The 64,227-nt window shown below is 38.5% G+C and overlaps 5 protein-coding genes across 6 annotated transcripts; 2 read left to right on the top strand and 3 right to left on the bottom strand.

The window, feature by feature from the left end:
• Window positions 1-3,554: 3,554 nt before the first annotated feature.
• Window positions 3,555-13,769, bottom strand: LOC140933518 (uncharacterized). Its single transcript, XM_073383101.1, has 7 exons — window positions 13,589-13,769; window positions 11,272-11,390; window positions 7,922-7,991; window positions 7,046-7,159; window positions 6,199-6,387; window positions 5,329-5,439; window positions 3,555-3,900 (listed from the first exon to the last, which is right to left on the bottom strand). The coding sequence occupies exons 1-7, from the start codon at window positions 13,763-13,765 to the stop codon at window positions 3,718-3,720; spliced, it is 963 nt and encodes a 320-aa protein (XP_073239202.1). The 5' UTR covers window positions 13,766-13,769; the 3' UTR covers window positions 3,555-3,717.
• A 623-nt stretch (window positions 13,770-14,392) lies between these two features.
• LOC140935635 (uncharacterized) lies at window positions 14,393-21,967 on the bottom strand. 2 transcript variants are annotated; one of them, XM_073385207.1, is made up of 8 exons: window positions 21,688-21,967; window positions 21,397-21,580; window positions 20,180-20,298; window positions 19,430-19,499; window positions 18,763-18,879; window positions 18,015-18,203; window positions 17,557-17,670; window positions 14,393-14,927 (listed from the first exon to the last, which is right to left on the bottom strand). In XM_073385207.1, exons 2-8 carry the CDS (start codon window positions 21,559-21,561, stop codon window positions 14,745-14,747), a joined length of 957 nt encoding a protein of 318 aa, XP_073241308.1. In that variant the 5' UTR covers window positions 21,562-21,580; window positions 21,688-21,967; the 3' UTR covers window positions 14,393-14,744. The 2 variants fall into 2 exon arrangements, with proteins under 2 accessions (XP_073241308.1, XP_073241307.1); XM_073385206.1 differs by lacking the exon at window positions 21,688-21,967 and having other exon boundaries at window positions 21,397-21,625.
• A 1,709-nt stretch (window positions 21,968-23,676) lies between these two features.
• On the bottom strand, window positions 23,677-32,080 carry LOC140933516 (cyclin-dependent kinase 1-like). The gene is made up of 7 exons (XM_073383100.1): window positions 32,035-32,080; window positions 30,707-30,816; window positions 30,203-30,480; window positions 29,453-29,623; window positions 28,373-28,536; window positions 25,569-25,710; window positions 23,677-24,722 (listed from the first exon to the last, which is right to left on the bottom strand). The coding sequence occupies exons 2-7, from the start codon at window positions 30,771-30,773 to the stop codon at window positions 24,582-24,584; spliced, it is 963 nt and encodes a 320-aa protein (XP_073239201.1). The 5' UTR covers window positions 30,774-30,816; window positions 32,035-32,080; the 3' UTR covers window positions 23,677-24,581.
• Window positions 32,081-32,243: 163 nt separating this feature from the next.
• Window positions 32,244-37,569, top strand: LOC140935633 (oligosaccharyltransferase complex subunit OSTC-like). The gene is made up of 4 exons (XM_073385205.1): window positions 32,244-32,409; window positions 34,676-34,749; window positions 35,971-36,188; window positions 37,364-37,569. The coding sequence occupies exons 1-4, from the start codon at window positions 32,271-32,273 to the stop codon at window positions 37,383-37,385; spliced, it is 453 nt and encodes a 150-aa protein (XP_073241306.1). The 5' UTR covers window positions 32,244-32,270; the 3' UTR covers window positions 37,386-37,569.
• A 1,983-nt stretch (window positions 37,570-39,552) lies between these two features.
• LOC140935632 (uncharacterized) lies at window positions 39,553-44,342 on the top strand. The gene is made up of 3 exons (XM_073385204.1): window positions 39,553-40,192; window positions 41,753-41,809; window positions 43,906-44,342. The coding sequence occupies exons 1-3, from the start codon at window positions 39,607-39,609 to the stop codon at window positions 44,295-44,297; spliced, it is 1,035 nt and encodes a 344-aa protein (XP_073241305.1). The 5' UTR covers window positions 39,553-39,606; the 3' UTR covers window positions 44,298-44,342.
• Window positions 44,343-64,227: the final 19,885 nt, after the last annotated feature.

Genomic DNA, 64,227 nt, shown 5'->3' with positions numbered 1-64,227 from the left:
TCTGTAATTGTTAACTAACGTGTAAAGCTCCACAGAGTGATAAATACAGTGCTCATATTTCCCTGTTCCTAGGCATTAAAATGAAAGACAGGTTTCCTTCCTCCAGTCCTAAATTTTCACACCAACGAAACATCAAATGTATGATAGAAAGGAGAAAAAAAAAATACCAAAAGAAAAAGTTCGGGTATTTAAAGTATTATTCATTTCATTGTTCTACGCGTTGTTCAAGTTCTCAGCATATTCACCATCCATGCCTAAAAGCCATTTCATTCCTCTACTTTTCACCGGATCACTTGCGATCGACAATTGGGATCATTTGCGGTCTGGGGATCATTTGTGGTATGTACTGAGTAGTTTAATAGTAGTTAATAGTAGTTAATTTGCGTTAATTTCCAGCACCTTCGATTCATTTCATGGAACGTTAATTTCCGAAAATAGGGTAGCATGCATGCATATCATCAGGAACACGTAAATTTTGGTCCTCCGTTGTTTTGTTTATTTTGCTTTATATGCAGTAATAGTTCTTTACATGTTGTAATAGTTTGCCTTTTCTCTGTTAATCTTGTAATTATTAATTTTAATTCTCATTGTAACTTAGCAGCACATTGTAACTCTCTGACCTACGCCATGTAAGCCTCTGGCTTTGGCATCTTATTATCGTTAACTTGTGCTTTGTGTACTTATTTATCAATAAAGATTAAAGATTAATTTGTAACGTCTTTTTGTGCATCAAGAGCGACAGAAAGGTAGGTCGAGAATAAAAAAAATACAACACAAACACACGCTGTCACTTTTTATTGTGAATCTTTATAAAAGTTGGGGCGTGTTTTCTTTACTCCATACATTCTCCTTTAAAATTCAACTGTAAACGCACTCTCTATATATAGATTCAGGACCGCTTTCGTTTTGTTAACGTTTTTAAGCTTGAAAACAAGCCCTGTAGCAGTCTATGTAGAAGTCTCTTTCACTTAAAATTCAGTTGTATTTCGCCAAAAAGAAGTCTTTTTATCCTGTAGTTTGTTGTTATTCCTCCATTATTTTCATTAAAAAAATGTCTTGTTACGGCTTATGAGGGCCAGAAACAGCTTTCTAAGGATCCCGTGGTTCTTCCCCTTTACCCCTTTACCAGAACTTGACAGCCAGTTCGTGTCTGTTTCGCCCGCATACAGAGCTTTTCGTGGTGCTCGTCTGGTTTGAACGTACTGCATACGTATGTTCAAGAGAGATTATTCTCTCTTGGGACACTATTTGTAAGCAGAAGTTTCAAAAAATCAAGAAAAACGTATGCTCGTCTGCATTTAACAACTACCACGCAACCATAATACACCTAAAACAATTCATTACATATTTTCTGTTTTATTTTTTATTAATTTTTAACGGATTAGCGATAAATCCTAATTTTGGCTCGACTTTGCCCGATCAAAATTCAAAATTTGTTCCTATTAAGCGAACGAGACAACTAAGGTACAAGGTCACTTGGGCAAAAAGATTATTTTGTTTTAATAACAAATGACATTGTGTTTAGTGGTGACCGTTTTTAACTCTTCCGAGTCCATATTTATCTCCAAGCATTGTAAGAATACAGTATTGCGATCCACCATTTTGCATCTCGTGAGATTTCGTTCCGGTCTCGTCTATGGAAAATATCAACCATGCCAATTTTTTCAGCCAATGTAAGCCTCCCGCCAGTGTTTTTAAGTCGGACGATATGACGTCATGCGTGATCCAAAATGGCGGATCACCGGCTGAGTTTCCATTGGATGGACTTTCAATGCTCAGAAAAGGTATAGACTACGAGCAGTCCCTTGTTTTTCTTCAGGGTTAGTACAACTGTTTCGAGAAAGGTCGTCGGAAAAAAATGTGCACGCGACAATGCCGAAAAGTTGGATTGGGTTTTAATCAATTCTCTGTTCCTTGACACTGTAGCTGTCGGACTTACTTTTGTTGCTTCTCTTTAGCACTCGCAAACACTGTCCATGGTCTCTCGTGCATGACTCAAAATTCTTTGAAAAACAGTGAACTCAAACCCACCCACAAAACCTTTCGGGATTGTCGTCTGCACTTGTTCCGACAACCTTTCTCGAAATAGCTGTATACAGCTATTTCGAGGAAGGTTGTTGTAAAAAATATGCACGAGACAATCCCGAAAGGTAATATGGGATACGATCAATTCACTGTTCCTGACACTGTAGCTGTCGAACCTACTTTTGTACTTTCCTTAGCACTCGCAAACATACCTCCATGGCCTCTCGTGCCATTCCCTCAAATTTCTTTGAAGAAGAGTGAACTCAAAACCACCCACAATACCTTTCGAGATTGTCGCGTGCACTTTTTCCGACAACCTTTCTCGAAATAGCTGTATAAGATGACAACATCCAAATCCTGCTGTTTAATCTAAGACAAATTTACATTAATACTAAGAGAGCAAGGACAAAACAGAATTCACTTTTACCGACATTTCAGACGGACAAGCCGTCCTGTTTCCTTAAGGAGGGCTTGTCTGTCAAAAAAAAAAAAACGGAAAACTCAAGTCGTTTTTGTCTTTGCTAGTTTATAACTAATTTTAAATTCCTTCAGACTGTTTGGATTCTTCTCCTCTTCTCTTCTTTGACGGGCGGACGAAAAAATTTTGAAACGCGCAGAAAGCAAGGGACTACGAGTAGTCTACATAGAATAGTCAGTAACTAACGCATTTTCATGTCAATGTTTCTCTTTGAAAAAACAATGTTCCCTTGTCCCTTGTCTCAAACTCGTTAAAAGGGCCTCTCTTCTTCCCGCCTCTCTCTCACACCAGTGGACAGGAAGTAGAGATGCCACGGTAACGAGGTTTCCCTTGTCCTTAGTCTGCTAGCTTTTGACAATAGTAGAAATGCTTCTAGTCCAAATCTGCAGCATAATTTTGATATATCAGTTCAACGATTTACCACAAGAAGTGTACACTAACTATTGTTATAGAAGATAACAACTTTCTTTAATTTTCCAGACATGTTTCGACGGTACATCCGTCATCTTCAGTGTTACATATTTTGAAATCGCCGTTGAATTTAAAGCGCGCGCGATCTTACAAAGTTAGTTACATTGCGTTGTCAATATTGCGTACTAAAACAAAGTCTTAAATGAAAGACGCTTAGTTCTTTACAGGGAAAGAGTCAGGTTAATGTGTTTCACCTGCTGGTTGAGATCGGGCTTCTCCCATTTTATAAACATGGATTCCTTAAGCTTCACTTGGTACTTAGTGGCTGCAGAGTCCAGGATCTCGAAGCAATCCGGTGTGCAGGATGCTCTACAAAACTCTGAACCCTGCAGATGTTTAAAAACGTTCGAAGACCTGTCTGATAGTAAGTGCTCGCGCACTCGTGTGGAGAAGTGTCGGCTGGTTTCACCAACATAACAAGCATTACAACTTGCACACGAAAATTTATAGACCACACGCGTGCGTAACCCCTCAGGGACAGCATCTTTCACATTAAAAAGATTCCTGACTTGAAAGTAGTAAAGACTAACCTTACATCAATAGGTTTACATAACCGGTTAGCAAGTTCGCGCGCGCTTTAAATTCAACGGCGATTTCAAAATATGTAACACTGAAGATGACGGATGTACCGTCGAAACATGTCTGGAAAATTAAAGAAAGTTGTTATGTTTATACGACTATCTATATTGTTGCTGCTATCTAGACCTGTTATAGAAGACTTGTTAGATGCCATAATTCACATATCAATATTTATATGTTTCTTCAAGTTTCTTGCTAATCCAATCCTTTGATGTGATTGGTGGATATTTATTAGAGCCGTCCAGACAGGTAATAACTGCCTCGTGATCAGGATCAACAAAAAACACTAAGGAGCGTCGTGGAACACGTCTCCTGATTTCATTTTCCGGTATAAGCACACGATGAACCTGTATAAATAATGAAGAGTAACTATAGTAAGGCCAATGTTGCTTCAAAAAAAACTGTTGCCAAAACATTAATGTTATTTATTATATAGACACGAGTGTTTTACTGGAAAATATACCACTCGTAAAATTAATAAAAACTACATCCGGGACCCGAGTGGTTTATTTTCCATAATCTCACACGTGAGTTTATCGATGACGTAATTTCGGTCATTTCCCTCTATTATTTTATCGATGTCTTTTTATCTATATAATAAAAAGAACATTAAACGGCGGCTTGAAGATATGAATTTCATTTTTTCGTGGCAAAAATAATATTTTACTCACTCGCTGCGTTCGTTCGTAAAATATTGTTTTGCCACTCGAAAATAAAATTCATATCTTCGCGCCACCGTGTAATATCCTCTATATAACTGGGATTGCTGGCATTTTTCCCAATAATGCGCTGCCTCATTTTTTACTTCAAGGTCATCTGACGTCTGACAATAAAACTGTTTCCCGCCAAAAGTCTCAGAGTGGGCAACCATAAATCTATGACGTCAGAGCACTAAAAATCGGCGAATGTTGACCGCTTGCAAAGATCTTTTGGTTCCAGCTTGGCTATACTTGTTTCCCGCGCGACTCACCGCTTGCAGTCTTTTACGCGAGGAATATCACAGTGCCAATTTATTGATTAGTTATTTTATTGTGGGATGCAGAAACTTCAGACATTTTCGGTAGCTTTCGTGATTGTTGTTTGTCAGGGTAAGGCCATTAGCTTATCTCGAGAAAAAGTGGTTACTGACGCAGTTTTATTTTTTCTAGATTAAAGGCCTTATTCCACGGGAAAAGTCTCGATGTAATCGTAACTGTCAATGCAAACATGCTTTTAAAATTCTTCTCAGTAGAAACCAGGCATTTCCTCGGTCAGTATTGTTCTTACGTATTTGTGCTACAAGAAGCAAGCTTTTACTATGTGAAGTTGTAGAATGCTACAATTAGTCACAGTACATTGTCCGAAGCTCAAACAAAGTGAGTGAATAAAATAAGGGAAGATAATGTACATTACGTCCTAAGAGCCCTTAGAGCTTGTTCAGGCCTTGACCAGGGTAAAACGAGATAAATTTGCACAATAAGCAAAGTACTTCAAAGCTAAGGTCATCATATTCAATGTTTAAAGTTAAATGCTAAATCCAGTATTCATTGACAGTTAACTTCAAAAGTCTTTTAAGAGTCTGGAAACAGAAAATGCGGACTTGTGGGTGCCATTTGTCAAAACAACTTGTTTCGAGCGCCATGACTTTTTGAACGAAAAGAAACTCGTAATTCTGGGGATAAAAGAAAACGTATTTAATATTAAAGAACTGTTCCATACTCTTCTGCCCGTTTTCACTCTCGAAAGCAACCGAATAAACAAAATGATGAGCTTGAGGAGCAGTTCAAATGACCTACCGTTGATTTGAGTTTATCTGCAGTCCATCTCTCCATCAAATCTGCAACATTCACCAGTACCGTTCCTTTCATGGGTCTGGCAGGCACAAACTGTCCTTCAATATTAGTTACCTGAATTAAACCAAAACGCCTTCTTAAGAAAACTGGCCTCTCGGCTTTCTAGTAAGTTAGAGAAAGATGCACAACCTTCCTTGGTACATGTTATTTTTCAGTTAGAAAACAATGTCAATACAAGCCACTGAAACAATATGTTAACAGCTTCTTGATGCAAACTGTTCAAGCAACAAGATTGTCATGTAGAAAAGATTAAACTGACTTAATTTTAATTATTTTAATCCTCTATTATTTTTTTTTGGAAAAGCCGCACAATTGAGCATCACTATATAGTTACTGTAGTGTCAATGACTTGGGTGGTATAAATTTTCCCCACAACTGAATTTTCATATAAAAGTTATTGTTTCTTCATGGAAAAGGTCTTGCATCAAGGAGGCCAAAGTGCGACCTCCTTGAATTAACTAACGGTCTTTCATGCAGACTTTAACCAATCAGAAGTCGAGGACAGTTTCAGCTGGCTTCTGATTGGATGAAATCTGCAGGAAAGAATTTGAATAAATCAAAAGTGGTGACACTTCTGGGCTCTTTGCTGTAAAACATTTTTACGCTTAAACAAAGGTTAAAACAGCCTGTTCCAGGTGTTCAGATTGTGGGCACGGCACCAAGAGATGTGAGGAGAGAAAAATAGCGAGGGGTTGGGGTGGGGAAGGAGATGTCCTCCTTATTTTTTTCCCCGCTCTCTCTGACTTTGCGCCTCACCCCACTATCTGAACACCTGGAACAGGCCAAGGGTTAGAAGCATTGTAACATTCTAACCTCCAGTCCTCCAACTTCATCTTGAATCAGTAGTGTAATCCCACCATAATCCGTGTGTTCTCCACAACGAATCTGACCTGGTTTGACTTTGGTAATATCTGTTATCATGGGGTAGAAATTATACCTTAACTGAGTCCCTCCTAACAATGTTCCCCTCTTTTCATAGGCATAGGCAAATGCATCTGGGTTCTGTTTTTTAAAAAAAGGAAAATCAATTACTTTTTCATCATTCCACGTTCATTTACTGTTCGTGAAAACCACACTTCTTTTAAGGGGTGGCTTTTACATCTATAGCCTGAAAAAAACAGCTGACATTTTGCTTCAACCAGTCAGAAGCACTACCCAGATCTGAGTAGCTGAGACACGTCACCATTATGGAATTTCTGTGACCGTTCCTCGGCAGTCATTTCACAAGGAAAACGGTTGGGGTGTTGGAAAATGTCAGCTGTTTTCTCAGACTTATAAGTTCAAGAAAATACAGTAGTCACATATGTATACTTGCGTTAATCAATTAATGACAAGGGCATAGCTAAGATTTTATATAGGGGGTCACTCTGTAATGTAGAAATCCATGCTGTGATGTTCTTTGGTTTCGAGGTGAGTTCAGAGGGAGGGACAAGCCTGCAAAATAGCTGCATAGATGACTCATACAGCAAGAGGCAACAAATATGTTGTCTCTTTCAATCACATTGTGGCCTATACAAGAATAATTGCTGATGAAAATACTTTGATACACATACAAAGCCATTTTCAACAAAGTGAGCTTTCAAGCGATGATTAGTTGCAAGAGAAAAACACAGGGGTAAGAAAAACTGTGAAAGCTTTTGCTATTCGTTGTTTTTCTTACCAATCCAAGGCCAACAGCCATCACAGACAGCACCCTTAGAGCAAGGTCTGATAAACATTTATAAATAGACATCACATTGGCTTGAAAGTTTGGCACATCAGTATTAGGCCAGTTCTGTAACAAAGAGGTGTTGATCAATTAATAAATAATATTAACAATATTAATAATCATGTCCAGTAATAATCACAGTCGACTCCCGAAAATTCAAACCTTCAAGGGAAATAGAAAAAAGTTCGAGTTATTGAGGGTAAAATTATATGGAACATCATCTGAAGGGAAGGCTAATTATCATTATCAGCGTGCAAAGAAAGTAGTGCCCGACAGCCCAGAGCTAGTGGATTTTGTTATTGGGCTAGTAAAAATCTGTTTTTAACTTGCCCAACGGGCAAGTGATGTTTTTTTGAGGAATTCGAATAACAGAAGAACTGTGAAATCAATTCTGCTCATCAAAAAGCTTTTAGGGCTAGCGGAAATGACGTTTGGGCTAGTAACTGCTAGCTTCAGCTTGCCCAAATGGCAAGCTGTAAAAATGATTTTCTTTGCACGCTGATTATGTAAAGGGATTAATAGGCCACCATTATGAAAGAGGTCTTTGGTCCCATACACACACTTGAATCTGTTAGATGTTTCAGGTAGATTTCAGGTGTTGTCACCTTCAGCAAAAAACTTAGTCAGATTAGTCAGTTATCTGCTAGCAGATAACTAACTAATCTGTAGGCATCACTGATTTCCAAAATTAGCTGTAGGCTCTTAGCCAATGAGAAGACAGATAGTGAGTACAATGTATAATAATATAAATAAGTGAGCTGAACAAAACCTGATTAACTTGTTTTTCAATTTTATTCTGTTCTAGCATAACAACTGCCATTAACTTACAAAATTTTCATCATAGACAGCTCCCACATCAAATGATTCTTTAAGATCACCAGGCCTGTCAGGGTTAGTGCTACGAAAAAAAAAACAGGACAATTTGCACTTTCAAAGAAAATACATATAACAGGTAAAATAGAAAACTAATAAAACAGAAAAGCATATGTATTAAACAAATACCATATTTATTCTGTTAAACACCATGGAGTTTACTCATGGGCAGAGTTTAATTTTAAAATCATTGACAACAGTTACAGTGTAAATCATTTGAGAATATTATGTAATTGAAAGGTTCCAATTCATTTTGCTGAGATAGAATCATAAATGTCTGCCCGGGTGGATGTTGTAAATTACCAAGTTGACCGCCTCGAATAAACTCCGCATTCTTTCAATACATGCAGCGTTCATTCGAGGGCAGCTTTTTTTTGGTAATTTTGCTTCCACACGCAGTGGTTAATTGAAGGGGACGTTTAATCAAATAAATACAATACTTTATCGTGGCGAACCTTGGATTTCAACGAAAGCTGGCAAACAGGTCTATTGCCACCTACAATGTCTCTCACAGCCATCTACCGATGCCTTATTTTATTACATATTTTAGATTTATAAAAATAATGAAGACTATGATGTTATGAACACAGACTTTCTAAAAGTCTGTTTGGTTTCGCCATTGGTCAAGAGGGAAAGCAGACTTATTTCACCTGCAGCATGGCGCCAGTTGTTACTGACCAGATTTTAAGCAGGCGGGGTATTGGGAGGATGGTTTACCTTCAATAATTATGAAAGCATTGGGTAAATTAAAAAATGTGTGATCCTTTGTTGACAATACAGTATTACTCATAAACTATGAATAGTAGTGCCAGTAAACAAAAGGAGGGAAGCTAGGCCCTCTTAGGGGGGGGGGGGGGGGGGTACCTATATCCCTAGTCTGGATTTCAAAGCCTGTCGTTTTGCTTATTGAGGAGGAAACCATGTTGCTGTCGGTATTTCACTATTGTATTACAATGTATGCGCTTTTCTCTGTGGTTGTTGCAGTTTCAACCCATCTTTGTGTCACTAAATGCCATTTCTGCTTTCCTATGTCAACGCCATTTTGCTTGTCAAAAGTTTACCCTAACAGGGCCTAATGCAGGGAAGCTACGTTGCATAGAAACAATCAGAATCTTCTGGTCACAATAACATTTGTCTGGACTTACAATGTAACAATCATTGTGACTATGAAAACCATTTCCCTCATAAAAACAGAGCTTTTAAAGGACAGCAATATCTTTCTTCAGCGTTTAACCAACTCGATGTCACCACTATGTATTTTTACTTGTTCTTGTGTTGACAAAATTGATGCCTAATTTCTACCACATTATTGTTATCTGCTTCACCAACATAATCATTTAATTATTATGTTGGTGAAGCAGCTTTCCCTGTGGGGTCTGTACCAAATAAATTTGACCCATGAGCATTTCTATCATAATGCAAGGGGATGAGAACCTCTGGAGATCTAAAATCTTGAAATTCTCTCCTCTGCATTCTACCACTTTCTTACTCTCCTTTGCTAGCTCTCAACCATTAACCAACCCCCAACACAACTCCATTGTGTCCCCAAATTATACCATGGGTGTGACTTAGGACACTATTAGAAGTCTTACAAACAGTACAGACCATCAAAATTTGGAACTTATAGAAGAAATTTTGACGTGCATAAATGCCCCAGAAAACGAATCAAATGATGTTTTGAATTTTGGGAGAAAACGAGATAAATTCCAAACTAAATGTTCCACAGAAACGTTTAAAAGTCTATTTCATCTGTGAGATTAGGTGACCTGTATGGGAGACTGGGAGACTCCTGGATAAATATATGAATGCCCACTAGAGACTTCTTCAATCCACCAAAAAGCCCTCCCTAATAATCATAGCAGACACCCCTAAATGAGAGAGACACCTGGTCATTCCACCCTTTAGAACTGTTTAATGAAAACCCCTGCTGAGATAGTCCACAAAAGGCTTGCTAAGTTAACAGTCTCATATTACTAAGTTAACAGTCTCACTGTCAAATAAAACACGAGATGGGGGATCTCACTAGCTTTAAACTCGTGATATCCTAGGATATAACTTTTTATTATGTTTTTATCTTATTTCTTTAATGACTCATTTCTTGCTGTTATATTGTATTTCAAATTATTACTATTTTTTTACTAATATTATTAGTCTTGATTACCATATAAACTAGATAGTTACGTTTATGACAGTCGATAGGAACAGATGAAATTGTCAATTCTTGTGCTAATTATTGTTAGTTAATCACCAGTCTTAATTTTTATTAATTGTAATATATTATCACACACCACGTCTGAAAACCAGGTTGCTGAGCCATTTACTGTGTTTAAATAAAGTTTGTTGATTAGCCTGCGTAGCAAGCGTTTCTGAGTGGTTTAGGAGCAAAGAACGAGGAACAAGAGTCAAAGACCATGCGAAAAATGGCGCAAGTAAAAGAGTGGGGAGGGGGTGGGGAAGAAAGGAAGGAAACGCTTGCAGACAAACCCCTCGATTTTGAAAATCAGCCACTTGGCCTGTCATGCCTGAGTTCATGCACCGACATTTGCTGCTGGCATCAGTTGTCAATAAAATGTTTGTCTTTTCATGGAGCGGAAATGAACTTTGTGTGTGTGTGAAACCAAAATAATTTTTTTTGTATTTTGGAATGCGTGGATGGCATCAGTGGTGAAATCTCAATGAATTCAAATGATCAATGCAGGTCAAAGCTCAGCTAGACAGAACAGCTTACCGTTCACGCTATGGCACAGACAACTAGAGTGCTCTTGTAAAATCATCTCAGAACAAAGCTGACCCGGCAACTAATGAAGTTAGCGTGGAGAGCCAATCAGCAATTTTGACTGAGTCACAATGCAGTTGTCTATAGTTGATGTAGCTTCAGTTGTTTTTTTTTTTAATCTGTAAATTACTACCCTTAAGTTAAAGAAAATGTTTTTGCCTTGGAGGATAAATCTTACCGAACAGAGTAAACAAAAACCGCAGGAAATTATTGATGCATGTCACGTACCATACATGACCTATCAGTATGAAACAAACCCTTGATCGACACATCTCAATATTGTTCGACTAGCCGAGTCAATCAGGCACAGCGAACACAGGTTTTTTAAATAAATGGGTTTGTCTGCAAGCATTTTCTTCCTTCCTCTCCCCCTCCTCCCTCTTTCATTTTTTGGTTCCTGTTTAATTTCTCGCGCGATCAAAACCGAAACTCCCCTTCCACGGTCTCTTTTTGCTCCGAAACCAAACGGAAACACTTGCTAAGCAGGCTATTGATTGATTGATTGATTGACAGTCTTATGTTCACCCACCTCTCTCTTTCAATTGCATCCCAGCCATTTGGAGAAGTACCTTCTTTCTTTGCATACTTTTCTTTCACTTGAACATGTAAGTTAAAAAAGGTATCATATGTCTCAAAAACAGAATCAATCTGTAAAGTAAAATATACATAACTTTGAAACAAATCGAGTTTGTGCAAAATAGTTATCTAACATCACTGTTATCATATAATATTAATGCTGCAAAAATGAAAGATACTACACAAATTCTAGTTAGTAAATGGAATAATAAAACCCATTTATTGAACCAGTAGGCTCATAGAAAGACTTTGTTTCACTTTTAAAAGTAATTTTTGTAAACTAAAGGACTAAATCATAACTGATCAGATTACAGGAAAAAAAAACAATACATTCCAAGAAAGTTGGTTGTGGGCCAATCTGCAGCATAAAAAAACAACAAATTACTTGAAGCACAAAATTCAAATGTTGACCGCAAATCTTTTTGAAGAAAACAGAATGTTTCACCAGACTATTTTTTTTTCTATTTGAAACTTTACATACAACACCCTGGAGACACATTTGTTTGACACAAGCTGTTATTTTTTCATCTACCAGCAATTTCCTTGCCACAACTGCTGGGCTTTGCATTAACATGCGAATTCAAGTCAAAATATAACTAGCGTTTACATTTTTCAGCTCATCATTTGCTCTAACGGACCTCTCAGGAAACACAGGCTTTCTTCAGCGGGTAAGGTCACGTCTAACTCTGTAGGTTGTAATTGGTTTATTTCAATTCATGTTGTTGTGGTAAAGATGACTAGCTCGGAATGTATTGTTATTTTCCTGTAATCCTATTGGTTAAATTTGTCAAGGTGGCCCCGGTTATAGTAGTCACACTGTAAAAAAGCCTTTGCCAATTTGCCCATCAGGTTGAAGGGAAATTCAAAATACATTTCCAGTAATTCGTTCTGTTGGTTGGGGACCCAGAACAAGGCCTGCCCAATAGCGCGTTACGCATCTGTTTGCATGGACTCAAGTCAGTCTTGCTTAAGTATTGTGAGTTGTCAAATGACTTGTGAAATGAACGCTCCAGACTTTATTAAGAAAGTTTTCAACACACTTTCAAGTTTGTTGTACTTTTGACACATTTAGAGGAAAAGCAGCAATTGAATGACACGTCTCTTTTTAGGAAGAGAAAAAAATTACAGTAGGTAAGACTCTTAGTAATCAATACGTAGCTCAGATGTGTCTGAAATCATTATTAATCGATTACCATTGACGGTTACTGGTTGTTTTGATACAAGTTTATAATTCAGTTGAGGTGTAATAGTGGTACCACATACTTGGCTTAAAGAACAAATAATATTCACCCAAAATGTTTTTCTTGTTCACGCCAAACTATACTTGAAGTTAACAACTTGCATCAAAACGACCGGTTTCCCCATTGGCAATAGCCTGCAAATGGCAGACGTTTCTCCTTGCTCATCGCTGCTGAGGGACGTTTCACGAGGAGGAACGTCTGCGACTCAGCGGCAGGAATTCCATACTGATGACGTAAATCAATGTTTGCATAATAAATCCGGTAGTCATAGGGTTCCAAATGCAAATTTGTTCCCTTTTACGTTTCTCCTGGTCGATTTTGGTAAAACGTTGTGTTCATCTGCGAATGAGTTCTAGCAAAACTCAAATGTTACTTCTAGAGAATACTACATTCCACAAATATTGACTGTTTTGTTAGAGATTCATCGCGGTTATATTTGACCTTTGCGGGCCTTTTGTCTTTTGTCTGTCATTTGTTAACAACAGCAAAACAATGAAACTACTCTGTCGACCAATTAGCGCTTCTGACTGGATTTCAGACAGATTTTGCATCATCAGTATGGAATTTCTGTTGCTGAGTCGCAGACGTTCCTCCTCGCGAAACACCTGTCAACGGTGATGAACGAGGAGAAACGTCTGCCGTTCGCAGCCTACAATTGACAATCGATATAATCGATAAAAATTGATCAAGTCAATGAAAATTGATACTCACCACTCTTTTGATCTTTGATTTTCATTGACTTGCGATATTAATACTACCTAATACTACCGACTAAACTCAATTTGCCATCGATTTTATCGATTATCGAATTTCATCGATTGCCAGGGCCAGCGGCCGGGTCGAAAACCATATACGGATACCCGATAGGTAATATAAGCGTTTTCAGACCGAAAAGGTGCAAAAACCCTACCCTGACCTACCGAGTTCATATAAGGGAGTCCCTCAGGGTTTTTATCTATTTGGTTTAGTTAAACATAAATAAGACAGCACATGTACAGTGATCTGTAATTATACGTGTTTGCAGGCTACCTTTTCTTGTGGAATTCCATGGTTTTTGAGGTACACAAATCCAATCGTGCTAAAAGCTTGATGAACATGATCAGCCAACTGTTTCACAGCATCACTATTTTCCCTCACGGAACTCTCGTTTTGCAAACTCATCGCGCTGAAGTCAACAACCGGAATCCCCGAAATGTTGGTCGCCATCTTGAGCAACTCTGACTCGTCCCCAGTCGTCTCTCATTATTAGTATTTGGCGTGGATCGTGGATCGGCGTGGAAGGATGTGGAAGAGCAGCGACGACACACGCAAGTGCGCGAGCGCGTGGTATAAGTAGTTTACAGCCAATTTCACAACAAGTTTTATTATTATTATTTTTATCTAAACACGGTGAACTCTGAGCCGTGAGGTGTTCTAAAAACTAAGGTAGCGGAAAAATCCCATTACGGCATTTTATCCTTTTAAAAGGTAAAATAAAAGAAAAATTTCAACAGACTGGCGCACGATGATGCAACTTTAAGAACGGCAGCGAGCATATTAGAAATCAAGCACCGATGTAATTTTAAGAACTTTTCTCTCAGTTTCAGGCTTTTTTTTTCTTTCAGTTGTGTTATTAGGTCGGTAGCTAAAACTAAGCTAGAAAGGGCAAAGGGTCTATTTTAGTGACGGCCCTTTGATAATCTTTGCTGTTCAAAAACCTTGCATGAACTCTCTCATTAGATTAAAATGCCCAAATTACAGCTGCTTTTTATCCACGAACTGACAACTTCAAAGTCCTGAAAGTCTTGCGGGATTTTCGTGCATAGTTCGCTTTAATGAGAGATATAAACATCATAAGAAAATAAATTTTAATACTGCAAATTGCAACCAATCAAGGCGTCTTTTATTCATTATTTCACGCTATTTATCTAATAAGGCTAAATGGTATTTCTGACAGTGTAGTATCACAGAACAGGGAGAAACAGCTATTTTGCCGGTACGGACCGGATGGCTGGGTCGGCTAACTGCGAGTTGCTTTCTGAGATATACGTATGTATGGCCGTTCGTTGCAAATAAGTCTAGGTGTGTGTGTGTTTCCTTCCGGGTAGAGTGGGAAAAATTGACTTTATCTATTTTCTACAAAAACTTTGGCTTTTAAAATTATCGATGAAATCAAACTAGTTGGTATACATCTATCTTATTCTTATTAGTATTCATAAGTTGCATTTAGTCTCTGCCACAGGTAATCATAGGCCGTTATTGATGGGTACTTCTCAGACCCATCTAGGCACTTTATTATGGTGTCATCGTCAGGATGTACAAAAAAGGCCAGGGAGCGTCGAGGAACTCGTCTCTGACACTCCTCTTCTGGGATAGAAACACGGTGACGCTGAAAAAGAGACGGAAAATATAGCGAATGTTATTAGTGATGTCATTATCGGCGGGTCTAAAAGGTAAAACTTTTTCGCATGCGATGTACGTAGCGTGTAAACAGCGTATACAAGGCTACGACAGTCATCAGTTAGGCCCTCTCCAAACGTATCCAGATATTTTCGAAAAGGGGGATTATTTTCTTTTTTCTCAAAAAAATACGAGTCCGCATGTAGCGTACTTAAATCGTTTTCACCCGTCCACATGAAAACGCTAAAACGATAGAAATACGATGGAGCTCCTGTAGTAATATAGTGTATGACATTAGTGTATTCGAAAACCTCCGTTTTCGTTCGTCCAAAGGTAAACGAGAGTGTGGCGTTTCTAAACCTCTCCATTCTGGGGACCGCTTTTGAAAACCAGCGTGTTCGGCTCCCGATAAACGCTGTTTACCTGTTGACTTGTAGACGGACGGCTAAAACGGAGACAAAAACGCTGTTTTCAAAAATATCCGGATGTGTGCCCTTACAAAAATGATTATATCTTATTTCTAGTTTATTCTTGCTAGTTTCAACTACAGTAAAAACCCGCAACTAAGAACCTAAAAATTAAGAACCTGTTAGCCTAAGATTGGTCATTTATACCCCCTATAAGCAAGAACCTATTTAGCCTAAGAAATTTAAAACAGGTTCTTATTTTCTAAAATCATACTAGTACATTACAGCTGCATTGCAAGAATCATATTTGAAGCAAAAAAAGCAGATTGCCATCGTTGTGGGCCCTGTTCTGAATATTATCCTGAATATTATTGTTACAGTTAAAGCTTTGTACAGCTCGGCAAAGCATATAAATACATGTAAATGTATAAATTGATATATTATTAAATATTTTGGGGGGGAGGGGGGCGGGGGGTGGGGTGGGGCTGAAGAAAATAAAAGTATAGGCTAATGACCAATTTGTTTGCAGCTGTGTTTTAATTGTTTTTTCTCCAGGATTGGGACCCCATTTTAAGAACCTAAATAGCCTAAAATTCTGCTAACTACCATTTATATGAAAACCTGTTTAGGCTAACTCCTAAAAATGTAGGTTCTTAGTTGCGGGTTTTTACTGTATCTAAAATCTAGTTCCTCAACAAAACTCGCAATCTCTTTGCATAAGGCCGTGGTTGTAGTTTTTGCAAGCTTAAGCCAGGCCAAACGTCGAACTTTTCATGAGACGAACCAAACTTGGTGAGTTAAGTTCGTCAAAGGTTAGACATCTGGCTCAGTAAGTTAGTCTGAGTGAGTTTGGGTCGTCCAACAGTGAACACGTTCTATCGGTATGCTTCAGACGGACAGAACGTCTCAGGATCGTCTCCGGGACAAACGTCCGACTTCAACACATGCGAGGAACTAAACTAATAAATTAAAAATGTGTATGATAATGGGTATAGTTAGCTTCGTTCGGGGGAAAGTTTATTAAAATTGCCTTTTGGTCTGATTCAGTTGATTGGTTCGACGCGTCCTAAGTTCGACGTCTGACCCAACAGACGATCTTAACTTAATTTAGGTCTACCCAAATTAGAGTTTGGCCCGGTTCGTCTCATGAAAAGTTCGACCTTTGGCGTAGGCCTTTATTTAGACGTCCGGCGGAGCTTCCACACAGAAAGGGACGCACAGTAATTTTCAAGGAGTTATAATAACTCCTCTAGTGGGGCTAATTAAACTCCTTACAGTGGAGTTATTTTTTGGGGAGTTACTTTAACTCCAAAAAGGAGTTTACAGAACTCTTTTTCAGGAGTAAAAGTGACCCCAAATATTGAGGAGTAAAAATGACCCCACATTCGGAGTTAAATTAGGGGTTAAAGTAACCCCAAAAAAGGGGTTATCCTGTACCTACAATTTTTACTCCATTTTTGGAGTTATAATAACTCCCTAAAAATTACGGTGCGGCATTGCTCGTCTTCTCCTTAAGGGGCGAAAATTAAAGTTTTTTGTGACAGAAAAACATTCTTTTTTACCCCTACCGATATCTCTATCGCGGTACTGAAATGATTAAAGAAATTATCACAAGAGACTATTACTTCACCAAAGCGACAAGAGAATTAGAATTCAACCAAGTGAACTTTATGGAATTAGGGGGCACAAAATCCGACGACGGCGACGCCTACGAAAACGTCACTTAAAAAGTGAATGCTTGCTGCTTTAAACTTTATGACGCTTATTCCATCTCGTTTAATTCGCCAAATGTCGGAAAAGTTTTTTGGAGTTGAATTCTAAAGGACTGTATCAAAGTTCAGGAAAAGAAAAGAAAGTTGTTGTCTTCTGTTCTCGTCCTCGACAAAACGTGAAATTAGGCACTTTCACGTTGTAGTCGTGCAACGACGGCAAAGAAATGTACAAAAAAATGCGTGATGCACGTCCAAAGTTGTTGTTTTGCTAATCTAAACCTATTGCTTTTTTTCCGTTCTCGTTCCCGTCGATTTTTGGGAGACGGGAATGCTGGTGATGTGAAACACTCTCCTTACGACTGGAAAAATCTTAGCTACGCCCCCTGGTGAATGTATGGACTGTCAACCATAACTAAAAAGTGGCCGTTGCAGGGAGGTAGCTGTAGTAGAAATTCGATTGTACTCTGGATCAGTTTTAAAGAGCATGTAACTAGTTTACCGTTGATTTAAGCCTATCAGCTGTCCATCTCTGCATGAGGTCTGCAACATTGACGATTATTGCTCCAGGAAAGGGCGGGGCGGGTATGTATTCAGTAATTCCAAGAGGTAAGACCTGTCAAGTGAAACACAACTGGTTAAGGAGTGCAAATTATACTTCTAGTAACTACACCATCAGCTATCTATATGAACTAAAAACCAAGTATCCAAAAGGCTCTTCCTTTCTTTCCATTCTAGATAAACCAGCGATACTGAATGAGAATCGCCCTTTAGTTCCGGGCAATGTAAAAAAGGCAGCACGTATAATGTTTTGATGCTACGTAATCTCCCAATGTTCGGTTGCCCACTTTTTGTACACATACCCTCCACCAGATTTCGACCACAAAAGTGCACTAAAGGTTTAACCTACAGTTTCATTCTCCACGACTGACTTAAGGGAGGAAAAGGTTACTACCATACCTCTAGTCCAGGCATATCGTCCTGGAAAAGCAGTGTGATGGAGCCATAGTCGGTGTGCTCTCCACAGCGAATCTGTCCTGGTTTAACGACAGCATCTTTAGAAATGCCAGGATAGTTCAACAAACGTAATGTGGTGCAATTCTTTGTTGTCTCCATAGCTTTGTGAGTGCTTGTGAATGTTTCTGGATCCTGCATTAAAAAGAAGAATTATGTAGTATGCAAAGGTCACCTGATCTTGATTAGCAGTTAAATGACGATTTAGAGGTAGAACATCCTTGTAGTGGTTCTTCGTTTACCATTCCTGGTCGAATTGGAATTTGGAATTTAAGGATAATCATGTTGAGTTTTGAGGAGAGGGGGAAACCGGAGTACTTAGAGAAAAAACCTTTCGGAGTGAGGGAGAGAACCAACCACAAACTCAACCCACATATGGCATCAACACCAGGATTTGAACCAGGGCCACATTGGTGGGAGGCGAGTGCTCTTGCCAATGCACCACCCTTGCTCCTCGAGTAGTTTATGTACATAAAGTTGAACCTCCACTAACAGCTTAAACAATGGCCACCTCTCTACAATGGCTACCCTTTTTTTGGCAGACAGTCCATACATTGTGTCTGGTTCAAACCTCTTTAGAAGGGCCACTTTCTTTTTTCTCCAAGGTGGCTGTTGTGAAGAGGTTCAACTGAATATGCTACTCTTGAAAATGCTATTCACATAAAAATGTTTGGGGACATAAGAAACGATATACCTTGAGCTGCAGTCCAAGGGCCATGACATGGAGTATTCGTAAGGACAAGTCACCACAAAGTTTAAAGAATGATGCTATCTCACTCTGAAAATTCGGTACCCTATCATCTGGCCAAACCTTGACAACAGCAAAATATCATAACAAAAATTACATCAGGTGGCTTTTAGGCATTAAAAAGAACCCCTATGATCAAAAAAGGACAAAAGTGCTGCAGATCAAGAAAATGATTGATAACAGCTAAATGTGGACTTTTCCCATGCAGGAGGAAAGACATAAACCAGTCCATTTTCTTTAAATAAAATAATGATTAAAAGATTAATTGCAGTAGAGAAACATCCATTTACAAAGCTCCCTTGAGGACCGAGTAAAAAAGGTTTTTCAAGACCTAGACCCATCACTAAGGTCTAAATGAGTGTCCCCGTACCCCCAACCCGCCACACCCGCCACTCAGGTTGATTCCTCTACTGACCTCCGATCCTCTGTCAAAAATTGATGCAGCATATAAGAGTGTTAAAGGTCACAGGGCCACAACCTACTCATAATATGATATATGCATTAAAAAGAAACAGTTGAGTGGCAGGATATGCTTACCAATGATTTAAATTCTTACAAAAAAATAGAACTCTAAACTAAGCAAGTTATTCAAATGTTGGAAAATTCAACTCACGCGCTGTTCATTGCATGGTTCTGTAATGTTAAAGGCTTCCTTGTGATCTGCTGGCCTATCTGCACTTACTCTACCAAAAATCAACCAATCAATCACTCAATCGAACAGTCTTTTCTGTATGGTATATATAAATATTACATATCATAATCTAATTAATAATTAAAGAACATAAAATTTATGTTCTTTAATAAAAATTTATGTTCTCTAATAATAATTAATAATTATTATTAAAGAACATAAATTTTATGTTCTTTATTAACTAGATTTTGAGGCCATTCAAAGAAAAAAAAATACAGCCATTAAAATAATAATATTATTAATGAGATTGGAAAGTACATAAATACACCTTTCTGGTGGTTTTTGTGCCTTTCTCCAAGCTTTTACAAGTTATTTCAAATCACATCCACTTTGGCATCACACATAAATCTACTGAGCAAAAAAATTACCCTGTGAGCAGAGGTTTCTTTCCCGTAGGCACATGGCTCTTAGCATTTACAAAGTCATTAACATATCTAATGTCACACCTTTACAAATGCTAAAGCCATATGGGAAAAGTAACCTCTGTTTGCGGGGTACAATGAGAAATCCATTTAACAAGATCACTCTTGATTATTATGAGTTAAAATATTCTGAACAGAAAAAAGGAGTAAATATTACATTTTTTTGGAGAGAGATTATACTAACACATAATTATCATTTGAAAATTCCCACAAAAATGTCAAATTGTCACAGTAATAATAAGATTAATACTTTTCTCTTTCAAAGGCAACCCATCCGTGTCCACTTCCACTGGCAGGACGAGCATATGCCTGCTTGGCTTCATCATCCAGTTGAAAAAAGTCATCACTCAACTTGAAAATACCATCAATCTTCAAAATATAATGAGAGAGTCTTTCTAATTTTTCATGATCCTATGTATCCCCTGTCAAGTCCTTCCCACATGCACTTCCTTAAACAGTATTGTCAGTATGAGGATCCCCTTAAGCTTGATAAGTCTCCATGTGGCAGGGCCCATATCTCAGTGTTTGTTTTAGGGAGGTGTTCACCATATCCTTTTAAAAAAGTTGATTGTACTTTAAAGGGCTCTTAAGCAAAGGCTTTTGGTGAGTTTGCAAAGCGTGCCAGTGTGTCAGCTCCAATAAACTCCTCAGAGATAAAGACCTCGCCCCCCTCTGTCCAGCCCCTCAAAAATCTCGTCCATGGGTGGAGAGGGTGAGTTTCAAATGTTATCACCTTAGCTTGTGATGGGGATCAGAACAGACAGTGGTACCCAATCTTGTCCAGGGTAGATTTCTGACACCCTGTAAAAGCAAGATGGTAACCTCTTGCAGTCTTGTAGCCTGTGAACGGCAGACATTTCTCCTTGCCGCTGAGGGACGTGTCGTGAGGAGGAACATCTGCAGCTCAGTGACAGAAATTCCATACTGATGATGCAAAATCTGCCCAGAATCCGGTCAGAAGCACTAATTGGTCAATGGAGTAGTCTTATTGTTTTAGCTATTGTTTACGAATGACAGATAAAAGACAAACGGCGGCAAAGGTCAAATGTAAACACGATGAATCTCAAACAAAACAGTCAATATTTGTGGAATATAGTCATCTCTAGAACAAGCATTTGAGTTTTGCTAGATCCCGTTTGCAGATGAACACAACACTTTTCCAAAATCGAACAGGAGAAACGTAAAATCGAACAAATTTACAATTGGAACCCCATGACTACTGGATTTATTATGTAAACGCTGATTTACGTCATCAGCATGGAATTTCCGTCACTGAGTCGCAGACGTTCCTCCTCGTGAAATGTCCCTCAGCGACGATGAGCGAGGAGAAACGTCTGCTTTTCGCAGGCTAGCAGTCTTGTCACTGACTCACTGGTGGTGAACATCATGGCCGGGAAGAGGATGAATGAAATAGTCAGGTCCTTATAGCTAGGGGAACTACAATGATTTTCCAGTAAATGCTCTAACCTTTTCTTGTGGGATGCCATGATTCTTCAGGTAAACAAACCCCACTGTGCTGAACGCCCGGTGTATTTCATCTGCCAACTGTTGTATACTTTCTGGAGAGTAGTCTTCTGTTACTTTCTCCACGCTCATTTGGCTGAAGTCCACTACTGGTATAGACGACTCCATGGCCACGCATACATGTAAACTACACAGTATTACAACTTTTACATACTACACCTACTACAAGCCAAACGATCTGTAGCGATGGAAAATTGGAATCATAGCAGGATCTGATATCAAAGGAAGGTTTACTTCGGATGGTGGTGCACGGAACGGAGCAGTAATCGGGGGCGGAACGATTGCAGCGTAACTAGAGTACTGTCCCGTCACGTGTTAAAAGAGACCATTTTTGGTAGAAATTTGAAAAAGGACAGTACAGAAAGATCGATCTCAAATCTCCAGCTTTCTTGGCCTATTGCATTAGAGTTAAACTATTGTCAATAAAATCCTGTTTTCTTGTCTTTGTGAGTGCCTGAGCCAGTGTTGTTTTTGACGGATTTTAAGAGAAAAGGCGGACTGCAACAAGGCTTGTGTTGTTTTAAGAATTTTAAGAATAAGCCCCAGACCCCTTTCAGCCTTTCAGATAAGTGAGGAAAGGCCTGATGATTTTCTGGTGCGAGCAAAGGAGAGACCCACCGACAGATTGCCACCATTAACATTCAGTAGTATTTCATCCATCTAGAGAGATTTTCAAACTGCTGGAAAAAGTAAAGAGTAACCTGGCCTCTATTTGGGATGGTGATCCTAGAGGGTACATGTAGGTATGTTTTAACCGGAGTTTTAGCATATTCTTTTTGAGTGTTTCTTTGCCTTTGGTCATGTTTGGTGATGCGAAACCATTTTTGGTTCGCTTTTGTTTTGTGGTGTGGGTATTGTTCAGCTCAATCTTTTGTTTTACATAACTTGGTGATTGCACCCATCTGCAACACCAAGAAACTGGCAGGTACAACACACAGGTCACAGTCACTGCTCTATTGATTTATAACTGAGATAAACTGTTTTCCCCTAAATAAGCTAAAACTCCATTTTGGATTGTATTCGATCGGGGCTAGGAGACACTTTTAATGTTGTTTATTTACCGTTTCACAGTGGCCTGTACTTTAACTTGCAGTTGTGACCTGCATCTTACCAACTGTCAAGCAACTACTCTTTCCTTGTTTTTCTTCATTTTACAGTCAAACCAGGAAAACCATGAACACTTGAAATATTTCAGGAAGGTTTATTGTGTTATGACCAATTACAGCAAATATCAGCCCCAACTGTTCAATCACTATCCAGTGGATAATTATTGCAATTATTGGTTTCCCAAATACTTGTCCACTGGATAGTGATTTATCCAGTGGATAGCAATATCCGACATTTGAACAACCAGGGCCAGGGTACGCTTACTAGCCACAAAACCACAAACTAATAAATTACCGTTCTTGCTGGCAGTTTAGTTTGTTATGCCCGGTTGGCTTTTTTCTTTCAACACAATATAAACATTACAGAAATATTTCTGGTGTTCACAGTTTTCCCGGCTCGACTGTAAACCAGAGTCAGGTCGTAGGGGGTGGTGAATGGTAAAATCCGAGACTCGCCGAGACACCGATATCCTAGTTAGAAATCTGAGCCCGAGACTCTTTGGAAAAAGTTGCAAGACTCAAAGAAAGTAAAAACAAACCATGCAAAAAGGAGACTTCGAGACTGATCAAAACGATTTTGAGATCCTACCAAAATTTTTCAAGACCCATGTTTTTCGAGGTACCATTCGCCACCCCTAGGTCTTCAACCCCTGAGTGGCAATCTCATGCCTAAACATGGGTTAAATTCCCCCACCTCCCCATCTGGAAATTTTTATAATCGCAGATATCAAAAGAATGACAGACCCAAAACTCACAACCAGAACTGACTGTTGGATCAACTAGATTCACTTATGAACCTGGACAGAAAATAAGACCAGAGAAAATGGAGATTATAATTGTTTTTTCATTTTAATGACTATGAAAGTCTGTTAAAAAAGCATACACCAGCTATCATGAAGGAAATATAAGTTGCAGCCTTTGTCACTGAAAATGTTAATATATTTTTGAAGCATTATAGAATTAATGACAACTACAAATTGTGCACCAGCAATAGTATCATAAATAAAAAATACATCATTCAAAATAGCTTGTTTCTATTGATTTTTGTATACTACATAATTTAGCAAGAAAGCGACACTCAAAAAGCTAAGTTAATAGTTTGTGATGAAGAATAAAAATTGAAGTAGACGTAGGACATAATTTTGTGATAAATTGTTCTTAATTTTCTTTTAAATTTAAACTAAATTGAGTTACTTTTAAATGCATCTACTAACTTAACTTTGTACAAACTGGCATCAATAAAAACAACACAATAGTTATAACAGAGTAAGCTTCTGTTGTTAATGGCTTGGTTTAAATGAAAAACATGGCTTTGAAACCAATGTTTTAGACACAGGGGAATTCCCTTTTTAAGCCTTGTAAAGAATCAAATTTTTCAAAGATAACAAACTTTGCCGCGTTCAACTAAATGTTCCCCAACTCACATGTAGGTTCAGTAGTTTTGGCAAATTCAAAACCTTTTAGTTAAGCCAAAGTCCTTCCCCCAAGAAGTGAGAATACCATATTTACTCAAATAAGCACCACATTTGGAACAAACAACCTCAATTCTGTTACTTTGGGGTGGAAAAAAGTAATACTGTCGTTAAAACAATTCCTTGTCACATCCAACTTTTAAACAAAAGCCACCCTCAAAGAAGTGTCACATTTGAGGCATGAAAAATTTAATTAGTACTGCGGTGCTTATTCAAGTAAATACAATTAAGTAATAATGAACTTTTTCAGCAACAGAACGCAAGGTGTGGCTTCCTGTAACTTATGATGAAATCATAGTACTCCAGAAAAAAACAAATTAGGCTTGTTTGTGTTATAGCACCTTGGTGGGTATTGACGTTTATACTATCTTCTATTGATGCCAAGTCTAGGAAATGTCATTTGCAGATGAAAGTAATATATACAATTTTCAGTTAACTTACATAATCCAAGACAATACACCCCCTTAGATGCTCTACAATGTACTGTACACAGCTGTATTTCATTTATAGAGAAAAAAACAGTGAATGTAAAACTAAGATAATTTGGTATCTAGAAGCTTTTTGGCATATTTCCAATTATGGTGGTCTGTTTGGTTGCAGGTAGTGTGGACAGGTCCAAATCATGGAAATACGGATGATCCAATGCAGCTTTTGCTGATATTCTCTTTGCGGGATTATACAAAAGCATTTTCTGTTGGAGATAGAATACATCATGCCTCAGTTGATTAATATTGCTCTATTTTAAATTATTAAAATAAATAACTTTCATATTATTTCTATCAGGCTGTTTGATCACACAAACTAGAGACAAGATCATTTTTTTGAAACATTATGTTATGCATTCAAGTGTAAAAACTCAAAAACAAATAAAGGGTACATAGGATAAGATCTTATGATCCCATTGAGCGAGTTAAGAACAGAATTCCCTAGCCCATGCAAAATTCACTGCTCCCAGGCTATTGGACATGACTCTCTTTGCCATTGGAATGAATGCTTTCCAAACCAGGGTGCAAACAAAGTCAGTTTTACAGCCTGCCAATCGGGCAAGCTGTAGCTAGCACGTACTAGCCCACAAGTTATTTCAACAAGCCCCAAAATCCTTTTTGATTAGCAGGATTGGTTACAATCCTTCTGTAATTTGAATTTCCTCAAAAAACAGCACTTGCCCGTTGGGGCAAGAACAAAAATCACTAGCCCGATAACAAAATCCACTAGCCCCAGGTTATCAGACACAACTTTCTTTGCACAAACCCTCACTAATGAAGTACTTATTGAACATTCTATTCAGATTATTACTTTTGTGGTAGCAATATTTCAGTTTTAACACACTTCGACAGAGTTCCTACTTGGTAATTGGGCTAGTGCCTGAGTATGTTTCCCTGCTGGGCACCTACATATATTAAATTTATTTGAACACAACTAGAGACATTTCATGGTGTAGTTTATTACAACAAATGGGAAACCCAAGGTGACCACAGTTTAAAGTTCATGTTTGGGAAATTATAATATAAAGTTTCAAACAACTGCCATCTAGTACCTCTAACAAATCAAGTCCATTTTCATCCAGCTGAGGAACCGCTTTCTTAAGTCCCTCTCCACTCCATTTTGGAAAGCTTGTTTTATAATCTTGAAGCTGTGACACTCCTGGCCAATTCTTCTCTGTTGGTGTACCTAGAATTCTTTGAAGACAAATTCAATAGTTTTAATATGAAGTATCCATGGTATGAAAGGATTAGTAATAAACTAAATGCAAAGGTCACAACTTATAATAAACAGTTATTAAGAAACCCTTTATTTCAGGGGCCAGGATATGAATCCCAGCAAGTCTGAATTTTTTGGGCTTTCTTTTTGCAGCCGCATATTAAGTTGTGTCTTAACCTCTGATGATCTTCTTTGCAGTTACAGGAGAACAACAATGACTAAACTTTGGATTACTTAGCCTGTGTACAGACGTCCCCACTCCCTCAGGAAAAATCAGGAGAGGAGACGTCTGTGAATCGCCATCGTTAATCGTGTTCCGGTATAAATTTGCATAAATTATTTTTTGTTCTTTCGTTGACAGTTGAAAAGGCACAGGTAGGTCGAAAAATAGCTCTGGCGTCTGTGCACAGGCTAGACGAACATCTTCACGTTGAAGATGATTACAGTCAAGCCAGGTCAAGCGTACCTCTTAAGATCCATTAATGTATTTATTATTCGAAATTAAGTTGAACCGTTGGTAGTTGTAGATTTTAGATTCATCTCGGTGTGCATTTTTGCATGCGTAATGAGCCGTGAATTCACACGCGATTTAGTTACGAAATTTCTACCAGCTCAGTTTCCCTGAATTTGATGTAAATGTCTTCTAAGACATTTAATCCATTCAAAGATTTTCAATCTGACCAAATGCAGAGTAGTTCTCTTAAAATATTCACTGCTTATTATGCATACAAGAATGCCGATTTAAATTTGACACCAGTTACGGGAACGACTAACGGATTCATTTTTTCAAATAACCAATTCATTAATAGAATCTTTTTGGGGTAAGCTTGACCCGCGGCCTTGGCTGTTAACTTTGGATTTTGTATGCCCTCTCTTTTATTTACAATACCGACCGGTACAGACAGATGCATCCACAACCGGTGCAGCAAACGTCGGTGGTCTTACCTTCTCATGCCTTTTCGAGAGAGCCGAAATACAAATAAAGGTAAACAAATATGAATGTCCACAAAGGCTGAGCTTTTCCCCGGGGAATCTATTCTGAGGTTCATTCACCAATCACAACACCGGAAATTATTTGCGTCATGGCATTAACATTACAACCAATCAGAGGCTGTCCCCAACATTCCGGGGAAACAGGAACACGATTATCGTCGGCGATTCACAGACGTCCCCTCTCCCGATTTTTCTGAGGGAAGGGGGACGTATGTACACAGGCTATGGATTACTTGAATTCCCTGCTAACTGGAACAAATTTTCCTTTCCTTTGATCAAAATTTCACCTAAATTTAGCCCGATAACTCAAATTCCCCACAAACTCAACTGTTTTCCATTTCCCTTCAGAGTTCGAGTTGTACTTCTTCATTTCACAATTTCATTTAATGAAATTCACATATTCATAATTTAAAAGGGTAAGTGTTACATAATGCACCTATCAATGTAAACCCCGTGGGGGGGGGGGGGGGGGAACGCGGGCAAGGGGTGGGGATTTGACAAATTTTAAAATTTTTCAATCAAATTCCCCAGGGTGGGAAACGAAAGGTCAATCAAAAGTGTCAAAAAAGCCCCCACCCTAGGGGAAAAAATCTAAACAAACAATGCTATAATACTATATAAAACGAATAAAAGAACATTTCAAACACGTTGTTACTACTTTTATTTACGGTTAACGGAAGCTCCATTAAATTACTCGCTGTAATTAAGTATTTTCTCTCTCCACTAGCATCTCTTATCTTGAACAACAAAATCACTCCAGGAAGATTGACCGTGCTATATAATATTAACAAAACGTAAAATGCTTTATAACATCTGCTCAACATGTCGGAACAGGTCGGATCAGTGACCCATAAAAAATCCTCTGACTTTCATGGTGGAATTCGATTTCAATCGAGTTTTACAATCAGATGGGAACTTGAAGATAAAAGCTTTCTCAAAATAGACATTATCTGTTTAGATGACAGTTTAAAGTATCGGATTATGGCGATTAAAACAAATGACACAAAGTAAATAGTAAAGTAAATAGTAAAACGTTTGAATATCATTTTTCGGCTTTCAGAAGAAATGTCATTGTTCCTGTATTATTCTTCATACCTTTCTCCAACAACGTGACTTTCAGGAAGCCTCGAGGGACGGACTTGGTAACTGCTTCTGAATTGATACTAGGCTTCTGTCGGTCAAAGTCAAATGTCCCGACCCCGGGGTTGCTTCGCACGATCAAAAGCCCGACAGCGGGGATAGTCCCAGGCATCAAATCCCCTCCCCTTGCCTGCACTCCCCCCCCACAGGATTTACATTGATAGGTGCATAAAGCATTTCAGCAAGTCATGTACAGTGTACATGAATTGCTTGACAATAATGTGCAAATAGGATTGATTTTGTTTAAACCCAACATTAGCTTGTTGTTCAAAGGGAACAATAAAAAATATGTACTGTTAACATTTCACTTTTCCCTGACTTGAACTGAAATTCCCTGACCTTGATGAAATTTTTTCCCTGTTGACCATTTCCTAACCTTTAACAACCATGTCGAGGGTCAGTCTTAATTCATGTCTCTTCAATGTAGGCCACTCTAAGCACTTAAATCTCTGTTCACACCATGTAAATTTTACAAGGTGGAAAAGATAATATTATTGTAATGCAAACCTGAAAATACGAAAAAGTTGGTCAATTTCTGAATCTCCATGAAAGAGAGGTTTCTTGGTAACCATCTCTGCAAATATGCACCCCACACTCCAGATGTCCACAGGGCAGGCATATCTCTGGCATCCTAAGAGAACTTCAGGTGCCCGGTACCACAGAGTTACCACCTAACAATAAGAGAAAATTGCCATTCTGTTGTTAACTGTGATCCTTTCAAACCATACCCGGACATGCAATCCCTCACTTAGCGCGAGCATCTTATTACTTCCTTAACTTAACACATCTTTTAAGCCCTTGCACCTGTCGGTGTTAGACTATGAGTAGTCCCCCATTTTTCCTCAGAAATAGTAGAGCGAGTGAAACGCAAGTGCCCGTGACGTCCCTTGAAGTCAGGTGCAAATGGCTCAACTTGATGGGGAAATTATCAAGCATTTTTGAGCTGATTTCCCAGAGAGGAAGAAGAGGTTTTCTTCCTGGGAGCTGGAACTGAAAAACTTTGCAGTGGATTGAATTTCGGCAGAAAAAATGGCATTTTTTTTGTGACTGGTCCAGGTCCCTGCCAGATCAAAATGACCAGCGTTGACTTCGTCCTTTCAAGGCAGGAACAGTGGTTATGCATCCTTGGAGACCTAGGGGAAGTCAGTCAGCTAAAAAACTTTCATCCCGCCTTTTCTCCTGACCCGACTGACTGCCCCTGGGTCGCCGAGGATATCGATGGTGGTTATGCAATAAAGGCAAAAAAAACCAAAACAAAAAAAAACAGTAGCAGTTGAGCAGACACCAGACACAGAGGAATACATCGCAGGTAAGTCTTTTTTATTCATTTCAATTCATTTTTAGCATTAGCGGATCTCTGTATTTTATTTCTCATACAAAGTCTCTTATTTTCAACACATCAAGCACAAAGGTCACTTGTCAGCTTTGGTATGTAAACTACTTTACACCTTTTCCTTGTTACATGAGTTTGGGCCACCTGAGCTGTATTTAACTCAAGAAAAGGCCTAGGTAAATAAATCATAAAATATAAAATATAAAATAATTTAATATATACTACCTTAAAATATTGACTGTATGTTTGCATACCTCATGAGTGTAAGCCCTGATAGGGATTCCAAATGGTCTACCAAGCCCAAAATCAGCTAACTTTATCAGTCCCTGTTCATCAATTAACAAGTTCTGGGGCTTCAGGTCACGGTGTAAAATTCGGCGACTGTGACAAAAGTACATAGCGTTTGTCATCTGGTATAAGTAGCTCTGCAAATTAAGAAAGCATTCAAACGCTTCAGTAGCCCATTCAGGCTCCAAGATAGTGGGGTCCTCTGAATCGAGAAAGCACGAACACAAAAATAAAACAGGAGGAAACTGAATGTCCAACTTTTCACATGCCTTTTACTTTAATTCACGTCTTCCCCACTATCCGGGGGGGAGGGGATTGGGATGGGGAGGAGGATGTTCACAAATTACAGTTTCTCTTTCTCTAATAAAATAGTCAGTCAGTGTGGTGCACAAAGCTGTTTTGATGAACATTGGCCTTTAAGACATACTCAATTATTATATTTGTCATTAATTTTCACAATGTAAATAATACTGTTTCTACGGTGCATATATCATTTAGAGATTGGTTTAGACATGACATTTCACGACATAATTTTCTTGTACCTGTGGTCACAGTTTTTATAGCCTGACAATAAGATGTACTTTTGTAATAGTAATAAATGTCTTGGTTTATTAAAACTTAATGGTAGCTTGTTTAAATTGCTAATGTCAATGTACAAAAATTAGGACAACAAAATTGACACAACACTTTTTTGCATCTGGTACCTAAGAAATTACCTTAACCAACATGGGGTCCAACAATCCCCGGGTTGAGTCTAAGTGCTTTTTGAGGTCACACATCAGAAATTCAAATACTAAGTACAACTTTGCATCGTCGTGGAGTATGTGCTCTAAACAGACGACATTAGGATGATCCCTAAGCTCCCTGAGCAGTGAAATTTCTCGAACTGCTGTGCTAGGTATTCCTTCCTCTGCTAGCTCAAGGCGGATTTTTTTCAAGGCCACCAGTTTGTTGGTCTTTTTGTTGCGTCCTTTGTATACTACACCATATGTACCTGGCCAGAAGGAAGACAGTATTTCATTTAGATAGATAGTATGAGCAGTAAGTAATGCAAACGGTAAGAGAAAAGACTAAGAAGACACAAGTGTCAGTAATTTCCATGGATGTCCCTTTAAATACAGAGCTCTAAAACAACTAGAGTTAAACTTTTGAAGGCTAACAGATTCCTTTGTTATACATATAATACCCTTGATGTTAAATTTAAGTACAAGATGACGTACCTTCACCTATCTTTTCAATTCTAGTGAAGTCTTCCATGGTCACAGTTTCATCACCATTGGATCCCATTGTGAATTGTGTGATATTAGTGCTAAGTTTTCCTAGGACTTACCTTGAAAAAAAAATAATAATAAATCACAGAATGTCCAGAGAGGTGCATGTGGTACACAATATTGCAAGTTGTCGTTTTGAAGGGATCGAAAAACATATATGAATGGTTTGTTTTTGTAAAATGAGGTGTTTGCTAACAAACTTATTTACTGTATTGCATAAGAAATCGATAACTTCTTTGGCATTTGGCTGACACAAAGTAAATAGTAAAACGTTTAAATATCATTTTTCGGCTTTCAGAAGAAATGTCATTGTTCCTGTATTATTCTCAGGAAGTTCCATCGAAAACACCGAGTAGAAAAGAACATTTCATTTCTTTAGCATGGAAACACTATGTCCAGGTGGATTTCTAGAAATCAGAAATACTTTGAAAACAGAAGAAAAGGTGGGAAATCTTTTTTTAAATCGTGTCTGAGCTCATAAAGTTACATAAGACTTAACAAAGCACGCATTCTTTCCTTGATTTAACAGATTTTCGCTTTATCAATATTTCGAGTTTGACTTTCGTCTTCTCTTTATGTTTTATACAGATTGTTTGAATGCTATATTTATCGAGGCACCTTTTCTCTATCAAGCAATTCGAACCACAATAAGCTTTTTTACAAGAGCGCACCGCGTGAGTCTTTTCAAAGCGTGCTCCGAAGATTTTAATAGATCGAAACCATCATTGGTGAAGCATTTCTTTTGCAATAACAGTTTAAAAACAAATTTGACTCAGCATTTAATGTTTCAATGGATAAGAAGAACGTCTTATGCTACATACTTTACGCTTACAGGTAGCTATGTCGATTTTTCATTTTGAGTATTGCGTCGACGGCACATGATAATGCCAACTCGATTTTTAACCTTGCTTCGGTGATCACGAATGCATCACAATTTATCTATTGCCTTTAAAAGAACATATCTTTCCTGAATTGAAAAGAAAACCTATGTCTTATGAAAACTGCTTACAGATACTGTACGTGGTATCAACAGCGTTGAATAATTCCGATTTGCGATGGAAATAAGAACAAAACAAGCGTGGTAACGGATCGACTGCATACAGGCGGTGATCACATTGTTGTTACCCAACGGAATTGATCCAATTTCTTTCAGCAAAGTAACTGCTGTTCAGTAAATTCGACCCTGTATAATTCGGTACCAATACAAAAATTAAATATCAAAAGTACAACGCTTCTAATAAAAAAACTACAGTTAACGTACGAAAAGGAAAACAAACCTGGTCGAAATAGAGTGTCCCCAAGCTGAAGGCACAGTGAAAGTGACGCGAGTTGTCCGTATTTGAAAATAGCGGCGTTTGGCCGGTGAGCCAATCAAATTGCAGCACTTCAGTCATCCTCAGGTCTTCTCGGCCTTACTCTGCCACGATCTATACACAATTTTAATTGGACAATTTATTGAACAGCTGGACCAATCAGATTCTTCAAAATATCTTCCTTTCTCTCTCTTTCCAAAATGGAGGCTTTGTATGCGATTCCCTTTCATGTTTTAGAAGTACCAAATCTAAAATTAAAGAAGCCAGGATGGGTAAAAGCTCCGTCAGCCATGGTTGTCTTTGCCTTTGTTCTCCTTTCGTATTTTTTAGTCACTGGAGGTAAGTATGTTTCTTTTTTTATTGCTTTTCCTCGAAGAACTGATCAGTCTGACTCAGCTGAGCTTATTACGTGTACAGTGAGAAATACAAATTTCGACAACTGTAGCGTATTTTTAAGCTTATTCTTTTTATTCCAGTTGAAACTGGTGTGTCTTAGAAATTCTTCAACATTTTCAATGAAGAATCGTTCATATTGAAATTGTAAGGAATAATTCCTTACAGTATCAATAGTATCATCTTCAAGTATCAATATGATTATATTATTGATTTTAAACAATTGAAGGTGCTTCTGCTCCCAGAACCCCCCCACCCCCTACCTCTCCCTTTTCACCTTAAGGATTTATGTTTCTATAACTTTTAAACAACCAATTGGTTAAGTTTGAGAAAAGTCTAACAGCAGGTTTTCTCATAGAGAAATAAAACAAAACTCTTAAAAAAATATTCAAATATATTTTTCATATCATATGGATTAACACAGGACGTAGCTAACTGATCAAAATCAATCATCGGAAAGCTAATTGATTAATGAATTATGCTTGATAAAGCTCAATATTTGTTAATTGATTAGTCAATTTAATCAATTAAAATCAATAATCACTAATTTCTTACTTCATTGATGAAAGTTTATGGTCAAAAAATGTGAGCCATATAAACATCTCTTAAGGAAAATGGTGAAAGCTGTTCCTTAGCAGCACATTGAAAACAACAAGTGCATAGCAAGGAGTTGTTGGCCTAAGGAATTTAACAAGGGCAATCGGATCTCTGCAACAAAATGGACCTAATAAACTGGAAACAGAATTTAGATGAAAAGAAATTGCCAGGAGTTTTCTCCAGTGATATGTCCAAAGCATTTGATTCACTTCATTCCCCATTATTGATTGCCAAATTGAGAGCTTTTTATGGCTTTTCAGATGAAGTACTAGGTTTGATACAGTCATAGTTTTGTGAAAGAAAGTGTAAGAATCGATCCAGAAACAACCAGTGAGTGGTATGAAACAACAAGGGGTTGCCCGCAAGGATCTTTCTTTGGACCACTCTTATGCAATGTATTCCAAAATGATTTGCATTACCTGGTGAAAAACTGAACTTTATTCATGTGCGCCGGTGACCAACAATGAAATTGTCACATACTGCTGAAACAATTAAAGAGGTAGAACAAATTTTGAATGAAGAAAGGAGCAAAGCGTCCCAGTGGTATGACAAAAACGTTTGAAAAGTAATTTCTCCAAATTTCAGACCATAAGCTTTGGCTCAAAATAAAAGAACAAGGAATTGAAAGTCAAAATGCTGAGCTACTGAGGAAGTACAAAAACCAGAGCTAAAGCTGCTAGGCATTTCTGTGGATGAACAATTAAGATTTACGACTTACACAAGCAACACTTGCAGGAAAGGTTCAAGTCTTTTCGGCATGATGTCTAAATTACAGAAATTAATACCTACATCAGCAAATTGCAAATTGACAAATCTGCAGTATTGCCACATCTCACTGCCAATTGATGCCAGACACCAGAAAGTTAGAAAACCTTTAAGAAAGAGCACTATGTGCTGTCCGTTGGAACAAAAGAATTATTACGTTTGGCTGATTTGCCTACTTTACAGAATCGTCAGGTACAAGAAAAGGCCTCAGATATGCATAAAGTTAAAAATAACTTATCGCCTCCTTGTATAGTGGATCCTTTCAAACTGAATAATAGTGGTTACCACCTCAGAAACTCTGATTTTATTATACCTCCATTTAACTTCAGTAGCATATGGCAAACATAGCCTGCTCTATCTGGGCCCTACAATCTGGGTAAAATTGAACAGCTACATTAGATCATCCAAAACTTTGTCAATTTTTAAAAAGGGATTAAGTATGCAAATATTAGTAGCCTCATCGACCATGAGTGTGACATTGTTATCTTTGTGGAAACTTTTTGCTATCACCATTTTAACCATTTCAAAATCAGCATTTTATACTTATATTTAATGTTTAGGATTAAGCCGTTTGAGCTTCACTGATAAGCATTGTATAGTGATTTATACAGCAGACTGTAAAGTAGAGATAACTTGGAATCAGTCAGTAATGAGCTTTAATGTAATTCAGCAGTACCAAGTAAAGCAGGATTACACATTCACATTTCAAAGGTTGAATGATTAAATAGTGGAATGAATTGCCTTGATGTAAATTTTCTTTGGAACCAAATGCCAATATCTTGGCTATCAAAAAGAACTGAATGTAAATACAAGAAAAGCATATCCATGCCTTGTGATATTATTTTTGTAGGAATCATATATGATGTCATTGTTGAGCCTCCAAGTGTGGGAAGTACAACAGATGAATTTGGTCACAGTAAACCAGTAAGTCTACAATTCTTCCCTCTTCTATATAACATATCTTAGTTTTCTTTTGCACTAGCTGTTTTACTGACAGTTTAAAAGCAAGCATTCGTAGGAGGGTTTTTTTCCTAATTTGCTTTCATGCAAATTATGGCAATCAACTTTTAACCCTTTGAATGCCAACCCAAACACACCCAAGCAACCAGCAGCCCTGTTGGATTTGTTCACGAAAATGTATTTTTCACAACTTAAAAACTTAAATGCTTATAACTTCTCTTTTGGTGTAATTCTTGCCTTAAACAAGTGAATACAGTGAAAATGTAAGTGTAGTCACAATTACCATGGCAGTTTCTTTCAATACTTCACAACACATCATCAACTGTGATGTAACTTTTGATAACTTCCTTAACAAAACATTCAGGTCAGCAGTTAAAATTATTCCTTCTCAGACCCTTTCAAACAACAATGGACAAAAACCACGAGCAACTGGAAGATATTTGGCCTTGTAAGAAAGAATGTCAGTTTTGTATCAACAAAGCATTTTCGACTACACTAGATGAATTTATTTTTATGTTTTGTTCTTATTTTGTTTTCGTGCCTCTCTCTTCCCACTTAAGTAACTTATCACACTTAAATGGTGCCTTTATCGTGCTTAAATGGGGCCTTCGTCATACTTGTATGGTGCCTCAAGGACAAAGGCATGATGCTCAATAATCAAGCTTAGATGCATGATTAACATCATGCATCGGCAATTTGGTGCATTAAAAAATACGTTCTAATGCTTAAAAGGTGTTTTTATGTTTGTTATATGTGCATCTCTAGATGCTTTGTCTATTCTGGTCAATACAATTTTATTGTAAAGGTAGGTGAAATGGAAACGTTATAGTTTTTAGTGAAAAATGGAGCAAATTGGTGTCTTTTAACTACACTTTATTTTGTTCATAACGAATTTATTTCTTTAAATCAAAGCTTTATGCAGAAAATCCAAGGGTGGGCAGAAAATATGTACTCATTGTTCTGCACGTTGATTGCACAACAACTGTGGAAAAAATCAAGTTCTTATACACGAGTGTAGAGGAACCGTAAGACTAAATGTAGCGTTACATTATTTTTTACCAAAAAGTGGTCACCAACATCGTGCGCAAGGCAAAAAGTGATCATTTGCATTATTATGCAAGAATAATGTTTCATAATCATATTTTCGTGACTGTTATAACTCTATTTTGTGTTTTTCATCTACAGGTTGCCTTCATGCCATACCGTGTAAATGGTCAGTACATCATGGAGGGTTTGGCATCAAGTTTTCTTTTCTCCATGGGCGGATTGGGCTTCATTATCTTGGATAAATCCAATGCTGTTGGCATGTCTAAACTAAACAGATTTCTTCTGCTCTTCCTGGGTTTTGTGTGCGTCTTAGTATCTTTCTTTACATGTCGTGTGTTCATGAGGATGAAGCTTCCGTGAGTGCTTGCTTTGTTTAAATGATTTTATCAGTGTTTTCATGTCTTGTTGTTTTTGCAGCAGCACTTCTTGTAGTTGTCAGCTTAAGTGTTCTCAAGATTGTCAGTTCTAACAAATGACAAATTGGCCTTTTGTCAGCATTGTCAAGTTTTGGCATAGCCAAGTACTCCCTTTTCCTTAATTGCAGCTACAGTGTAGTATTTGGATGGCCACTCCAAAATACCTTGAGAGCAGAGGCCCTTGAATGTTCCTAGATATGCCCACTCATCTAAAATGATTGAAGGGCTTCTGCTTGCAGATTAATCCAAAAACAGCTGTGTAAACAACCCTTGCTATCCATCTTTTGTTTATTTTACTCTTTATCCTTGTAGGGCCCCAGGTGAATTTAGGGAACTTGCATTTGATACTCTCTATTATTGCATGTTTAAATGTATTTTGAATACCATAAAATTCCGAAAATAAGCCCCTCCATGTATAACCCCCTCCAAATATAAGCCCCCCAAACCGGTAACGCAAAAAACCCTCCGTTAAATCATCCCTCCAAATATAAGCCCCCTGGGGGCTTGTACTTGGAAAATTGCCCTCAAATACAACGTAAAACAAAGAAAAAATGGTAAATTTACTTCCAACAACAAGGCTAGCCCTATCGAGTTTGAAATGCAAATTTCCCTCCATAGATAAGCCCCTCCGAATATGAGCCCCTCAAAAAATAAGCCCCTCAAAAAGGGCCTTTGAAAAATATAAGCCCCGGGGCTTATTTTCGGAATTTTACGGTAGCTTTCTAGTGTAACTTCCAATACTTCTTTTCATTACAAATTAGATTGGTGTAAGTTTCTATGAAAATTACTACCTGCAATTCAGTTTCAGGTCTGTTCAATGAATTTTCGCTCAGTTATCCACATGCCTTTCATGTTTTAAAAACTGACAACTAATTTTCAGTTGGTTTGGTTCTTTGTCAAGTTTTAATTTTGGAGAAATCTAACGTGAGTGAAGCAATGGTACATTTCATTTTAAAATCAGAGACTTTGGAACTCGAAACAAACTTTTAAACAATTTTGTATTGGATCAAGAGTTTCCCAGAGCCACTATTTTATAGGTACAATTTGCTATCCCTTAAATTAATCGTACTTTTAATTCTGTTTTCTGATGATGGTGCTTTTGTTTTTATTTTCAGGGGCTACATGCAAGTTTATTAACCAAAACATGACCAGCCTTGTCGGCGCTTTTAGAGTAACTCTTATTTTAGTCACTGTTTTCAGTCAAATAAACCATTTTGTTATGAACAACATTTATTGCCATCCTTTTTGTGTCATTTTTGAGGTTTGTTTTGCCAGAGCTGAGAAGTGGAAAAGTAAAGCTCCATCTGACTCGTTAATTGCATCTTCTGTCTACTGTGATTATTGTTTCATCAAAATGTTTACTTCTAGCAGCGCCAAATCAAGTTGTAATTGCGCAAAAGTTAAATGAACAATCATGAATTAAACATTAAAGATGATAATATTTCATTTGCCGATTGTGTATTTTTTTTGGAACAGATTTAGAGACGTCGTGGAGAATTCAGTACAGAAAGATGTTGAAAATTTCGGTAGATTGTTTCTGATAGTTTTGAAATGATATGACAAAACATCGATTGATTTGGAAGTAGCAAAGTAGGGGTCTTTGTCGGAGATTTAATGAGGTGTTAGTCTTGTTTGATGTGCAGCTGCCCCTAATCCTGGAGACTTGGTGTGGGATTTGCCAGACAAAAATCACCCACCACTGGGAAGTGCAGTAAGTTTGAAACGACACACATTTAGCGAAGTCCCAACTTTTGGGTACCCCACGCCACCCTAGGAGAAATCTAACACTGACTTACAAAGGCACGAACAAACAATGAAAATCCGGAAGGATTTACCACTATAACCTAAATGTTGAGTGTAATCAGGAACCTATTATCAGCGTGCAAAGGAAGTCGTGTCCGATAGCCCGGGGCTAGTGGATTTTGCAATCGGGCTAGTGGATTCTGTCCTTGAAGGTTTTGGGAAATTCAAATGACAGAAGAACAGTAATCAATGCTGCTCATCAAAAATTTTTTGGGGCTAGTTAAAAGACTCTTGGGCTAGTACAAACTAGCAACAACTTGCCTGCATGGCAAGCCGTAAAACCCACTTTCTTTGACCCCGTATTATGCATGGGTTCCAGGTGTGAATTATGATTTATACCATATGTGATCGAAAAATTTCAAGACGCTCCACCATCACCCGACCTAACACAGTTGGAAAAACACCGGTTTCTGGGGGAACGTCGCTGGTTCAGCCCCTGCTTGGCCAAAAATTAGACTCTTTAATTAACTGAGGAGAAAGTGTTGGCTTTATGTCATCTGCAAACAGTTGAACTTTTCAGAATTCTCGAATAAGAAAGGGAGAAACCGGTACCGTCTCACAGCCCTCGTTCGTGTAAAATTATATGGGACGTTAAAGAACACATACACTGATTTTAGTGAATGGTGATTGACTCATTGCATTGCATTTCCACTACTTGATACAGTAGATCTATTTGGGCTAACATTGGACAATTCCCTGAATTTTGGAAAACACATTACGAAAATTAGCAAGAAAGTTGGAAGGCAGCTAGATGTTCTTTGTAGACTAAAGAATATATTATCGTTTCGGACCAAACTCTGCCTTTATACTAATTCGTTCATAATGTCTCATTTTCATTACTTTTCCTCCATATGGCATCACTGTTTTAAGTCTAATTGTAAAAAGCTGGATAGGTTGCATGAACGAGCACTTTGTTACTTGTACAGTGACGAGTCTTCACAAACTAGCACTCTTTGTGATCGTATTGGTTACAACCTTGTGGATCGACGTATCCAGAACTTGTTAATTATTGTATTTAAGACAATTAACAATTATCCACCTGAATATCTCAGAGACCTATTACTGATCAAAAACCTGAGAGGGGTTAACAAACTGCAAGTACCAAACCTGATACGACTCGTTATGGCAAGAACTCAGTAAAGTACTTGGCGGCTATTACTTGGAACAAGATTTCTGATACCTTAAGATCCCTAAGCACATTGTCAGCCTTTAAAAAAAGCAGTCCGACAGCTAAGGTTTTAGCTAATTCTATACAATATCTATGTTATATTAAGTAATTGGGCTTTTTATTGTAAATAGCTATGTCACGTAATTTAGGCTTTATTCTGTAAATAAGTGTTTGGATTTCCCTTTCTTTCTCTATTATTTTATTCATTTGTTTTGTTTTGTCTGCTTTTTTTCCCTCGGCTCATTAGCATATTTTTGCTTGGAGTCGTCTATCGCGTGATCTCCGCGCAAACTGAATTCTGGGTACGCTAAGACTCTCCCTGTTCTTGATGCGAAAAGTATTCAGCTCGCTGCAAAAAGAAAAGGTTCTCTTTCACTCTTTGCTAAAATGTCTGCAATCGAGTACCGCAATTTGCTCTATGAAATAAGCCAGGAGGTCAACTGGCTTTCTGAAAGCCAGCGATTATTATTCATTTGCGAAGGATTCATTCGAGAAGGAAGTGAGCACAGAATTCATGATGTCCTAAGTTTGTTCAAAGAGCTGCAAGAGCAAAAAAATCTTGGAATTGATAATCTACAGCTACCAAAAGAGATTGTGAAAGGAATAGGGAAATGGAATCTTCTGGAAAGAATCAAGAAGTTCGAAATCAAAAGAGAGGAATTTAGGGCATTACTCGAAACCGTTAGCCGAGTACTCGACGAAAGCGATCATCTGGAACGGCTGGTTGCAATTTGCAAGGGGAGGATAGCCGAGGAGAGAGAAAGCAGAATAGAAAATGCACGCGCGCTGCTTACAGAATTAGAAAATAACAATGCCTTAGCAGTTGGACAAGTAGGAATTTTAAAGACCCTTGTTGGAGAAGACAGACCAGATTTGCTGCAACAACTTGAGGAATTCGAGAGGAAGAGAGAACAGGAAGAAACCACGGAGAGAAAAATAAAAGAATCAGAGGATGCGAAGAGAAGAAGAAAAGGTTAGTTATTCGATAAGGAATTTGAAATACTTCACACGTGGTTTATAAGCAATCTGGCGCAAATTAATTAACAAATATTGAATGAAGTGTGGCTAAGTATATATCATCAAAATATAAACTGAATTATGCAGATCAACGAGGTGCGGCCGAGAAAAATTAAAACGGGACGCTCTAATCCAAAGACCCTAAGACCTGAAAAGTCTAATAACCCAAAACTCGAAAACGAAGACCCCTTAAGTTTTTTTTACTGTTAAGAATAAGAAAAAAAACTTTCAAAAGTTACGCTCGTTCTCCCCATCGATCCCCAGAGGAGGCCTGGTAACCGGAAGTGGATTTTTTCCTTCATGGGCAATTGTTTTGTCCAAATTTTTGAACAAATTGGCTTTTAATTTATAAAAGCGACTCCTGATAAAAGTAAATAAACTTAACGATACATATAAAAGGAGCTGTGTCACGAAATTCGGTCAAATTAGGAAATTACAAAATGCCCGTTAAAATTAAGAGAAGCTTAAAACTTTAGAGAAAGGTTAAAATAACATAACAGAAACAACAGATGCCACGGACGGGCAAAACTGAAGAAGATTGAAACGGATTGAAATTAGGGTTTTTGAAAACTGTTCAGCCTAATAGTTTTTCAAAGTTGATCCCTGCTGCTTGCAACTTCAAAAATAATGCTCAGGAGACAAATTTACTTGTCTCGGATCTCTGATTTTGTCATTTACCTGTAATTTCTTTGCTTACTTTAAGTTCCATAGCGATTGAGGGAGAGTAATTGGCAAAATTATAATTAAACAAAATGAACTGGACTGCCGTGACACAGCCCCTTTAAATAGCTTCGATCAGAAAGTGATTAGCGGGTATAAGGCAAAAGTGTAAAACCCGCGAGGGGAACTCCCACGTAAAAGTGACGGGTATGCTCGTCGTCTCGCTTAGGGCCCCTTAGGGGTGTAAATTGCAGATTTTGGTCTCGCTTAGGGTGTTTGGGAAAGAAAGTCACTATATTTGCCCTTTCAGGTATCGCTTAGGGCTGTGCATAAAGAAATTTACAAAAAAATGCCGTAATGTCATCAAGTTTAGTATGGTCTAAGTAGGGGCCAGTTTAAGCTTGCACCACACCCACAATGGTCTCCCTTAGGGGTTTAATTTTAATTTACCGATGAGTATCCCCTCCCCCCCCCCCCCCCCCCGAAGTAAACCCTCACCTATTCCTCTAGTCACAACCGCGTTGAACTGCAAAGCTACCGTAGTAAGGACAGCGTACTTCTAAATATGGATGAGCTACATATCCCGTTTTTGCCGTTAAATTGGGCATATTCCGATATGGCCATTGAGCACGGTTGACGTGACCCAGGACTGAGCAAATACACGGAAATACAGCCGTCTCAGTCATCAACTCATAGCGGTGAGTTACAGGCTACCCTAAGAACGTACAACCTCAAAGATCTGGTATACATTACCTACAAGTCAGTTCTTAAATGATAGAGATAGGTTGAAATAAGACAAATCTATTTTATACTAACTCAAGCAGTAATTAACTTCTCGTTTTCTTTCCAATTTCAGCTCAAGCTGTTGCTGTCTTGTCTTCCGCAAAATATGCTGGAGAGAGACTTATAGGAAGTAAGCTTAATAACATAATATATAGATTTAGCAAGGACTAAAAGCGAAGCTCTCGACAATATTTATAGTTTGTTCAAAAAAATATAAAATCGTGTAATGCTAAGCGGCGAAGGTAACGCCGGAGAACGGTGAATAGGTCTAATTAGCAAAAAAAGCAACTTTGCACGTGCAGCACACTTTTTTTTGTACATTTCTTTGCCGTTGTTTTGCATGACTACAACGTGAAACTTCTAGAAACTTCTTAGTTACATGTTTCGTCGAGGAAATGTCGTACGTGTTCTCGTTCACTTTTTTCGCTGACGCTCATTTTCACCTCGCATTGGTGGCCACTAGCATTTCCCATTTTGTCACCGCCGCTACAAGATTTTCATGTTGTTCTTCCAACCAAAAAATGTCTCCTTTGTTTTTTATCTCTCGCTCTAGATCTCTGTCACCCTTTTTCTCGTTGAGCTTCGCTGGCCTGCCGCCTACTTTCTCTTTTTCTTTCTCCTGCTCTATTCTTGGTTTTTACATGACGTCACTAGAATTCAAACCACAAAACTATAAATCCTACCGAGATTTTACTTTCACCCGGAGCTCCTGACTTTCACGATATATTAGAGCAGCTGAAAAATGATTTTTATTCAAATTTTCGCTTCAAAAGGGTTCTTGGTTTGTGATAGAGTACGCTTGAATTTCGAAGCTTTTGCCTGACGCAGCATTTACATGACGGCCGAGAGAGTTGTCATGTAGGTTAAAAAAAACAGCAACGTTTACGAGTTCCTCGAAGAATAAATTCACGCTTTTGTAGCGAAACTCAGTAACAGATTTTTCTGTTGGTTTCCGTCCGCCATGTTGGAGCTCATCCGGATGAGCACCAGCATGGCCTCTCTATACAAATCTCTATATATTTGGGTAAAACATTTCTTCGGATATCTCGCATACGGAACATTCCGATGACCTGAATCTTGGCGACGGTCTTTGAATATTTACCTCCTTTCATTTCCCAGATTCTGGACTTTATCTATTGAACGGTTTTGATTTTGATTTTGATCTATTTTGAATGGCGTGACACTGAAAACCAGCAATATCCCAAATTTGTGGACATGACAGTTACTCTAATTTAAATACTTTAGACAAGACGGATACAGAAACAATTTCCGTTTTCCGTTTTCGTCTTTATTGACTCTTTAGTTGTCTCTGCTTTACAAGACGCCGGTGGCTATGCGATTTCCCACCAAAATAACCTCGAGTTGCATTTGGGTTGCCATACCTGTTGATTGAGTTATTTTACATTGGCATGCCTGTGGTGCGGACGGACGGTCGCTCGGGCGGGCGGTCGGTCGGTCGATGTACGGTCACGTGACTACCAAATTTATTCGGATGGATAGATTACTTCATTTTCTTATCCATGGTGCTCCGCTGGCGCGCTTCGCGCGCGAGTGCTCCGCTATAATTGAGCTATGGAGCATTTCCCATCTCTGCAGCGACAGTCGTCAGTATATTACTGAGATATCTTACTTTTTTTCTCTTCTTTTTTTTCCGGTGAAAATTCAACCTTTTCAGTAAAAGGTAAATGAAATAAAAGGCAAAAAATGCCTCAGACGTAAAAGTCACCGCGGAAAAAGTTTCTAACAGAATAATCTGCTAAGAAAGCGAACTAATCAAAGAGGAAGGAGAGGGAGGAGAAGAGTAAGGGTTTAAATGATAGTAAATAATGGTAATAGGATTGAGTGGAGTCCAATTCGGTCTGTAATCATGAGCGATTAACCCACGACACGAAGTTCTGTCACCAATTAATCACAACTATAACAAAATTTGTGATATTTTGTGCTTTTCAAATTAAAACACAAGAAATTCCGGGAGTTTCCTTTTTTTTAAGTTTAAAATATATATTTAAGTGAACGCGTGCGATGGCGCGTACTGTCCAATTACTTAAGCATGACGCATACTGTCCTATTAGCACTGAAATCAGGACAGTTGATAGCCAATCAAATTTGAGAATTTTGTCATTATGATAGTTATGAGTAATGAAAGTATTGATCAAATTTCCCGATAATTAGATGAATGTACCCAATGGCCCAGTCATAACATTAGTTTACTGATAATCTTTACAGCTGTTACTCCTTACTGCACTTTCCGTAATGTTGCTGGTGTTACAGTAATCGTCACTACCTGGATGATCCTGCGTAGGAGTACCAACCTTGAAGAACTCGTAAGCTCTTTCACTAAAGCCGTCCTTCCTGCTGCCAACACCTTGCGAGCAATCAGTGAAGGTTCGATTTGCTTCACAATTCAGGCAGAAAACAGCTCAGCTCTTGAGGCACTGTGGAAACAGTACCAGGATGGTGTTCTGCGTGACAAGCTTCAAGAATTCCTGGTGACCGATGAAATCAAACAACTCTCAGGTGGAGAGGAAGTAACACTGGAAGTTCATATTGACGAACAAGACTATCACAATGCCTGTTTTGATCTAATGACAACCGAACTACGAGGTAATTCAAACTGACTAGTAGATTTAGTTGCAAAATGTGTCTAAAAGAGTGTCCCCAAGATCTTCATATGTCAGAGTGGGCCGTAATAAGAAAAGTCATGGATAAAAGCCCGGAGGGGACACAGCCTACAGTAAAGAAAACTGAAAAAGAAAAGAAAAATGAATCTTAATCGCAATCAACTCTAGCTACTCTAGCTCTCATTTGGCTTTCTGGTTTTGGTACCCTGCTCGAGGTGACGGATAAAATTAAGACTATGCACAGGTTAGTCTCCTTTGGGGTTAAGTTTGAATTTTTCGACCAGCATCCCCGTTTACGTTCCCTTCACATAGATGCGACACAGACCGAGGGAGAAAAGCCGAAGATACCTTTATCGCATGATCGTAATATTTTCAAGCCCAATGATCCACTATCCTTTTTGTTCATTTTTATCTTTTTCATGTAAACAGCCTTAAAAGTCAAGGAAAATGTCCCTCATAAACAAAGAAGTCGCCGAAATTCTGATTCAGTTGTATATACTACAGCAAAAGAAAACGATGTGCCAGCCGTCTTCCCGCAGACAAAAGAAACAACGCTTAAGTTTCATCAGGTTAAGGTAAAACAGCTAGAAGAGAAATTCTGGAAACTGAAGGAAAAGTTGGAGGAGACCAATAAACTAGCCATGGAAACTAACCAGACTGTTGCGAAGATTTCTGGGTTTGCTAGTCTGGACAAAGGTACTCCAAAACAAAGGATGGAAATGGAACCTATTAGACACATGGCTCGAGAGTTTGACGGTGAGTGGAACACTTGAAGTTATAGCACTATATGTACAATTGTATTTATGAGTTTAAGCGCAGAATAAGAAATTTCTTTTTTCCTTTTTTCTTTTTTTTTTCTTGTTTCTTTTCGATATAGAAATCAATTTGACTTAAGTAAACTTGAGTTTGTTGTTGCTCTTTCTGTGTAACCTGGGTTCAATAGGAAGGTTACCATCTGCTCATGGACTCACGGCAAGGGATCCAGGTAATCAATATTGCGTGGGAAAACATGGATCTTCTTATTAAAGACCGAATAAGCCCGGTTCAGACGCCGAACTTTTCATGAGCCGAACCTAATTACATTGAATTAAATCAGTACATGAAAAGTTCGGCGTCTGAATCAGTTAGGAACTCCTGTTTCAATTTGGAACAGATCAGCTGTTCTTTTCGCCTAGCCAGGCCGGGAATTTGGCCTTTGGAACAACTTTGGAACGGCTTTAATTCAGACGCCGAACTTTTCATGTACCGAACCTAATGCATAAATTTTTATGACGAGTTTTGTAAGCTGTTTGACCGAATTTTCGAATGTTCAGCTGCAATTACGATCGCCCTCTGAATCAATTCACCGACAGCCGGTCTAAATAATTTGGGTCGGCTTACTTCGAATTAGGTTCGGGTCATGAAAAATTCGGCGTCTTAACCGGGCCTTTTCACTCTCAGATAGTCCACTGATTGCGTGTGAGTGGTGTTTGGAATTATCCATTTAGATGAGCGTATTTAAATGTTGGCGCTCGCCACGCAAAGTGAAGTCATCGAGTTTTCTGAGCGAACGCCAGATTGCCCAGAAAGAAAGCTTTCGAAGCATTTTCCCACCAAAAACCCATCGCAATACCCATGAGGAGGGGAAGAAATGAGAGACTTTTCTGGCCTTTAAGAATTTCGCGCGTGTGTGTGCGCTGTTTTTTGATGCGGGAGCGGAGATTTGTGAATCGAGTTTGCACACAGTAACCAGCCTTGATTCGCATCATATGTAATGTTTGTTCAACACTGAACAAACAACGAGCCTCAAAACCGTAAAAAAATATATGGCCATGAAATAAGCCCAGTTAACTCAGGAAAAGCAACAACAAACCCAAGTTCACTTTTGCCTTAGTTTAATTTATTTCTATATTTATGCCTATATTTCTACGCTTTGAAATAACTATTTTGCATTTATTCTCAAACAAAGTTTATAATCCTTCGTAAAACGGTATTAAAACGCGCGGTAATTTATGCACTGAGCTTGGATCTGCCTGTGGTTAAAGCTATTCCTGAACGTTTTGACATAGAATAAAACAATATTATCAGGTGAAATTGCTTTTCTATGCCCTTTTTTCTTTAATAGAGATACTATGACAAGTCCAATGTCGTCGCATAATCAATGTAACACTTATTATAAGAAACTTTCAGCTTTAGCTAATAGCTCTTGGCCTATTAAACATCTCTTCAGTGTATGCAAATATACATTCTAGGAATTCTTGCAATTCTTTCACTGGTGTTTATCTTTACCTCTTTTCCTTTTTTCATTCATTTATTTACTTCACTAGAAATACGTAACTCGCATTAACCCTCACGAAACTGGGTTCTTGTTTACAGCGCTTTCAGGTTAAGTCGTGTGGGGCGGAGTTAGAAACTGGATGGGTTAGGGTTAGGGTAAAGTAAAGGCTCCTAAGTATTACAGTCGAACCTCTATAATACGGACACCGAAGGGAAAGAGTGAACTGTCCGTATTAGAGACGTGTCCGTATAAGCGAGGTCACTATGATGAAGTCACTTTATGACTCCACTTACAGTTTTAGGTGTTCAGTAGCTAAAGCCAGGCTCACACTCGTCTTTAAACTGCGTTTAAGGTTATTAATTCACAATACAAGGACACTGTCTTTCAGTAGCATACAACATTGTACATAGAAAGAAACGAGCTACAGCGCAATGCTGCATGTAAAACGTTGTAACGTATACGTAAAGCACAATTGTGAAAGCGTCTTTCGCTGTTTTGCAAGTGCAGTAAACAGTAACTAGAGTACAAAATGTAATAGAAAAGATCCTTATGCTATCTGTAGTTATTGAAGCCTTCAAAAAGTCGGTTCCCCTGTACACCTTTCGCAAATCGTTGTTTGGTATACAGCCACTGGGCTTTATAACACCTTGCATAGTTCATCAGCAAGACTAGACGGGATTCACCCTGTGCATATTCAACTGGTCGGGATTCGGGATTCACCTGATCACCGCAGTGTCCGTAATAAAGAGGTTAATTTTATCTGAATTTACTCTCTGCGGTCGAGATTTAGTGTCCGTTATCCGTATTAGAGAGAGTCCGTATTATAGAGTTCTTTTTTAAAGAAAATATGTGACAAATTTGTCGAGACATTGGAAACGCAATAGAGAGGTGTCCGTACCGAGAGGTTCCACTGTATTTCTTTTCTTCTTCGATGGATCTTCTTCCTTATTGTCCTATTTTATTTTTTAAATGTGTATTGAAAATCATATTAAGCATTATTTCGGCCGCCATTTTATTAATTCAAACACGTTGGGTTAGCGTGCGGGCCGAAGTATAGGGTACAAACTTCGATCCATCGGCGAGAAAACACCAAAATTGAGCTACATGTGTGCTTTCCACGGTGTAAAATGAATTCCTCGCCGGGAAAGGCGATGTTGTCCCAGTGCTCCGTGGTTTCTTGCTGTCTTCTTCCCCTTCGTTGCTATCGCTGAATTTAAAAATCGCCATTCTCGCTCCAGCGGAGTTTCGGTGGTAAATCGATCAAGGCGAGGATTTCCAGCAACTTGTCGGCACACTCAAGCACACGCTTTACACAGTTAAAAACTCATGTGAAAACTCTTGTGTTAATCCCTTGCTCTTCATTTTCCAGAGGATAGAACATTTGAAGTCGAACAGTGCGAGAAAAGTACATATGTCTGGAAAATGGAAAGATTTCTTTATGATCAGCCACAGATGTTTCTTGAGCCATCGGGAATATCTGACAGCGGTGCTTTCAGTCAAAGTACGTTTTCTGAACTGCAGAGCGAAGAAGATAAAGGTAATTACCAATTTGTTGTTGGTGTTGTTGTTGTTGTTGCCAGTTTAAACTACACATACTCATGTACATCGCCGTGGCGGAGTTGCATGACAAACAATAAAATGCGGCATGTCTTTATGCGGGAACTGAGAAGCTAGGCAGAAATTTTTCTTATTAAGTACAACACTACACGAAAAGCATAAAAGGTTATATTATAACCAGGGAGAGATCAGCAGGGCTGAAAATAACGAAAAGCAGGTTACCGGTCATGATGACCGGCCAAACCCCGATTCTGGCCGGTCAAATAATGAATACTATAATTTTGTTTTTTGCCTAAGGAATATCGAATGATGCTGGCAATAGATCGTTATTACTACATTGACGTTCACATTTTTGACAGCAAGTTGGTGAAACATGTATTCACACGTTGTAGAGTTCCTTTCCGCGGTTTTCGCGCGTTTTAATGTTACGTTCTACTCAGTGAGTATCATAGTACGGCGGTGTCTGAAGTCTCTAAAGGTAAAAAGCGAAGCATGAATCCTTTTCAAACTCTCAGGGTTCAGGAAATGGAATACACATACGGTTCAACAAACTTTAAGAATTACGAAAAAAAAATTAATTTGGGTTATTATTTGGGCGTGGCCCAAATAGAGTAATGGAAACGGCTTGCTTTGACGCAAATGTGCAATAGGCACGCAATACGTGTTAACGTAAAGAAGGCAAGTAGACAAGCGAAGCGAGGCGAATGTCTGCCATGCGAACGTCTTGTACAAGGTAGGAAGCATGTGGGAAAGAAAGCTCTGCTAGCACACGGCACTTTATCGCACTTTGACGATCTCAAAAGTTAATCTGAATCTTCAACATTTTTTGCCTCATCGAAATTTGGAAGTCTGAAGTCCAGGGATGAAATCTATCAAAAATATTTGGAATATTAACGTCGGGTTTTGGTCACAATAAGATCATAAGCAAAGAACTCATTCACAGAAACTCACGAAACCGAACGAAATCCACCAATCACAAATCACAAACAATGACCTTTTGAACCCGTTGAAGAAAACTTTCGTTTCCTTAGAGGTCCGCTAAGATGATTGGCGTCTGACATCTTTTTGATGAGAGGATCGAAATGCACCAATCATAGAAAGACAGTTTTAATTGCATGTTTGCTAAAAGGTGAATTTGCTGTTTTATGTCTATTTTCTTTTCCTTATTTTGTGATTGGTCGATCTTGTTAGGTCGAGTGGATAATCCAATGCAGGGGCGGATCTAGGGGGAGGGTGCAGGGGGTGCGCACCCCTCCCTGAGATAACCTGCGGTTTTCTAATACAACAGGTATTCTGCAAAAAAAAAAAAAGAACTATGTGGTTTATTGGTGTTGAAGTAGAGCAAGAGACGAGTGCACCCCCTCCTTAAAAAAAATCCTGGATCCGCCCCTGCAATCTGAGGGACGATTTGGATATCGTTTGATCCGAAATTTTTCCAAGCAGCAGTAATAAGAAGCAGTTTGGATAACATTTGGCCGCGTTTCGAGTGTACGTGTAAAATGGATAAGAGTTTGAACAGAGGAATGTTTAACAAGTTTGAGAGTCGCAGGATTTGTGTAGCTGGTTATCAGTGTGACAATAGTGATTTTGATTTTTGCATTGTGGAACAAAATGAGTTGCCTGCGATAAAAATCTGTTCCAATGAAGAAAGAGACGATTGTCAACAATTGAAACCAAAAGGGACTGAGGCTTCTTTTGGAACTACCGTGATAACTGCAACAGTTCTCGAAGGCTGACGGTTAATGTACTTGTTTTTGCATTGCGTGTTGTGTTTTTTCATCAATATTGTGACGCGGTACATGTACGATGCCGCGCGTCGGGATTTTGCATTATCAGCAACTTTTGTGTTAGAGTGTTTTGATGGCAGCGAGATGACGACAAGAGAAGGTATTTTCTCTGAGGACAGACACAGGAAAGCAAATGATAACCTTTTTCGCTACTGATAACAATAATCCAATCTTTCACTACAAATATAAACGTTAATACAGCAACTTACAAAAAAAAAGACAAACTCGGGCTCGAAAAGCCGGCGAGTCTGTCCGTTTTAGAAAAGAGGAGAACTCTTTCATGTTTTATATAAGCTCACTTTTTCAATGAGAATATAAAGCCGTAAACAAACAACTGAAACAAACGGAAACGCAAAATTCAAGCGGTATTCAGCTGTATTCAGGGCACAAGTTATGGAAAAAGAGCAGCACACTGCACACTGCAAATGCAGAAATTCTTCAATTCTACATGCACACACTGCAAAATTCAGTTCTTGAATGGCAAGTAATGAATGAGAAAACGGATAGCAAATCAATGCAGAACATGTACAAAAACATCTGTAGTCTCATGGTCGTTTTTTGAGCTAACGTTATGAATGAACAATGACAGATAAATAACTTAATTTCTTGAAAATTTTTATTCAAAAACTCATACGTTAATCCTAAAAAGCAATTCGCGTAAGACAAGTTAAATCGTTGCGTTGACGCAAGTTAAATCATTCGAGCACATGGTAAAAAAATACGGGGGGTGACAGCTCTAACAAGGGCTGTTTCGGGAGAAAAACAAATTTATTCCGGGAATCTGGAGATTTTGCCGGGAATCGGGAAACCTGGGAAATTTTTCGGGAAATATGAGATATTTTCGGGACATTGGGCAAAGATTTGATATTAAATGTTATCAAACAATATATATAGAGAGAGAGAGTGATTTGCACCCAGTGTATGCGCTGTATTCTATGTATTTTGACACTTGAAAACGGCTGCACTTCCCATGATATGAAAAGACCAATCAGCAATGTTTCCAACTAAAATAGCATGAAGTTCGAGTGCGATTGACCACGTGCAATCCCCAGCGGATTGACACAAGAACCGTACCGGTGTAAGGCACATACTATCAGTTCACACCAGATGCCATCATTCATTAGTTCAGGGGTCATTTTTACGCTGCACGTTAACGAGTTTTAAGAGCACATTCCACTGATTGCATACTGGAAAACTTGAAAGAAGTACGTAAGAAGTATGTAAGTACGTAAGAAGTATGTAAGTATGTAACCTTGTTAATCTCAAATGAGGCCATAAAAAGTAGTATGTCTGCCAAGACTCTTTAATCATCCTGATCTCGTCGGAGTCCTTCTGATTTTGCTCGAAAATCCCGAATCCCGATCAATATGCGTTCGGGATAGGAAAATTTCAGATTTCGACAGTTGTTCTGAAAATTTCAAATGAATTCTTATGATACTCATACAATGACACCACATAGGGTATACTTAGCTGAAAGTGATATCAAGAGCAATTTCAAAAACCGCACATCTTGTATAAAATAAAATTGACTACTTTTACGCGAAGTCACGCCAATAAAAATAAGCATAAAAAGGACAATTGATTTAGAGAACATTTTGGACAGAATTTGTCCTCTCAGAACACTAGAAATGGCGTTTCAGAGCACCAAGATTTCAAAATTTTCTGGGGGAGCATGCCCCCAGACCCCCCTAGTGGTTGGCCCCTTCACTGCTCGCCTGACATTTACAAAGGTGTCAAATCCGTTTCTTCCCTCACCCCCTAAATGGTTGAAATGACCATTGAACGTTTGTGAGGGAGTGGGGTATGGGTGATTTTACTGATTTAGTTTGTATTGGAAGAATTTTTTCCTAAACCTCTCTGGAATTAGAAATTTTTTCCCCAACATATAACGGTGCAAGAATTTTTGCAGCATTGAACGTCATGAGGGATAACTTTTTCAGTGCAGGATATTTTTCTCCAGAAATTTATTTGCATGCTTTTTTCTTCTCGAAATCAGTCTGCAGGAGGACATTTTTTCTGAAATCACCCATAACCCCCTCAAAAGTCAAATGGTTGGTCCCTAAAGTCCACCAAACATTTGGTCAGTTGATAGATTCTGATTTGCCAGTCATTTCTAAAGGCTTTTGAAACAATAGGGGACAAAACTCTCTAAGGGAGAGGGGGGAAATTCGTTTCTACTTACCCCTACCCGGAAAGTCCGTACGGTGACGTCTTAACCAAACTTTCTCGGATGGATAGTGTACCAAATTTTATTACCCATGGTGCTCCGCTGCGCGCGCTTCGCGCGCGCCGAGGCCCCGCTATTAAGGTGGTTGAAAACAGTTTTGCAGGCTATCAGCGGTACCGCGCGTGAGATGGCGCTTGTTTTAAAATTAGATAAACAAACATGGCGGCGAAAAAGCAATGGTACACAGAGGACAATTTCTCAAAATCTACTCATTAAAATTTTGTGATATTTGGCAGAATTTTTACTTTTATCGTATTTTAAATGATGAGAACTTTAAAATGGAAGTTGAGCAGACGAATTTTATGGCATATTTAATAGTTACAGAACAGTTAGATTATTGATTATCTAAAAACTCGTCTGTTAAAATTTGGTCAAATAAGTTTCAAATGGTAATGATTAATTGTAACAAGTTGTGTGCACGTTTATAGGAAAATCTAATGAGCGAATTTTATGTAAACTGAGCAAAAGTGAAATTTTAAGGTTGTATTCAATCGTTCATGTTGCCATGGAAACTATGAAAACGTCAAATTTTACCTGTCAATCAAAATCTTTCATCAGCATATTATTCACTTGCCATGTTTCCGCTTGGGAGCTGCAACCTTTCTCTTGCCATGCTTTGGTAAATGACACATACTCACAAACTGCCCGGCAAAACTGTGTTCAGCCACCTTAAATGTCATGTGTATAATCAAATTTGCCGGTAAGAAAGTTTACCAGTTAAAACATACCAACGGTAAATAAGGTGGAAGTTTGTACCCCCCCCCCCCCTTTTCTTTTATCAAAAAATCCTAGATCCGCCCCTGATAATTGAGAGTAACTTAATCAGAGTAACTTTTATTTAACACAGAAAGTGTCACGCATGTCGGAAGCGGAATGGGAAGTGAAGGATTGGAAGGGGAGGTGAAAAGTCGGAGAAGAAAAGAGGAAGAAGCCGCTAATGCCGAAAAGCAAGGAATTCAGTTTCACCTCAGTGGTGAGTATCCACAGGCCGTTGAAAACATCCAAAAGGCATTAGCGATAAGACAAGAAATTGACGACAGAAAAGGAGAAGCTGCAGCGTATGTAAACTTAGGAATTACGTACAATTCTCTTGGCAACTATCAAAAGGCTGCGGAATACTTGGAGAGGGCACTTACAATTCAAGAAGAAACTGGGAACCAAAACGGGCAAGCTGCCGCTTATGGCAACCTGGGATTTACGTACAATTCTCGTGGTGACTATCAAAGGGCTCTGGCCTATCTGGAGAAGGCACTTATAATGCACAAAGCAACTGGGAATAAACAAGGGGAAGCTTTAGCTTATGGGAACATAGGAGCTGCTTACAATTCTCTTGGTGACTATCAAAAGGCTGCGGACTATCAGGAGAGAGCAATTGAAATTCACAAAGCAACTGGGAATAAACAAGGGGAAGCTTTAGCTTATGGGAACATAGGAGCTGCTTACAATTCTCTTGGTGACTATCAAAAGGCTGCGGACTATCAGGAGAGAGCAATTGAAATTCACAAAGCAACTGGGAATAAACAAGGGGAAGCTTTAGCTTATGGAAACCTGGGATTTACGTACAATTCTCTTGGTGACTATCCAAGGGCTCTGGACTATCTGGAGAGAGCACTTGAAATGCACAAAGAAACTGGCAATAAACAAGGGGAAGCTACCACTTATGGAAACTTAGGATTTACGTACAATTCCCTTGGTGACTATCAAAAGGCTGCGGACTATCAGGAGAAAGCAATTGAAATTCACAAAGCAACTGGGAATAAACAAGGGGAAGCTTTAGCTTATAGAAACATAGGAGCTGCTTACAATTCTCTCGGGAACTTCCAAAGGGCTGCGGACTATCAGAAGAGAGCAATTGAAATTCACAAAGAAACTGGAAATAAACAAGGGGAAGCTGCCACTTATGGAAACTCAGGATATACGCACAATTCTCTTGGTGACCATCGAAGGGCTCTGGACTTTCTAAAGAGAGCACTTAAAATTCACAAAGAAACTGGCAATAAACAAGGGGAAGCTACCACTTATGGAAACTTGGGATTTACTTACAATTGTCTTGGTGACTATCAAGAGGCTCTGGACTATCTGGAGAGAGCACTTAGAATTCACAAAGAAACTGGAAATAAACAAGAGGAAGCTGCCACTTACGGAAACTTCGGATCTACGTATATTTCTCTTGGTGACTATCAAAAGGCTGCGGACTATCAGGAGAGAGCAATTGAAATTCACAAAGCAACTGGGAATAAACAAGGGGAAGCTTTAGCTTATGGAAACATAGGAGTTGCTTACAATTCTCTCGGGAAATTCCAAAGGGCTGCGGAGTATCAGAAGAGAGCCATTAAAATTCACAAAAAAACTGGGAATAAACAAGGGGAAGCTGCAGCTTATGGAAACATAGTCGCTGCGTATAACTCTCTTGGTGACTATCAAATGGCCGCGGACTATATAGAGAGAGCAATTAGAATTCACCAAGAAACTAGGAACAAAAAAGGGGAAGCTGCAGCTTATGAAAACTTAGGATTTACGTACAATTCTCTTGGTGACCATCAAAGGGCTGCGGAATATCAAAAGAAAGCAATCGGAATTCACAAAAAAACTGGGAATATACAAGGGGAAGCTGCATCTTATGTAAGCTTAGGATTTACGTACAATTCTCTTGGTGACTATCAAAGGGCTACGGACTATCAGGAGAGAGCAATTAAAATTTACAAAGAAACTAGGAATAAACAAGGGGAAGCTGCAGCTTATGGAAACATGGGAGCTGTGTACAATTCTCTTGGTAACTATCAAAAGGCTGCGGAGTATCACGGGAGAGCCATTGGAATTCACAAAGAAACTGGTAACAAACAAGCTGAAGCTGCAGCTTATGGAAACATAGGAGCTGCGTATAACTCTCTTGGTAACTATCAAAGGGCTGCGGACTATCACGAGAGAGCACTTAGAATCACAAAGAAACTGGGAATAAACAAGGGGAAGCTGTAGTTTGCGCAATCATAGGAATTACGTACAATTCTGTGGGTGACTATCAAAGGGCTGTGGACTGTCTGGAGAGGGCAGTTAGAATTCAAATCGCAACTGGAAACAAACGCGGGGACGCTCTGACTTATAAATACCTAGGAAGTGCGGTCGAAAAGCTTGGTGACTATCAAAGGGCTAAGGACTATCTGGATAGGGCACGTAAAATTCAGAAAGAAACTGAGACTTAAAGGTGAAGATGCCACTGAAATACTTAAGCAACGAGGGAATGCGTCCAACTCTCTTTCTTAAATTATGGCAGACGACGTACAGGAAATGAAGATCGTATGAAAGGCGTTCAAGGTTCCTATCATGAGTTCACGTTCTTTCAGAAATTCTTAAATTTGGTTTTGCTGAGGACGCTAAATACATATTAACATTTACTGACAATCTTTTAGGACTGTGCCTCTCTCCTCCGAAGAGGTTTCCGATTAATCTCGTACCCGAATCTCTTTTCGACAAAGCCGAAGGCGAGATCTGTTCAAGCAAAAAAGTTCAATTTTGTGATTGTGAGGGAGTGATTTGTGAACGTTATCATCTGCTCTCGCTATGGCGTGTGCAGATCATTAATTTGCAAAGCCTTCTCGTTCAAAACAATCTTTTCGTTGAGTAAGTAGCTTTCCGTATGAAGAATATCTTTATTTTAACGAATTTTTTAAAACTTTCTCCCGGTATTAAGGTGGCTAGACTGGTTTTTTGGGGGGTTACCTCTTAAGTTTAAGTATTTACCACGTCGGCATTAACAAAGATATCGGGAAACGGTTACCACAGCTGTACTATATAAAGATGAAAATTTGTTGTGATCCATGTTTTATTGACATCGGAGTCGCCATGTCAACATAATGACGCCATTACCTTTTTTACTTGCCTTTGTATTTCTCGGTACCAGGAGTTTTTTCAGAAATCGCTTATGGGAGCTTGTACTCCCTTGGTTGCCTTTATTATGCCAAAATTTAAACAAATGAGCTCGTTTTGGAAATATTTTGCAACAAATTTTTAAGGGTATAAACATGCTATTGACATAATTGGCTCATATCTAAAGAAAATGATGAGGTCTTGAAATGCAATTTCATCTCATAGTGGTTTGATTCCATTTGAAGCTGTGTACGAAAAAAGACGGGGATTGCTTCGGCCGACTGCAAGCTAAGAAAGAAGAATCTGGAGGTCAACTTGTAGCAAGTCGGCTGCTTTCTTTCTTTTTTTCCATTTTTGTATGTAATCTGGTCCACGCCTACACTGACTTCAACGTAATTTAAAAACCGCTTTTCGAAAACTTGGAAATCCAGAGATTAATCATTTATACACATCGCCTCCAAGTTAGTTTAAATGGGGCCCTAAAAGTTACAAATTTCCTCCCCTGTTTTTGTATTTGCAAGTGAGCGTCCTCATTACTCACTGGCATTGTTTTCAAGTTTCATATGCAGGTGCCCAACTTTAGTAAAAAAAAAAAAACTAATTTATATTCAAAAGGACCCTCGATTACTTTCCGAAGAAACCTCGGGAATATGCTAATGCAGCAGAAATGGTGAAGACAATGTCTGTACCCAGAACAAATAAGTCCCTATACAATCGGTTTATTTGCTTTTATGTTTCCTTTCTGCAATACGTGTTCTATTTCATCTAACCCGTCAAGATGACCGGAAAGTAATTGAGGGTCCTTTTCAATGTAAATTGGTCCCTTCGAATGCCAGTGACTAATGAGGAAGCTGACTTGTAAACACAAAAATTTGTGACACATGAAGCCCCATTTAATTGCCTTCGTTGTATTCAATGTCCTTGAAGCTTGGAGGCGATGTAAATTAATGATTAATCTCGAAATTGTCAAGTTTTTTAGAAAAATAATCCAGCAGTTTTTAAATTACCGTGAAATTTGTAAGTGTCCCGTTCGTGCCCTTCCCTTTTGGGCAATAATTCTTGCTTTTTTAACATGTTTGTATTATACAAACATGATTCGCACAGTCTTGAAAAGTCATTGAATTTTAGAGAAAGTCCTTGAAAAGTCCTTGAATTTTTTTCAACTTTGAATTTAGTGGCCTGGAAAGAGTTTTTTGACTCTTTTTGGTTGTCCAAGACAGAATATAAATCATAGCTCAGTGAATTTAAAGGTTATTTACTTAAAGTGCTCGATGTTTCGTGTAATAATTAACTATCAATTTAAGACCAGTAAACTGAAACATGTAGAGAAGTTGGTGAAGCAAACAGTTCAAGCCTTAAAGACTTATTAGAATAGATTGGGAATGTGCATTTTTGTACAATCTTTGAAATTGTATTCCTAGTAGGTGGTCCTTGAAAATCTAATGTGGTCCGTGAAAAGTCCTTGAAAAATGGTTGCAATTTTTTGTATGAACCCTGGTAATTTCATTCTGTTTTGATCTTGCCCAATCAAGTTTCAAATAATAAAATAATAAAATGAAGAAAGCAGCCGAACGTAGGCTAATCAAATCCTTCTTTCTCGCAATCGGCCAAAGCAATCCTCCTCTTTTTTGGTACACACAAGTAGAATTTCAAATTTTCAAGAGAAACTAGTGAAAAGGTCACTAAGAATTCACCCTTGCCCAGAGTCGCCTTAGTTTTAAAGTGATTTGTCAACTTATTCTCAAAATGACTAATTTCTCTAGAGTTACTGATATGGTGTGGTAGAGCCTTGAAAAAATTGACCGTGCGGTATTGGAAGGTACCTGATTTTAATGGTACCTGCAAGATAACTTGATTCTAGATGATCGTAGCGTCTTTGTAGTGTTACGAGTGTTTAATCTAATATGAGAGGGCCAATCCTCAAAGTACAGTGCCTTGAATACCATCGCCAGAAATTTCGAATCGACGTGTGCAGTGAGAGGTGACACTTTCAGACACTTGGAAAATATCAAGGCAATTTTCATTACAGAGAAATGACAGAGAAAAGATCGAAAATTGTATTCGCCGACACTCTATTAATTCTATTAGTATTTTTGTTTAACTAAATAAATCTGCATCTATACGTCCCTTGCAAGTTTTATCCGCGTCGGTTTTAAAGTAACCAGATTTGCAAATTGACTGTAAAGGATTTTTATGGCTGTCGGCCGGATAAAACGCTAACTCAGAGCCCAGTTAAGGTGTCCCAGTCGGCGTTCAAGTTCGTCCTATACAACGATCGCCGATCGGTTCTGGGAGGATTGTGAGAGGTGAAAATGCTTACTTTCAGGTCCAGTTACATTTTGCACTTGTCGATTAAAATTTCTTTCGGTTTTTAATTTTGAAAACGCCGTAAATTTATGGACTCCACGGCTAAATTTCCTGATGATATTCGCATTGCAATATATTCTCCGCGAAAAATCGTTCAAATTTCGCGCAAAACGTCTCGTTCGAGAGATACTTTGCATTTTAAACACATTTCAGAACAATGGACGATGAGACTGAGCCCAATGCTATAAAGTCAAACTATGTTATCTTTCGTCCATATCAACGTAAGTTGAACTACTCGGTTAACATTGAAATGATTGATAACTGTACTGAAATTCCTACTACCCTTGAGTGTAAAGACCATGGTAAATATCTTGGCGTCCTTGGACAGCAATGTAAGCTGGAAATTTCATAATAATAATGTTGCATTAAAAGTAAGGAGACATCCTACGTACTAACCTTTTAAGTTCTTTGATATTGCCTTATCTGACATGTGGTTTGGCGGGTTGATGTCAAGCTGCCAAACAAAAAATTCTCGAGCTGCAACAATGAGTCCTTCGTTTGAGGCAGGTTTCTGAACCCAGAGCACATGCAGTGCCTTTATTTATTTCCTCAAAAATTCTACCCTTACAAACTTTGTATGCTGAAAAAGTATCTTCTGTAATGTTTGACGTCTCCTGCTTGAATGCTGCTTGAATGCTCTGTCTAACCGGCATCCGGTGATTTCTCTATAAAGCTAATTCAAAGCACAAGCATGAGACCAGGTTTTCTTCGTCTGGAAATTATGTCCAAACTTCAACTTATGTCTTAACTGTCACACTTTGTAATAATCGTCGCACTTTGTAATAAAAAAGCTGTCGCGCTTTGTAGAGTCTATCTTTTTGTCGAGGGTCGAGGGTTCCATGTCGAGGGACGAGAGTAAAAGTTTTTTTTTCAATTTTTTGTTGAAAATGTAATAATCGATGCAATCAGTGTCAATCATCAATATAATAAAAAACAAATAAGAAGAATTTGAAAAAAAAAATGGCGCGTTGACATCTCTATATTAGGTCTAGTTGTTGGGAGGGGGGTGGAAGGGGGTGGGGAGTGAATGTGAAATAGAGAAGTGCTCCGGGACATCCCAATTTGTTTTCGAAGAATTACTCCTCCGTAGGGCGGGTAGGAGAGAACCCTGGGAACGAGGTTGCAATTACAGTGGTTCCAGAGCTTAAAAGATATGTAAGAAACAGTGAAACTTCATGTGACAATTAAAAACATCAACGGAGACGGACAGATACGTTACGTGAAACGTTACATGATGGACAGATTGTTTTCCAGGACGTTGTAAGGAAACCACGTAGTACTTGTACATGATGGATTTGTGTAGTCCGTCTGCGAATTAGTGCACAAAAGCTCGTTCTAATATCCTGCAGAGACGCAAGGACAAATGTGAGCGTTTCTGATAGGCAGGTTACTTAAGGGTTTCTTATGCGCCTCACGATTAGCCTAATTCTTAGGTGTGTGTGACGGTTGGGTGCAGTGACATGTCAAAATTCACAGAAGGGAGTTGGCAAAGATCCTTGACAGTAAACAATGAAGGGTGTTACGAAAACTAAGACCCTCGAAAACTAAGACCTAACACCTGTCTTAGTTTTCGAGATTACGAAAGCTATGACCCCCTAAAGTCGAATCCGGCGAAATATGAAGTCAAATTGTAATCGAAATAGGTCTAATCTGTCAAATTACCTTCTGTCCGACTCTTTCCACCGAGTATTAGGTCAAATTTAACGGTAAATTTAGAGGTCTTAGTTTTCGTAATTTCGAAAACAAAGACCCCTCTTAGTTTTCGCTATTACGAAAACTAAGACCTCCTTAAACACCATTCATAATATATATATATGAAGCCGAATTACGACCGTTCAAAGACTATAAGCCGTAAAACAATCAAAAACTATCATCCGCGTGCTGACGATCCGCTTCTTCTAAAATTTGCAGACAAATCACTATTGAAGCTTTAAAAAGAGGACGAAAAGCCATAATTGTACACTGAAAACATGCTTTACCCGGCCAATTGGTCTATAATTTTGGTTGTTTATCCTTAAAAATCGTAAAATTGGCTTTCTACATGCTGGAGTTGGATTTTTACCTTCGTGTCTCTGCGACCGTGATTGCGTTACCTAAAGATCACTAAAGGGGTGTTTTGTTTTGATTGTTTGTTTATTGTATTTTTTCTGAAATTAAGACGCAAAGTTTTCTAGATGATGCCTTGCTAGTTTAGGAAATTTATTCATTCATTCATTGTTTATTAAATGAGTGATTTTAGCCAGTATCTCTGGGGTGGGAACGATAAAAATAATCTGTTAAAAAACGCAATGTACGTAGTATATGCATTGTACTCTTTTATTCGTCCTTCCTAAGAAAGCATTTTTCTGGCTATGGCCTGGCCAGGAAAGAAAAACAAAACAGTATTTTTGTGTGAGTAATTGACCACTTGACGATCGGAAGAGATTATGACATATTCAGGTAACGCCGTTAGGGTCGCAGCAACATGTCAGCCGGCAACGAAGGCAAAAATCTATATGATTTTAAGGATAAACAACTAAAAATAGAGACCAATCGGCGGGGTAGGCATACTTTCATTGTACAGTTATAGACAGGCTTTTCATCCTCTGTTTTCTGCAAATAATTAGAAGAAGCAGATCGTCAGCACGCGGATGATAGTTTTTGGTTGTTTTACTGATTATAATCTTTGAACGGTCGCAATTCGACGTCATATATATTTTACGGATTGGTTTTTTCGGGGGGGTCTTAGTTTTCGTAATGACGAAAACTAAGAGGGGTCTTTGTTGTCGAAATTGAGAAAACTAAGACCCCTAAATTTACCGTTAGACCTATTTCGATTACAATTTGACTTCATATTTCGAGAGATTTGATTTTAGGGGGTCTTCGTTTTCGTAATTTCGAAAACTAAGACGGGTCTTGGGTCTTAGGTCTTAGTTTTCGTAACACCCAACAATGAAAGAGCAGTTCGAATTTAACGGCTTCTTCTACGAATGGTCTTTGCGAGCATTCGCGAGCATGACGAGCACTGCGATTTTTTGGCGAGCAAAAGCAGGAATAAAAAATTTGCTTTGCGAGCTTGCAAACAACAACAAGCAAGCGAGCACTCATTTAAATTTTGCGAGCAAATCGAGCAAAGGTAAAATTTTGCGAGCAGTTAAAAATTTAATGGACCATTCATCACCCCTTCTTCTGAACAAAAAAGACGTTGAGAGAATTTCCTCAAGGCCAGAATTTCCATTTAAATTTGCCGACTGGTTTTCCAGCGTCTTCCAATCACTGCAGATGCACTGCCGCGTATTCTACAATCTAGCCAACAGTTCTAGCGTCAAAACAAATCAGAAAATCATGATATTCACGGGCAAAAAACATACATTTCGCTATTCAGGTCTAGACATTTTGGAGAAAACCAAAGAAACTAAGGTTATTTAGACACAATAAAAACGCTTAAGGCTTGAACAAGTAAAAGAAAATCATTTAATGGTAAACTCCCGGCGTAGTCAATCGAACGAAACCGAACCAAAAATCAGTCGAACTCAATCGAACCCAATCGGTCAGATTGTTGTTCGATTGGTTCGGTAATCGAGCATAATCGAACAGGAACTTTTCGGTGAGTTCGATTAATCGAACTCGTGAGTTCGATTACCGAACTCAATCGAACCAATCGAACTCAATCGCCGCGATTAGCTCGATCTGATTTTGTTCGGCAGAAAGACAAATGCAGCCAGTTTTAATTGAATGGGAAAGATATCGCTCTAGGATGTATGTGAAGTAGTTTGAAAAGAAAAAGATTTCAATTAACCCGGAATTAGCTAAAATATTCTTTGTTAAAGGGATTCAACAGAAGTATCCTCTCTTAAGTGATTCAAAATCGATAAATTCGCAACTAATACTGGGAAACATGAATGGCACAGTAAAACCATGCATGTGAAATTTTTTTCCCGGGACAATACCGACTGAGGATATTCTTTAGGATACCAAAAAAGTCAAACCTTCTTCGATAAAGTATCGATAATTAAAAAAAAGGACCACTGTAACTGGATCTTAACGCACGCAACAGTGTAAAGCATATACAAAATACAGCTTGAAACCTCTATTGAAAGGACACCTTCGGGACCTCCCCAAGTGTCCGCTTAATAGAGGTTGTAAAAATTGCGGAAAGTTTTTTAAGGATCAACATTCAGCGGTTACTCTGTACTGTGATAAAGTCCCATGTTGTTAAAAAAGCTATCCAGAGTTCAAGTTCATTACCTTTCATTACCAACTTTAATTTGTCTGTAAATGCAAAAACACTAACTGACTTCAGTACGTATTTCAAGGACTTAATCCAATACTACTATTGTCAATTCAGTCCGGTGTCCCCTTAACAATAGAAATTAGCCGAACACAACTTATTTTAGTGTTCGCGTCCGCTTAATAGAGGTGTCCGCTGAATAGGGGTTCGTTATAAAGAGAAATATCGGAGGTTCGTTTGGGGACCCAGCTTAGTGTCCGCTTAATAGAGGGTGTCCGCTTAATTGGGGGTCCGCTTAAAGGTCAAATGAACCAAAAATTCGACATTTTTTATTTTAGTTCAATTCTAGTGAAATATGTTTAATATGAACCGAATAAACATACTATGAAGTTTCAGCTCAATTGAAACGAGCATCTTCGAGATATTCGCGATTAAAAATTTTTATTTTTTTACCCTTATCTTCAAAGAGCGGCCGAAAAAATTGTCGGTAAAAACAGCTTGTGACGTCAATGTTGGTCAGGTGAAAAAAAGCGGGAAATTCAAAACGGTGTTTTTCGAGTCGACTTGGCGCAGAAATTGTGGTGGTTTGTGCGGCTATAAACCTAGAAAGAACAAGGAATTTGTCTTCAAAAGTTGCAAGCTGTGGTTATAACTTTATTATTTAATTTTCTCGAAGAATACATCATAGTAAAACAGACTTTAACGACGGCATTAATTTTCTTGCGCTGTACTGGAAACGTATAGAGGGGAATACTGGACAAAAATGGAATGGAATAAAATTATATAAAACCGCGTGATGCATTATATCGTACCATGTGGTGACAAACCCAGCAAAACAACAAACTTCTCGGTGGACAGATATACCATACCCGATACATCGTGTTATTGTATCGGACATACCCCTACATCGTACCGTATGCTGCTGTATCGTGCCTGGTGCTGCCAAATTGTCATCAATGTGCGGCGATAGAGTGCAAGTCATCCCATAAAATTGTTCCCTATGCTGCTATATCGCCTTCAGTGTGCTACATTGTGAGCGGTGTGCCAAGATATGCTAATAACCATGCCACTACATCGTCCCCTATGCTGCTATATCGTATGCAGTGAAGATTAAAGGTTTAACTGGTCAGCGGCTTAGTTTAAAAAGGCGCGAAACTGCACTCTGTCGTATCACACGGCTTACTGTAGTTTGCGAAACGAAACGAAATGGAACGAAACGAAATGAAAATCTGTAGTTTGCGAAATGAGAATCTGTAGTTTGCGAAATGAAAATCCTCTGGGGAATGCCGACTTCAAATTCAGCGCGAACAACGAAGGAGAAGACGTCAACAAGAAACCGCGGAGCAGAAGGAACATCGCTTAACACAGCGAAGGCAACGCCAACAACAAGAGACAGAGGAATAGGAGACTGGAATCAGAGGCATTATGATCGTTTTACACTGTCGAAAACCCAGATTTCTTAGTTTGCCGGTTTCCCCGCCGATATATAGATCAAAGTCTGCAAAGTTCCAGCTCTGTATTACGGCCCGAAGAATAATAATTTTCGGGTGAACTGCACCGGGCCATATTTGTTCTTTGTTTTTTTCTTTTTCTAAATCCGGACGCAGAAATAAAGCTAAATCTGCTTTTCAATACACTGTTAACAATAACACCACATA

Source organism: Porites lutea, chromosome 4 (assembly GCF_958299795.1).
Source record: "Porites lutea chromosome 4, jaPorLute2.1, whole genome shotgun sequence".
In the NCBI taxonomy this organism is placed as follows: Eukaryota; Metazoa; Cnidaria; class Anthozoa; order Scleractinia; family Poritidae; genus Porites; species Porites lutea.
This window is presented reverse-complemented; position numbering and strand designations above follow the sequence as displayed.

Bases quoted from the DNA above. Each gene is read 5' to 3' on its own strand.
- LOC140935635 (XM_073385207.1), bottom strand. From the start codon at position 21,561: ATGGAGTCGTCTATACCAGTAGTGGACTTCAGCCAAATGAGCGTGGAG. The intron at 20,299-21,396 runs GTTAGAGCATTT...TATATTTTGAAG, and splicing joins ATGGCATCCCACAAGAAAAG to ATTGATGGTATTTTCAAGTT. The intron at 14,928-17,556 runs GTAAACTAGTTA...TCTCTTTTTCAG, and splicing joins CTGATAGGCTTAAATCAACG to CGTCACCGTGTTTCTATCCC.
- LOC140933516 (XM_073383100.1), bottom strand. From the start codon at position 30,773: ATGGGATCCAATGGTGATGAAACTGTGACCATGGAAGACTTCACTAGA. The intron at 30,481-30,706 runs GTACGTCATCTT...CCTTCTGGCCAG, and splicing joins AATTGAAAAGATAGGTGAAG to GTACATATGGTGTAGTATAC. The intron at 25,711-28,372 runs GTTTGCATTACA...TTGTCTTCAAAG, and splicing joins CAACTTTTTCGTATTTTCAG to AATTCTAGGTACACCAACAG.
- LOC140935633 (XM_073385205.1), top strand. From the start codon at position 32,271: ATGGAGGCTTTGTATGCGATTCCCTTTCATGTTTTAGAAGTACCAAAT. The intron at 32,410-34,675 runs GTAAGTATGTTT...TTATTTTTGTAG, and splicing joins GTATTTTTTAGTCACTGGAG to GAATCATATATGATGTCATT. The intron at 36,189-37,363 runs GTGAGTGCTTGC...TTTTATTTTCAG, and splicing joins TTCATGAGGATGAAGCTTCC to GGGCTACATGCAAGTTTATT.
- LOC140933518 (XM_073383101.1), bottom strand. From the start codon at position 13,765: ATGGCGACCAACATTTCGGGGATTCCGGTTGTTGACTTCAGCGCGATG. The intron at 7,992-11,271 runs GTGGGTGAACAT...TTTTTTTCGTAG, and splicing joins GATGCAATTGAAAGAGAGAG to CACTAACCCTGACAGGCCTG. The intron at 7,160-7,921 runs GTAAGTTAATGG...TCTTTGTTACAG, and splicing joins CTGTCTATGATGAAAATTTT to AACTGGCCTAATACTGATGT.
- LOC140935632 (XM_073385204.1), top strand. From the start codon at position 39,607: ATGTCTGCAATCGAGTACCGCAATTTGCTCTATGAAATAAGCCAGGAG. The intron at 40,193-41,752 runs GTTAGTTATTCG...TTCCAATTTCAG, and splicing joins TGCGAAGAGAAGAAGAAAAG to CTCAAGCTGTTGCTGTCTTG. The intron at 41,810-43,905 runs GTAAGCTTAATA...TAATCTTTACAG, and splicing joins TGGAGAGAGACTTATAGGAA to CTGTTACTCCTTACTGCACT.